The sequence below is a fragment of the Natator depressus genome, chromosome 1, assembly GCF_965152275.1.
Source record: "Natator depressus isolate rNatDep1 chromosome 1, rNatDep2.hap1, whole genome shotgun sequence".
NCBI classification, from domain to species: Eukaryota; Metazoa; Chordata; order Testudines; family Cheloniidae; genus Natator; species Natator depressus.
This window is the reverse complement of record NC_134234.1, coordinates 88135094-88207182: the sequence shown is the minus strand read 5'-3', so window position 1 is coordinate 88207182 and position 72089 is coordinate 88135094. Positions and strand designations below refer to the sequence as shown.

Here is a 72089-nt window from a genome sequence, read left to right as displayed (position 1 = left end):
TACATAGTACATAGAGCTAAGACAGTTTGTAACAGGAACAAATGAACAAAACACCCAGTCAAATTCCCTGAGAAGTGGGCAAACGTTACTGTCTGTGGACAAGTTGCTTTGCCCTTACCCTTCCCATCACGCTGACAAGGGTGGGGAATGACTGTGGAATATTGTGCAGGAGGACAAACAGGGACATCTTCTGTATAGGGTTAGTGGGCTGAACAGAGGCTGGGTTACAGGGACTGGATTGGGCTCATTGTTCCCTTCCTGCATGCTCTGAGGTGGTTTCACTGTGAGGGGTTACAGGTGCCAGCACAAGTTGTTGTGCCAGGTGTCCAGCATGTTTCTCCCTGGCAGGGTGGTGGTGGGATTCACTACCTCAGCAGCAGCCTGGGTGGCAACTACAGAGAGGAGGAAGAGGAAGAGGAGAAGGTGCTGCCTTTTCCCAGAGAAGAGCAATGGTCATGGCAGCAGGCAGGTTCTGAAATTTTTCTTCACCAGTTGTACCATAATCTGTATAAGTGTGTGGTCCTGTTCCCCCTGGGCATGCTCCTGCTCTATGAACCAGTAAATCAGTTCCTCCTCCTTCCTAATAACCTGATTGTCCTTTACCCTAAGGAACTCAAAGTGCTCCTGACTCCTTCTGTCAATGCCAATAAGCAAGTCTTCTCCCTCTCCTATCTCTGCAGTTCAGATCCTGCCCTACCGGTGGAATGTTTTCCCTTTTGGCATAGGAATGTCTTGGCAAGTCAAAGACAAGACTAGCATTATATTTCATTTCACCCTTGAAGTAACCTATAAAATCCCACCCCCCATAAGTTTCAAATATTGATACTTCTTAGCATTCCAGGAATGCTACTATTGCAGCCTCCTTCCCTCTGACTACTTTTGCATCCCATGAAGAAGGGGCTGAGGGTAAAAATTGTTCAGGATTACAGTACTGTTATCAAAATGTTTCACTGTTTATAATGCATCCAGGTGCCAGCAGGAGTGGGTTTCGGTTCCTTTCAGGGATTATGCTACTTCTATAGTTACCTAGCTCTTCATTAAAGAGCGGCCATCATTGGAGAACATAGCAATGTTCAGAGAACCAGAATGGACAAGAGAAGTGACTTTCCAGTCCTGAGTAGGATACCCAGCTACATATTCCAGAAAGATGCTTCATATTGCTGAGTGGAAACATTTTGTGATTTATGAAGGTGGACTAAACACATTTGCCCTGCCATTAAATCTGAAGAACCAGTTTGAATTTCTAATACACCCAAAATTTGCTCAATTATGTTTACAGGACTGAGAGACAATTTGAGACTGTATGCTAAGCTATAGACAGCGTTCCCATGGAAAAGGAATAGAGAACAGAAGAAAACATCCGTGCACCACTTAGCTCTCCCTGCCTCACCAGAAAATCTGGCCCATGTATCCAGTAAACAGCATTGAAAAGGATAGGGAAACAGAAAGTCACTTCAGAAGTTTATTTTCTTCCCTGAATTTTGGATTAACTCCACAAGCCTGTCACCTCTCCACTGATAAAGAACATGGCATTATGTATGTGAAGCTACTGGGACAGATGTTTTACCCACCTCCTCTTCTCTTGGCTTCTGCATAGTGTCTCAGCTCAGGGAGGGGACAGATTGCCAATGTTCCCTCTAATTTTTTATATCTATGTGTGGGATGAATTGTGTTATGTGCACCAATGTGGAAGTGATGAGTGGTGCAGGTGGGGCTGAGGGGTTCAGAGTGTGGGAGGGTGCTCAGGGCTGGGCAGAGGATTGGGGTCCAGGGGGTGAGGGCTTCAGCTGGGGGTGCAGGCTCTGGGGTAGGGCCGGGGATGAGGGGTTTAGGGTGTAGGCTGCCCCACGGCTGTGGTAGGAAGAGAGGACTTCCCCCAGCCCTCTCTCACAGCCGCAGCCCAGGGCCGGGTGAGAGGCACCTCTCCCTGATCGTGGCAGCTCTGGGGCTGGGGCCAGGGCTGGGGGAGAGGCGCCAGTGGCTGCTCTCCTGTCCAGGCCCCGGTGGCTGCGCGGCTGACTGGCTGCTGCACAATCATGCAGCTTAGAGGGAACCCTAAGGGACAGAGGGACAGACACCAGGGATTGGGAATGGTACAAAATATTTGAAATTGTCACAGGGAGAATGGACCACTATGACATCCCTCAGACAACCAAACCATCCATTCCCTTTCCCTTCCTGGACCTAGGTGGGACCAAGCAACCAAGCACTCCCAACCTCTTTCCACATGGCTCCCATTTGTATGGGGAAGGAAAAGTGATGTTGTGTCTTTGCACAGCCATAAGTGTCTTAAAACTTTTCTTTCCCCACCTGAACCCTATCACAACCTTCCTCCTTTTCCCCTGATCTGTTCAACCCAAGGCTCTCACCCAATTGCCTTCTTTCGGTTAGTACATTAACATCAGATGCAGGGGACTGAAATCTACCAAGGTACATTGCAACACAACTATGTGGCAATACTCTATTGAACTTTTCCAGCAGCACCACAGTGTTACAATAGTGTCTGCTGGCATAGTCCCAAGTCACTTTCTGGATCCACATTGATTCACAATGTGCAAGTAAATTGTACCATGAATTTCCCTTGCCTAATGGGAACCAGGAGCAGTGTGCACATGGGTGGGATCCAGCTTCCTGCACAGGCTTTGAAAACCAGATCTGTCCTGTGCCCATTCACTCTGGAAGTATTTTCCTTCAGTCTTGTGTGTCAGCAAGGCACAGCATGCCACAATAATGTGAATCACATTGGCTACATTGACATCCAGAAAGGTCGACAGGTATTACCACTGAGCTTTCAGGCATCCAGAGGCACCCTTCACCACTGTTCTGCAACTACTGACTCTATAGTTAAATTCCCTTTTCTTGGGTCAGCGATGTTGGTGTGTGGCTTCATGAGCCACATTAGGAGCAAGTATGCAGGGTCCCCCAAAATAAATGATGGCACAGATACACTGTTCACAACCACATCATGTCTGGGGAATAAAGTCCCTTCTTCCCCCTGAGATACAATCCTGCCATCCTGAGCACACAGGCATCATGGACCGTCTCTGTGTGTCCAACATTGGTGTTCATGAACAGTCCCCTGTGGTCCACTAAGCCTTGGAGAATGAGTGAATATTAAAGTTTTTGGTTCACATATTCACTGGCCCCTTTTTCTGGGCAAAGTTTTAGGATGTGTTTTCCATTGATGGCTTCTGCAAAGTTTGGAAACCCCATTCTCTGAAATCCTGCTCTAATTTCAAGGACTTTGGTTATGGCAACCACCTCGAGGTAGATTACAGTGTTCACAGAATGGCAAACCTTTATAACCATCACCCTGACAGCTGCCTTCCTAATCCTGCAAACACTGATTTGCAACTGATCAGTAGCTGTCAGGTGTTGTCAGCTCACAAAGGGAGCTAGCAGCCTGATTTTGTACTGGTATGGTTTTCCAAAAATGAGTGATCTGGTGCAGGAGGGCTGCTGCAAGCTGTTTATATAATTCCACTATCCCTGAAATGGTAGAACTACTGTTGTGTACCAGAAAGGGGCAGTGTGGGTGCCAGCAGTGTATACTCATGCCCAGCACAGCATATGAGGACACTCAGTGCAGGTACAGGGTACATGAGCTAGCAATACATAGACAAGTACCCAGTGCAGCACAAAAGTGTAGACATAGCCTTAGAGAACAGAGGACTTAGAAGGTATCCAGGACCTATTGGGAAGAATGAGGCTATGTGCAGACCAGGGTAGGAACAGTCACAGGGGCTGGTGGTGTTTAGTGATTCATAGAATTTGGACAAGAAATTGAATTTTTGCATGCTTATACCTTTAGGCCTTGTGAAGTAAGTATTCTACTAATTAATTAATTATATTATTGTCCAATAAAGTTCCTTTGATATTCCCACCCTTCATATACATCTCTCAAATGCAGTTTTATCAGGTAGCTGACTATGAAGGTGTTATGTAAGGTTTTGACCTAAGTGGTGCTATGAAAAATAACTTCACACACAGCAGGCAAAATCAATGTCAAGATAACACCAAGCTGAACTGAAAGTAACATCACTAAATTAAGTTTGATTCTCCCTTCTACACACAGCACTAGAGAAGGGTAACTCTTATGTGGTGTTTTAGCCACAGAGCCATATTACTACATCTCCTTTTCCCATCTTTGGCTATTGTCTTGAAAAGCTGAGTCGCAGTAAAACGAGCACTTCAACCAGCATAAAGAAAAACAAGTGCATTTCCACACTAATGTGTGGACTGATTCAAAAACAATAGATTTCCTGGCTGTCACTGTCATGGGATATTATTCTCCACAAGGCAACTAAGGCTCCAGAAATATCCCCATGTCACGTGAAAAACTTTATGTGCACACTTGACAATTTGCTGGAGTGATTTGCTGGACAAGTCTGTGGCCTATTATATTCCTTTTAGCGAGCTATAGTATTAAATTGAAAACATATAACTGGTTTCTGCCCTGAGGCAATGCATGATCACTCAACCTAATGGCCTTTATGGAAGATCATCATGCATAAACGATGTCTATTCTTTCCCCTAAACTATTCTGACCCCTATTTTCCACTTTCTTTCTCATCCCCCTCCACATGTGCAAGCAAATTGCCACAGATTACTGCATTGTTTTACCATGTGGAGAGGATCAAACTCAAGGAGGAGGACAACAAAGAGGACTTGGTATCATCCTTCCTCATCCCTAGAATACATCAGAAGCCCTCCCTGCATGCAACATGGGGACTAGTTTCTGAGGAAATGGGCAGGCCCAGGACGAGCAGCCCAGGACCCACAACTCTGCAGCTTCACTCCTGTCTGACAACACAGATATACCATCCATTAGCTTCTGTGTAGTCAAATTCATGACTGCAACCATGCAGCAAAAGGCATTTCAGCCAGTGACTGCCTGGCTCTTCTGAAAGTGGTACTATTAGGAATAAGAGGTCAATAGGGCAAAGTAGAGTGCCAACCCAGCATGTGGCTGTCCATTGCCTTTATGCATGTAAGGTTCCTTTACCTTATTCACAAAGCCTCAGGACTCATGGGATTGGGAATCCATATCCTCTTCCCACTTTGTGTATCAAACCCTTGTTTGTGGTGATGATTTTCAAAGGTAACTTACCGGTATTTCCAAATCAGTTGGGAAGTATCTCTGACTATTGTCCTTCTGTAAGTCCTTGCACAGGAGCAATTAATGTAGTCCATGATAATTATTAGAAGTGGTCAAAAAATTTCCAATAGAACTTTTCTGCTGTAAAACGCTGATTTGACTAAATCAAAATGTTTCACAGGGACATATCACATTTGTCAACATTTTTCACAGGAAATCACAGTAACGTTTCATTGTAATGTTTCTGTATTGTTTTACTTGTATGTAAAATAATGCATAATATAGAAATTATATTACATAAAATGGAAATTATAAAGTCACAATGGAGAAAAATCATAGAAAATCATAGAATCATAGAACTGGAAGGGACCTTGAGAGGTCATCTAGTCTGGTCACCTCTACTCATGGCAGGACAAAGTATTATCTAGACCATTCCTGACAGGTATTTGTCTAACCTGCTCTTAAAAATCCCCAATGATGGAGATTCCACAACCTCCCTAGGCAATTTATTCCAGTGCTTAGCCACCCTGACAGTTAGGAATTTTTTCATAAAGTCCAACCTAAACTTCCCTTGCTGCAATTTAAGCCCATTGCTTCTTGTCCTATTCTCAGGTTAAGAAAAACAATTTTTCTTCCTCCTGCTTATAACAACCTTTTACATACTTGAAAACTGCTATCATGTCCCCTCTCAGTCTTCTGTTTTCCAGACTAAACAAACCCAGTTTTTTTCAATCTTCCCTCATAGGTCATGTTTTCTAAACCTTTAGTCATTTTTGTCACTCTTCTCTGGACTCCCTCCAATTTGTCCACATCCTTCCTGAAATGTGGCGTCCAGAACTGGACACAATACTCCAGTTGAGCCCTAATCAGTAAGGAGTAGAGTGAAAGAATTACTTCTCATATCTTGCTTACCACACTCCTGCTAATACATCCCAAAAGGATGTTTGCTTTTTTTTTTTGCAACAGTGTTACATTGTTGACTCATATTTAGCTTGTGGTCCACTATGACCCCCAGATACCTTTCCACAGTACTCCTTCCTAGGCAGTCATTTCTCATTTTGTATGTGTGCAACTGATTGTCCCTTCCTAAATGGAGTATTTTGTATTTGTCCTTATTGAATTTCATCCTATTTGCTTCAGACCATTTCTCCAGTTTGTCCAGATCATTTTGAATTTTAATCCTATCCTCCAAAGCACTTGCACCCCCTCTCAACTTGGTATCATCCGCAGACTTAATAAGTGTACTCTCTATACCATTATCTAAATCATTGATGAAGATATTAAACAGAACTGGACCCAGAACTGATCCAGAAGTGTTATGAAACAGGTGTCAGTAGGCCACCATTAGGGTCCCTGGAAGCAATGGCGACCTCAGACATTCTTATAGTATGTGGGTGCAGTAAATACTTAACAGAATCTCCTTTGTGTAGTAAAAACAGCTGCAAACCAAAGAGAGGGTGGTGCCTGGAACCATTTGATAAGACTGTATGGCCCGGAGGGGAGTGTACAGCTAACAAGGTTTCCTGCCTTTTGCCTTCACTGCCCCAAAAGGTGTGTTTTTACAGGGAGATAACTATTGTGCATAACCTATCCTGCTGTAAAATCCTAGTGTTGACCAATCTAGCTACCTCACAGTAAACTTTACAGAGCTGTGTCTTAACTAGGATTTTATAGAAGGATAGCTAGTGTGCATTAATTATCTCACTGTAAAAACACACTGTTTTTGGCAGTGAAGACATAGCTCTAGTTTCAAACTTGAGTTGGAGGCTGGAAAAAAAGTGTTGTGTTTCCAGTAAGTCTCTATGGGTTTCTGGAAATAATTAGAGGAGAGGGAGCTGTTCTTTGTTTGTTTGTTTGTCTGTTTGTTTGTTTGGACAAGGCAGAAATGCCTTCGCCTGAGGATTCTTCAATAAAAGAGCTGTCTGTATAAAGTTTAAATCCAGCTGCTACTTAAGGAAACAAGATGCATGTACATTTTTCAAATAATGAAATTACACACAAACTCTGTCACTAATTTCTCATCCAAATGGATACTACTTTCCAAAGCCTCAAATTTCAGTTTCCCATTGGCCAAAGGGGCAACAGAAGCTTATGCATTTTCCCCCAATCAGCATGATTAATCATTAATAGATGTACCTGATATTCTCTTCAGGGGCACACTTGCACCCACATTTGCATGAATCAGGATAGGGTAGAGGCTTGCATTGCAGGAGTTGTTCCATTTCTCTCCAGGAGAAGAAATGCATGGCAGTGGGCTGTTGTGCAATGCACTGAATTCTTTGTTAAGGAGCACAGATAATTGGATCAGAATTTATCATTAACGTTTTCAGAAGATAAGTAGCATCTCTCGAATCAGGGAAGTATATTTCTGCTATGGCCTGTTCCCAGTAGCATCCAGGAAGCTGGTTACAATTAATTGTACTCCAGTAAGTGTTTGCAGACCACATGCATCTCAAGGGTCTCAGACTCTCCCTGCCAGACCAGAACTCCTGAGAATGCGCAAATCAGGACATGGTCCAGGGTACTGTGTCACTATGACTCCTTTCTTTTTCCATAGGTTGCTTCATTCACTGAGAACAGAAGTGCAGTAGCCTGCATTTGGAACAGAACAGAGATACTGTGAAATGTCATGAACTGTCTCTCTTTTGACTTGCTATTAGTGTAGCTTGTCTGAGTGGGAGCTATTCTAATGACTAGTCCTCTGAGACCGAAACTCAGAAATGGCTCCATATAGATAAAAGCAGAAGAGTGGCTTCAAATCACTGTGGTGTCTCTGGATTGTTCCCTTATGGGATCTGTCGCTAGGCACCACTCATATAGTGATGATTGTAGCCACCTAAGCATGGTTTCTGTGTGTGACTCTCCCAACTTTCCTTTTTGCGCCTGGTAAAAGCTTGCAATAGTTTGTGAATTGTATCTCCTTCTTTCCTGTGCTAGATAGAGTCAATTTAGCTGTGTCCTCTAAATTCTTTAATGGAGATATACATGACCTCTGTTCCATCCATGGATCATTTTCCTTCTTTTTCTCATACTTCATACTGTGATCATCTAGTTCAGTGATGGGCAACCTGTGGCCCGCCCATCAGGGTAATCTGCTGGTGGGCCGCAGGACAGTTTGTTTACATTGACCGTCCACAGGCACGGTTGCCTGCAGCTCCCAGTGGCCACGGTTCACTATTATCAGCCAATGGGACCTGCAGGAAGTGGACCGCAGGTTGCCCACTGCTGATCTAATCTGATCTCCTGCACAACACAGGCCAGAGGGCTTCCCAGAATTATTTCCTCATCTCTTTCCCAACCCTTTGTTCCTTTGCTGAGTCCCAGCATGCAATGGGTTCATGTTGTCAGTGCCATGCCATAAACCAAAATCTGCTGTCAATTCACTGTCTGTCTCCAGTTCCTTTAACATGGCTGGTCTACTGAGAAAAATTGTGTGGTCTGGTTACCTGCAGGAGGCCTACTGAACACAGTCTCTGGGGGAAAAAAACAACCACACCTTTGCATCTGCAGCTTCAATTTTTCAGCCAGGTATGCAATGTTCAACATTCCATGCTTAGGGTATTTTCCAGGCCATGCTCCTCCTGTGAAGTGAACCTTGGACAAGTGTAATTTACCAAAGCACCAGTTTTTCTCTCCTTGCAAACTGTCCAACTGCCTGATTTAGCAGCACAACATCTTTGAATGTTTAGCTTTATGGGTGCAGGTTTCAGGAGACTGGGCAATAAACAAAGGATCTTTAAATACAGAATGGTTATCACTTTAGGTAAAGAAGACTCTTTTGCAACTGCATCTTTCTTTCTCTCTTAGGATGATCAAATAGTGCAAAACTTCTGATCAGTTTCTTTTTAAAAAGGAAAATGAGTCTCGTCTTTCTTAGGCTTCAGAGTAGAAAACACAGCTGGGCTTACCTCTCTGATCACACAAGTAAGCTAGTGACTTCTTCTGCTCTGAATGGGAAGTTGCAAGACTCATGGGGGAAAGTGATAGCTGAGCAAAGGGTAGGGACATTGGACCAAATTCTCTGTTGATGTAACTCCACTGAAATCAGGCCCACTATTGCTTCTGACTTCAAGTATTTTGTGAATCCAGAATGCTGGCAGTAGAGCTGGGAGGCTACTTCTTAAATGAACAAAAGTTTGTGAATCAGAAGAATAGCAACTACTATTAGCAAATATCTCCAGTGGCTGGAGGTGGGACACTAGATGGGGAGGTCTCTGAATTACTATAGATAATTCAGTCTCAGGTATCTGGCTGGTGGGTTTCCTCAACCTGCTCAGGATCTAACTGATCACCATATTTGGGGTCTGGAAGGACTCCCCCCCCCAGGTCAGATTGTCGGGGAGTGCGGTTCACCTTCGTCTGCAGCCCGTAGGCATGGGTCACCTGATGGTTTGAACTTGTATAAATGGTGGATTCTCTGTAACTTGAAGTTATTAAATCAAGATTTAAGGATTTCAGTATCTCAGCCAGAAGTTCTGTGGCCTACGATGTGCAGTAGGTCAGACTAGATGATCATGACGGTCCCTTCTTACTTTAAGGTCTATGAGTATATGAGAAAAAGCTGGGCTGGCTCCAATGCAGTCCATCGGGGCAGTTTTGATTTCGCTTCACTGTAGATGTGAATTTGATCTGGGCTACAGAGTCTTAGTGTATATTTAAGAAGATTGGAACAGGAAGAGGAGTTCCCACAACAGTAACCAGGGACAAAGAGGCAATATGCCTATACATTTAACATTATCAGTCAAGATGAGGAGGAACTCTCCCTCTGATTTTAACAGAGGAAGGAGATCTGTAATTTCCCCCAGCCCCTAACTTTAATCACCGGTCTTATTCATTTGTTTTAGTAGAAAGAACAGTAAAATACATTAAATAATCAACTATATTCAGGGTCAACACTCTACAACAGTGGTCCCCAATGCGGTGCCCGTGGGAGCCATGGCACCCGCCTGGGCATTTATGTGCACCCTCCTAGTGACACGGTGTGAAAAGTAGTGGCCAGAAGGGGAGAGAAGCTGCGGCCCCGCTGCTGCTGGGGACAGAGAACTCCAGGGCCATAGGCTGCGAGCGCCAGTGTTCTCTGTCCCCGGCAGGCATGGGGCCACGGCTTCTCTCCAGCTTCTCTCTGCGCTGCCCAGAACTGCCACACACACACATAAAAGCAGCTTGGACTGCTGCCGCCCGAGCTGCTGAAGCAGAAAAAGAAAACCCCACTCGGACTCTGCTGCCCCAAGAATGGATGGAATGCTGCTCCTTAGCATGTGACACCCCCAGCCCTGTATGCGAGTATTCTTCTGCTGCACTGATACTCCTGTTTTCTCGTGCTTCACGATTTATTATTTTTTTAACACTTTGCCCCAAAATGAGTGGTTCAAATAAAAGACAACGTACGTATTATTTCAACGCAGAGTGGGAAGAATCCTATTGTTTTATTGAAAATAAAGGGACATGTGTTTGCTTATTCTGTGGTGGTACTGTTGCAGTGCCGAAAAAACGTAATGTCAAATGCCATTTCCAAACTAATCACAGCTCTTTTGACATTAGCCATCCACTTAAATCTGAGCTGAGAAAGAAGAAAATTAATCAACTCAAATCAAACCTATCTGCCCAGCAATCTGTTTTCACTAGACAAGTGGTAAAGTCTAAAAGTGCTACTATTGCTTCCTTTAAAATTGCTCATCTGCTCGCAAAGAAGAAAAAAACCCTTTCAAGATGGTGAATTGTTGAAGGAAGCATTTTTGACTGGTGCTGATTGCCTGTTTCAAGGATTTCCTAATAAGCGTGAGATTTTGTCAGCAGTACAAGACTTGCAGTTATTAGACAACATAGTTAGGAGGAGGATACATGCAATTTCAAGTGACATGCAAACTCAGCTAAAGGATGACTTAGAAATATATGACTGGTTTTGACTGCAGTTCGATGAATCAACAGATATATTGGATACAGCACAGTTGGCAGTTATGGTGAGGATGGTATTTAGTGACTTCACTGTAAAAGAAGTGTTACTAAAAGTATTGCCTATGAAAGGGCGAACAAAGGGTGAGGACATCTATAATTTATTCAGATCATGTGCAACATCAATTACTATGCCACTACACAAGCTGTCTGTGATCACCACTGACGGGGCACCAGCAATGATGGGCAGCGCCAATGGATTCATTGCACCCTGCAAAAAGAATGAATCCTTTCCGAACTTTATGTCTTATCATTGCTTTATCCACCAAGAAGCCTTGTGCGTCAAAGTTCTTTCTTTTCAACACATCATGGATGTCATTATTAAAATAATTAACTCTATTTGAGTGAAACCTTTGCAACACTGACTTTTTAAGGCACTGTTGGAAGATGTTGATGATAAACAATCTGATCTTATCTTGCACAAAGAAGTACGGTGGCTGAGCAAAGGTAAAGTTCTTTCATGTTTTTTAAGCCTAATTGAAAAGATCAAAGAATTTTTGAAGTCCACAAATCAGAACTTCGAGCAACTAGAAGACTCCAGCTGGTTAATGGACTTGGCTTTTCTTGAGGACATCACTGACAAATTGAACATTTTAAATCTTGAGCTCCAGGGAAAAGACAAACATGTGGCTCAAATGATAGGTTCTGTAAAATCATTCAAAGCAAAACTGATCTTGTCGATGTCACATATGAGGACAAAGTCTCTCGTACATTTCCCAAGTATGAAGAAAATGGTATGTGACAGTGATTTTAACCCATCACCATTTGTTATCCACATTCAAATACTTCTGGAACAATCTGAAAAGAGATTTCAACAGTTCACCATCACTGAGCCTGAAGTTGCCTTTCTTGTGAATCCTTTTACTTGCCAAATAGAGGTAACAGAAATGGCTACATCAGTTGCGAGTCTCATTCAAATAAAAACAGAAGACGTGGAGAATTGGGCCTTCAAAATGATATTGTTCTAAAATCCTGCACAACAGATGAAATCTTTTGGAATCTGGTTGACTGAAAAAAGTTTCCTGCCTTAAAAAATGTAGAATAAAAAATAAAATCTTATTTTGGTTCCACTTATCTATGTGAAGTTCTGTTTTCAATAATGAACATAATAAAATCAAAATACAGATCTCGGCTTACAGATGTCCATCTTGACGATTGCTTATGAACGGGAATATCATCCTACTCTCCCAACTATGAAAAATTGGCTGAAGAAATGCAGAGCCAAAAATCACATTGACTTTATTAGAAAAAACATGTGAATTAATGATACCTATTTTCCATTAAGTGCTGATGAGAGGGGATGATTAACTTGTGTTTAACTTTTTTTCATATTTGTTTGTTTGTTTATTGAAATCCAGATACAAGTAACAATATAAAGAATATTTTTAATTAACCATAACTGGCTATCTATGTTAAAGTAAGAATAATAAGTATATTTGGACCAGCAGTTCAACAATGTTTATATATAGGACTGAAATATTACTAGCCTCATTTTCTGCTACAGCTAGTCTAAATTTTTCCAAAAAACTGTCCGATCAAAAAATAATTTTACTTTTTTAAAAATAAATAAGATGAAAACTGTTTATGACATTTATTTTTGTAAAAATTCCTTAATTTTTCTTACAGGTAGATAAAAAAGAGCAAATTCACATGGTAAGGTGAAAGAGTAATTGCCAAATAATTTAATTAATACCTTTTACATGTGAAATTACCTTTTTTATCTTATGGATTCATATATTATATACTATTAAATATGATTATTTTCGTATTGTTTAATGTACAAATACAAAATAAGCCTTGAAAAATTGTTGGTGCCCACCACACTCTTCTGAAAACATGAATGTGCTATTGGGCGCAAAAAGGTTGGGGAACACTGCTCTACAAATTTATTTGTGTAAAGAAAAAAAGTAGCAATTCAGCTTTTACATAGAACAGAATGGGACAATCTCTAGTGGGCTAGTGTCAAAACAATCATTGAACTTTTGCATTTTATAGCAATGGGAGATGTAATTACAAATACGCTGCATGGATCAGAAATGACCAAACACACAGTATCAGTCACCCCACAGGCTCTGAAGTCAAAAAGGTGTTTGAGGTTTGCACGAAAAATCAAATAAGAAATGCACTTACTGCACTAATGGGTTTAATCTAATTATCACTATTAGTCACTCAAACTCATATAGCCCAAGGCGATGCTGAACTATAATGCAACTAATATTTGCTTTATAAACTCAAACACTGATGAATGAATAACAGAAAGAAGTAACGCAGAATAACTATATTGTGTGGTATGTAATTTCATTGTAAAGATGGTGGGCGTACATCTGTTCTGAAATATCTATACACAATTCACATAGATTTAATGAGAGTTCCATTGATTTATCAGAAAGCAAGAGTTCCTGTGCATTTTAATTGGTATTTGAGTATTCATGCACAACGGTCCTGGGGCCTGTATAAATACCTGGGTAGACGAGAGATTATTCTTATGATTATATGGACATGATTAATCAAAAGAGATATTTTGTACCTAGGTACATTAGATCTCTTCGTACCCATTGACTACATATTTTAGTTCATATGGCTGGCCAGGACTCCACAGAAGAAGTTCTTTAAAAAAAAAAAAGATTGTATTCAATTGCTTTGTGCTGGATTTTATAAAGCCGCATTGTTATGATATATTGCCTACAACATGATTGTCAAACTCTCTAATAATCTGGACCACATCTGAATAGAATCCAGGGATCGGCAACCTTTGGCACGTGGCGCGTCAGGGAAATCTGCTGGTGGGCTAGGACGGTTTGTTTACCTGACGCGTCCAGCAGTCCAGCATCCAGCAGTCACAGACGATCACAGCTCCCATTGGCCACGGTTCGCCGTTCCAGGCGAATCCATGCCGCTTCCCATAGCCCCCATTGGCCTGGAACGGCGAACCGCGGCCAGTGGGAGCTGTGATCGGCTGAACCTGTGGACACTGCAGGTAAACAAACCATCCCTGCCTGCCAGAGGATTTCCCTGATGGGCCGCGTGCCAAAGGTTGCCGATCCCTGGGATAGAGAGTGCTTCGCCAACCAACCTCCTCATATCCCATTCACAGATGTACACACCATTTTTCTGATATGCCTGTGAGAGCTATAACAAGTGTTTACATGGAAAAATGATATTAGTAAAGTATTTAGGCAGCTTTTCTGGGGGGGGGAGGGAGGGATCAGCCTCCATGTAATCACTCCACTGGTGTCCCCCCACACACCTGTTCTGCCTTTCTCTCTTCCACAGGCATGTCCCCTTGTCTTCCACTGCTGCCTGGCTTACCGTTCCTGTGTCCAACTGGCTATCCTTCTCCACAGAGACTTTGAACCCACTGGCAGCTTCTAGTTCTTATTCTGCCAGCAACTCTAGTCCCTATGGGAGAGGTTGCATTCTTCTCTCTTCTTCAGTAGTAAAGCTGACTCCTCCTTGTTTTCAACTGCTTTTACAGGTGTTAAGTCTGTACTGCTATTATAGAGCCTGGGCACCTGTAGGAGCAATTGTGAGGAGAAAGAGACATCACATCTTCCAGTTCTCAATAGGAACTATTGATCTATGTTAAACTGTGAGGCTAATATATCCATACATCACTTTATTTTCCTGTAACCTAATGTATTATTTCTTTGGTCACTGTCTTTCCCATTTCAACTTAAGTTTCATGAAATAACTAAAGAACGCTACAGCACTAATCTTTCCCTTGCACTTTCTCTGTTCAATATTTCAGGCCAAACTCATTCTTGGTTTAATTCCAGGGATCTCAACAAAATTACACTCAGGATAAATATAGCCAGTCATTTTGAGGAGCTATTTGAGAGTGGCAAAACTGTGATGTGCCACCTGACTTTTGAGATCAGACCTATCAGAATGATACTGCTAAGAAAAAGAGAAATCTATTTGCATGTATATATTTAATAGAAAAACAGCTCATCAACAGTAGTGAAGGCAGAAAGCCAAGCACTTATGTTTATCAAACTCTAAGTGTAACCTTTAAATCTGCTGAGAACATAGATTGCAACAATAGATTTAGTTATGTTTTTTTTTGAAGTTGTGTCTGCTTTCCTCTCCTGCAACAGACAAGTTTGATCCAAGAGAGACAATTATACATGTGAGAACTCTACGTGTGATGAATTGCAGGGCTCCTCATGCAGAATATCCTAATAATCAGAATTATAAATCATCTAAGTGTATTTCTGCTCTCTGACAGGTAAAAATCTACTGCACAAGAAGTCCTCTAATTCAGCATAATGAGGTCTGCTGCATACTATGTGCCTCATATAACCACACACTTAAAGCCACTTGCTTTTATGGCATTTCCATATGCTAATCACCTATCTCAACATACAAGTGAATGAATTTTTGCTGCCAATAAAAGCTATTTAACTCCCTGGTGACAGTGGTGCAGAGTTCATAATAAGTGTTTTAATATTAAGGGTTTTGTGTAGGCTAATTTTAGCATTAAGGGATGTACATTTCTTGGGTTATAACAGTAAATATGCCCATCAGTGCAAATATGTGCATCTGACCCATCTGGTAATGTGTTCTCCTTAAGATCCACTTCTTCATCAGGTACCTAAGTTTGGACTAAAGACCACATGGACAAATTATTTAACCTTTATGTGTCAAATTCCCCATCTGTAAATTGGGAAGAACACTATAGTAATGTTGTGAAAATGACTTACCTAATGTTTGTAGCTCACTTTGAAACAGCACTATTATTAAAATAGGAGAAAGTAAGAACATGTAAACAATGAATGTACAAAGGGGTAGTAGCATAATATGCTCTGTGGCCTATTTTAGTTCTAGCAAATGTCTATGTCTACATTTAGAATACTGATCTGAGAAAAGAAAGTGACCCCAGGAGTAAATGACTAGCTACTTTTTGTTGGTGGTGTTTTTTGTTTTGGTGTAGTGGTGATGGCTGTGGTTTGGCGGGGAGGATATGGGGCATGTTCCAGGATATGGTTTGTCATCAGTGTGTTTTGATTGTTCAGTGCTGAAATGCTTTTTGTTTCAATATCACTGAAGGCTTTGTGATCCACATATTCAAATGCTACAAATGTTGGCCATTCTCCCAGAAGCAGTCTCTTTGTTACAGTGTAGCACAATTGTATCCCTAGCTGTCAATCAATAGATGTAAAAAGTTTGACTTGCAATGCTAGCAGACAGGTAGCATGCACCTGGGCATTTCTGAACATATTAACATTATGCTATAGACATGGAATTTATATGTATAATGATCATCATTTTATAGCCTTACATTTTTTTCTTATGAAGTTACAATACAGTAATTTAATAATTGTATCAATTATTGCAAAATTTGTTAAATTGTCCTAAAAGCCATTTAGTATTCTCCATCACAATGATGTTGTTCTCCAAATAAATCTCCAGGACATTATAGTTCCAGGGATTGCAACAACAAAACATACTTCTTATCCACCCTTATATACGTCTTTTTATAAAGGAATCTCCAGTCATTGGATCCTCTTTTCTGAGGTAGTAACCAAAGATGTCAGTCTGTTAAATTCCCTTCTCTTCCCTTCTGTTGATCACTTTGTTGCTTTCCTAGGTACAAAGGCTCTTTCCAAAGCTGAACATCTCCAATTTTATTTTCATATTGAAAAAGTAGGCTACGGGAATACCTGTTCTTACGACTGTGGCCATAGGGAGCACTTTGTCACTACCCTTTTCTGGTATCCCTTTTGTGCGCTGGTGATGGAGAGATGGCTGGGGATATGTAGAATTCTGGCTTCTGAGGATAGAACCATTCTGATTCTGTGTGTATCATCTACCCACTATTTGCAGGAGACCGTCTCAAATCTGTGCAAGAGACAGAGCTTTCATGGGGTTGGGGGCTGTCTGACAGTCCAGAATGAACTTCCACAGGAACTAGTGACCATCATGAACCTCACCACCTTGCACTCCAAGTGCAAGGCTTATTTCTTTAACCTTGTCTTCATTAATATAAACACTAAGTAGTGGGTACCTTTAAAACATAACAACATACACAAAACCAGAACCCTCCCATAACACACTGGGGAGAGGGATGAGAGAGAGAATGAACCAAGAGTGACAGGTGCTAGTGATGTTACTTAATGCACTGCTGAGCACATGCTGTAGTGCTGAGTATAAGAACCTGTGTGAACAGAGTTTAGTAGAAAAAAGACCCATATACTTAGCACTCACATTTCTGGATTATTCTGGAACGTCAATATATTAGTAAATTGAAAACTTTAGACAGATATAAGAGCACACCAGATGAGAAATTAAGGAATGGCTTACCTTATGGCTCTGGTGGACAAACCTCACACCAGCCATTTAAAAATCTTATGAACATTTTCCAGCACAGGCAAAAAATCTACCTTTCTGCCTGTCACAGGCTGGGATGTGCTTTTAAGGGTAGACCTGATTCTAGCCCCTTCCTGCTCTGTATTCTGGCTGCCTAAGGGATGAAATAGTCCCTAGAGGAGTCAGGTGACTGAGTGGGTCACATGACAGCACAGCTATAAAAGAGCCATCTGTGGCTTAGATGAGTAAGAGATTTAGTATGGCTGCTTTCCAGAAATCTAGAAAAGAGATATAGAGGGATAGCCAAGGGTCTGTGGAAACTATACTATGGAAAGAGAAAGTTTGGATTAAAAAACTGGAAAAGGATTGTGGAAAACCCTATTTACCGGGGATAATCTGTGAGCCTATGGACTAAGGGAAAATAGACTGTTAGGCCTGAAACTGTTAGAGTGCTGTGGGCTAGTCTCTATAACCTGCTTTTCTTTTGTACAGGCATATGCACTGGATTTAGGGATGGACTATGCAGCCATATTATACTGTCACTTATGATAATGATAATGGGAAGTACTAATATGTGTTCACAGGGTATCTAATTATAACGAACAACATCCCAGTACAAGAGGGCAAGGGGCTCATTGGTATGCGGTAGTGAGTTTCAGCTGACTTGATCAGTTCAATGCACCCCAACTCACTGTGTCATAATCTGTATCTAGAAGGTGCCATGATAGACATCAACAGTAAACTGATCGTTAATGTTATTGTGTGGCATATGTACAAAGAACAAATTCAAAATTCCAAACACATTGGAAATTATGTTATTAAAGTGTGTCTTCCAGGCAGGGATAAAGTTACCCCACCCTAGACAAAGTAATGTGGTTCTGCCATCGGGTATGTATTTGCAAGGTAAACTATGAGACATTGGAATGCAATATATGTAAAAAGTAATCATGACCACCAAACTAACAAGGGGAGAAGATAACCACTCAGCTTTACAGCTGGAGAAGGAGATTGCAGGAAACATATCAGCTTGCATTTTGGCAAACACCAACCAGGGGAAAAAAGGAGCATGAGACCTCATTCAGCAGAAGACTTCCTCACAGCTTGAATGAACATTACATTTTGGGTAATCTTCAGAATAATCCATTTTGAAGATCCGCTGGACTAAAAAGAGAGGAGCAGGGAACACCAAGTGATCCTTCACCAAACAAGACAAAGGAATAGAGCACTTTAGACTTTGTGGGACATCTGACCAGAGGGGTTGGTCAGCCATCTTGATGGAAGGTAGGGAAACTGCCTTGAAGAAAGGCTGTAGCTTGTTTAGTTAAGTCTTAGCTTCTATAAAGCATTTTTCACTTGTATTTGCTTGTAACCATTTCTAACTGTATCCCTTATATTTGAACTCACTTAAAATCCTATTCCTTTGATTGATAAACTTGTTTTACTTTTTTATCGAAATCAACCCAGTGCTGTGTTTGGTTTAAAGTTAATGTTAACGCCAGTTAATATGGCAAGCTGCTGGGTATTATATCTTTAAAGGCACAAACAAATCATATTATCTCCCTGAATGGTCCAGAAGAAGGGTGGACATTGCAAAGCACACATTTTGGGGAAAATTTGGCACTGGGAGGGTCAGGGTCATCACTCCAGGTATAACCGAGGCTGATGGAGGCCAATGACAAGAAAGCTGCTGGAATGAGAGTGCTGAACTACAGTTGCTTAACAAAGAGGCCATCAGTGCATGCTTGTATGCATGCTCAGTGCATGCTGAATGCATTCTGTCAAGGAAGCTACAGTAGCAAAGTATTTTGAGGTAAATGGAAGGCACTGACACAATCCCTCACTGTCCGGATTTCACTGCAGAAGATGACAGTCTTACAATCCTGTTTATTTTTTAAAAAAGACTTAGAGTTGAGCACAGTGAAAGCAAAAGGGCAGAGGAGAAACTGCTCTGTGTGGCATGCTTCCCTCTTAATATTTCCAATTAACCCCCTGTGCAAGAAGCATCATTCTTGCTCTATTTTGGGTGTGAGTGGGGGACAATCAGTGTCAGTAAGGAACCTGTGCTGGCAGCGGTAGACTGGAAAGCAGTGATGTGATATGAATGAAAAGCATCTCAGGTAAATACTCACTGGCTCTGTATAAAAAAAATTCTCTCTCTTTTCTATAATTTCATGATGCACCAAAACTCTTATCATAGTGTCATGGAAAAAAATCATGATACTCTACCTATGTTGGCTATGATAAACAATCCATACTTGCATAATATGGATGCACCCCCAACATTAAATTAAAATCAAATAGGTGGCCTTATTACCTTTGTCTGGTACAAAATATATCTCCTTGTTCACGTGCACAATAGCCATAAGCTACTAGGAATGTGAAGTGACATGAGTTAATGCAGAAACTTCCTGACAACAGAAATTTTGTTCTGCATTACATTTCCATGCAATCAGTAGCTAATTTTGATTCAACCTGGAAGACAGGCTTAACATAATATTTCAATGCACAGCTGAAAGGAAAAAAGAAAATAGTTTCCTATATTTTTAGCTTTTTGATAAGTTGGAATCTTATTTCTTTAAAAGGCTGTGAAATCTCAAAAACAATACCTAGAAAATGAAATAAGCTTCTTCTACTAGATCTTAGTAACTGGTATGTCCCCACTGTCTGTATCTCTGCTTCTCTCTGGAAATAGTATCTGGATTTGTGCAGATTTCAAGGTCATAATAAATCCAGAACAAGAAGTAAATCAATAACCTATTCTTAGACCTCAAAGATTTATGTCGAAGAATTTCTAGAGAAAAAGAAAAAATTGACAGACTGAACCAAACTTTTTGATAGGTAAAGATTTATGGTAAATAAAATCTTCGGGTTACCTTAAATACCTACAAATACCTATTAGAATATAACAGCCTAGCTTCTGGGAAAAATATTCACCAGCTGTGTTTTCATGGGTAATAAATCCATATGTTTAAATAAAACAGTTGTTTGCTGGAATTAAAAGAAATTTGCTCCTGAGGGAGGGGAGAAACCACTTCTGCAGCTACAGCTAAGGGTAGACACATTTTTCTAAATAATGTCTAATCAAGGAGTGAACAGTTTTGTTTTGTTTTTTAAATGAAGGGTTTTTAAAAGGTGTCACCTTCAAAGGTCCGGAGACTGAAATGCTCAAGCTACAAAACAGATATAGCAGAGGCAGTGGCAATTCAAGAGTCCTTGAATTGTTTCCCCCTAATGTTCTCCAACCCCAGGCTTGGGGGACTGCCTCTAGCAATGAAAGAGGAGATGAGTCTCTGTGCTCTTCCAGTCTTTAGCTTCCCTCATGGAACTAAAACCAAAGATTAATTTTTGGCTGTGCACAGCTGTGTGCTAGGAATTGAACTGAGAATAACTTGGGCTATCAATAAAACTTCAATTGTTAATGATCCTCCGTAAATACTATGACATTGCTTTAAAATAATCCAGATTATCAGAAGATTAGGAAGAACTGAAATTCTTGATTCACTAGATTTTTTTTTTAAGAAGGCACCTCCAAACTACCTTGCCTTTAAGCTAAAATCCATGGGTTCGGAATTTAAATTACCATAGATACAGTATTGGCCACACATAATGACCTGGCATTGGATCTTGTGTTGTCTCAAGTTCATTACCAATAGCTGAAGGGAAGAAACCAAACAGAAGATTAAGAATTCAAACACTAACAGAAAACAGGAGACGGGGATAAAAAAGAGATAAATAAGACTTCTTACCTACTGTCACACATCAGGGCAATCACGGCTGTATTTCCCCTCAGTGACACAGCAAGCACACCTATTACCAGTTTTCTGAATCCCCTGGCTGTCACCTCCCTTGGGTAAACCCCTGTCTTTCTCCCTTCTCATCAGGGTATTTCCAGGCTGCACAGTTCCCTACCTTCACTGTGTTATTCTTCCACACACAGATTGCCCAAGGACATCTGCTTGCTTTCTCTTCAGAGATGGTTAACGTGTAATTACTGCAGTTATGAGTACCACACAGCTCTTTCTATGCACACCTATTTTATACTTAAGGTAAAAAAAAACAAACAAACAACAAAAAAACCCTACAGAGAAAACTTTTAAAAAACAATAAAGGAACCTGCACCTGTGCTAATTAGCTTATCAAGATTATCCCAAACTTAACATAGACTCTGGCAGAACCTTCAAATCTTCACCCAAGAGGAATCCTCATGGTTACCAGTTCATCACAGTTTCACCTCAGAACAAACACACTCATCATATGTTAAGTTCATCCTTTCATACAGTTTAGTATACAGTCCCTGATCTGGAGTTTCTAGAAGCAGGTAATTGGTACCCAGTGGGACTCTCTCCCTAGGGCATCTTCAAAAGGTTGGCTTCCCAGGGGGAGAGCTTGCATTCTCCTCACTCCAAGGTACTTAGGAAGTCCACTTCACATGTATTGTTAGTAAAAAGACTTGAAGTTCCTAATACATTCCAGAAATTGCATTTATCTTGTCTCCCTGTTGAGGAAGTTTCATACTATCTCACAGTAGTACATAAAAACTTAAATTTTAATACAAAGTATACCAAGAGTACTGACCCTAATTCAAAAAGGTTTAACTTTATTGAAGTAAGTTTGTCTGAATTCCATAAATTTTGTTCAGGATATTGTCAGCCTGTCATGCCTATGCCATGTCATTTTTCTTTATTATATGCCTCTGCCATGTGTCTTGCATGTGTCATGTAACATGTTATAAGGCACCACCCAGAAGCAAAAAAAACAGTAAATATTGGTGGATTTTGGAATCAACTTTTTGAGAAATATCTTCAGGAATCAATTTGGGAATTAGAGACAAAAGTCCATTAATGCTAAACAACCAAACTATTCTTTCTGCTGCCTTCTTGTTTATTGTCATCCTATACCTCTCAGCGAAATAATACAGGAAGTTTTTCATATGAATATATTTTTAAAGTGAAGCACTCAAACCAATTTTACTGGGTTTAGCATTGTTAAGACAGATCTGCTACAATGAAGATTTTTTTCACAGTAGATGGTTGCAACACCAGTGGAGAAAAAGCTATTTTTTTTCAAGAGACTATCTGAGATTAGAATCCCTGTGTTTGTGCCACCACTCTTTTTTTTTAAATGAGCTGTCATAAATATAAAGGGAAGGGTAAACCCCTTTAAAATCCCTCCTGGCCAGAGGAAAAATCCTCTCACCTGTAAAGGGTTAAGAAGCTAAAGGTAACCTCACTGGCACCTGACCAAAATGACCAATGAGGAGACAAGATACTTTCAAAAGCTGGGAGGAAGGAGAGAAACAAAGGGTCTGTTGGTATGCTGCTTTTGCCGGGGATAGAACAGGAATGGAGTCTTAGAACTTTTAGTAAGTAATCTAGCTAGGTATGTGTTAGATTATGATTTCTTTAAATGGCTGAGAAAAGAATTGTGCTGAATAGAATGACTATTTCTGTCTGTGTGACTTTTTTGTAACTTAAGGTTTTGCCTAGAGGGATTCTCTATGTTTTGAATCTAATTACCCTGTAAGGTATCTACCATCCTGATTTTACAGAGGTGATTTCTTTACTTCTATTTACTTCTATTTCTATTAAAAGTCTTCTTGTAAGAAAACTGAATGCTTTTTCATTGTTCTCAGATCCAAGGGTTTGGGTCTGTGGTCACCTATGCAAATTGGTGAGGATTTTTACCAAACCTTTCCCAGGAAGTGGGGTGCAAGGGCTGGGAGGATTTTGGGGGGAAAGACGTGTCCAAACTACGTTTCCCAGTAAACCCAGTTAGAGTTTGGTGGTGGCAGTGGATATTCCAAGGACAAAGGATAAAATTAATTTGTACCTTGGGGAAGTTTTAACCTAAGCTGGTAAAAGTAAGCTTAGGAGGTTTTCATGCAGGTCCCCACATCTATACCCTAGAGTGGGGGAGGAAACTTGACATGAGCTAAGGTTAAGGAACTAACAATAAAGAGTTGCATCTGCTGGCACAACAGGTGGGTGCCAAAACACAAGTGCAGCAATGACTTGACAAATGCCTGTCCCTTGTTCACACCCTTGGACTCATTCAGAAAACCCACTGAGCATAGAAAAGGTAGAAAAACGTTGAACAGTGAAGAACCGAGGCCAGGAGCATCAAGGGCAGATGACAGGTGCAAAGTGCATTAGTTTGGAACTAAGGGAGGCATATATGAACTCAGGACCATCTCCTGTGACTTGGCAGAAGGATGGTTGAGGCCAGTCTTCTCCTGTCTCCCCTGCAAATGTTGTGGAAATGGGTAACTAAGACAAGGCCCTTCTTCAGAATGGTTGTGTCATAAGTGATGCTGTCTTGTCTTAACTGTGGCTTGTATGAACTAAAAGAACACCTTTCCAACTGGGCCACCTCAAAGGAATCACATAACTACATCTGAAAGGAAAAGCAATGGGAGAGAAATGACACAGTGGAGGGGAACGTATAGTAGCCACAGACAACAAAAATCTCCCCAACACTACCTTCACAGCAGCAGAATTGTCCCTTTGCAGCACACTTCAGTGCCCATAGTGAGAAATAGAAAAGATGGGCATATTTTTCCCCAGTCAGAGATCATGTGCAGGATGACCTAGGCCAAAGAGGAGGAGGTAGGCACTCGGTCTACGTTTGCTAGCATGTTTCACAACCTCCACTCCCCCAGCTGCTGTCATACCAAGAAACCATTCTCCCAGGAAGAACCCAGGTCTGTGAGTCACATATATTGAATGAGGCATGATGATGGGGGTAATCTGTGCTCATCTTGCCTTCCCTATTTTCTGCCACAGGGGAAGAAGAAGAATTAGGACAATTCAATCAATGGACATTCTGAAAGGAATGCCTTTATCAAATTAAAGGGATGTGATATGTTGGAGGAAAAATAGGATAATATAATGGTGTTGGGAGTTATTAGATGGTACTATTACACACAAATAGTCTTACAAGTTCTGAATCTATGTAGACAACTAGATCTTGGAAAAAAATGATTTTCATTAGCATATATAGAATTGTACCACAACTGTGCATAATCCCAGGAAAAGCGTGTTTACTGCCTTGGTATCTCTGATTGAATTATCCCTTGGGTACTCTGCTTCCCAAGGTCATACTCATACAACAAAACATTATAGTGTCACAACAGCTGAGTTATACTGGCTCCGGAAATCAGTGCCAACAAATATGAGTTTACAAGTTTTCCTTTACTACATAATAAACACCAGAAGTCGTGCTATTTTTATGTCGTGCTATTTTTATATCACCACTACAGTCTTTATTAACATTGATACATCCCTGATCTGCTAAAGAGGACAGGAACATTTCTGCACATGTTTGACTGAAGTACAGATGTGCAGGGATTTCTGGACCACTCTTACATAAGTGATGAAGAGGGTGCATGAATACCTGCCACTTTTTTTGGACTACCTTCTCCTGCCATAATGCTTTCCAGATAAAGGCAGTTGTGTCTTAATGCGGGTGGGTATCTAAGGACACAGAGATTTAGTTTTGCGTTAGAAATTACAGTCTCCTTTTTCATCTCTTCCTGTAATGGTTGTCCAAGAGAAAGTTTGGGGTCAGGAGTCCGTGTACAGCTTGGATTCCATCAGAGTGTAGGGATCCAGTTCAGGCAGTTAGAATACAAACATTTATAATTTGTGTGTGCAGGCAGCCCGCAGACCTGGCACCTCACTTGCAGCCTTTCCCTGGGGGCATCCACCTTGCTTTTGATGATGTTGGCATTCATCACACAAACAGCTATGCAGCTTGTGTCCTAGAGTGTTCTGAACCAAGTGTGCTTTCCTACGCACTGAAGGCTTCATGCTTGGGTATATCACATTGCTGCAGTCAAGCCGAGAGGTGACCAAGGTGTGAATAACCAAGGCCAGGTCAATGTCAGGATGGGAAGGATTCTCTTAACAAACTACAGATGGTAGAAAGGGTAACTTATGGATGCTGCTATGTGGGTGTCTGGTATGAAAAAATAATCTAGGAGCACTCCTAAACTATGCATTGAATTGACCAATTCTGGGTACATAAGAACATAAGACTGGCCATAATGGGTCAGACCAGTGGTCCATATATTCCAGTATCCTGTCTTCTGACAGTGGCCAATACCATGTGTTTCAGAGGGAATGTACAGAACAGGCAATCATTGAGTGATCCAAGGTATGTACCTTCAATGAAAACAGACAGCACTGTGGCTGCAAACTCTTAAAAATGTTTTACTCTGCCCCTCAGCATCACCTCTGACTAGCAGAAGTTCAGTTTCAACCAGGTGTTCTTCATCCATGAGCTGAGCTCAATCCATTATTAACCCTAATAAATGAACGTACTCCAAAGTACTGAGCCATTATGTTGATGGTGACAAGAATACACAGACCTATGTGTCATTTGCATATTGCTGGCACATGAGTCTATGTCATCTGACCAATTCATCTAGTGGCTGCATATAGATGTTGAATAGGACTGAAGAATGAATTGATCTTTTCTGCGTTCTTCAAGTGAGAAATGTAGTTCTGGAAATACAGTTTCCCATCACTAATCATTGTGCGTTAACTTTTTTTCTTTGCTTCCTGTATCAGAAAACTGACTCAGGGGCTCAATTGAACTAGGAAGATTGCTGTCTTTTTTTCAAAAACTGCATATTTCAAAATATAAACAATTTGTAAGGTTGGGCTTTGATTTTTTTAAAGTAGCTTTAAAGAATGGTTTGAAATGGCCTTGATCTCCTAGCTGAGTCTCCTCCTCACTTTTAAATGCTCTGAGAGGCAGAGTGTGCTAATTTTGAGTATGTTGTCCTTTTACACAGGCAGATCAGCTTCCAGAAAACATGCATGTTAAAAACCAAATGAACTTTATTTAATGCCAGGATACTGTACAGGCAAAAGTATCCTTGTGTTACAGAAATGTATGTTATCACCAAGAACATACTAAAATAAAATTGTATTAATTTGAATGATCCATACAGTGAGTTAAATATATATATGCTTATTGTACACCGCCGTTTTTATTACCTGTATGCAAACAAATTTTTCAACTCTGAGCTCTCACACAGCATCCATGAGTAATACTCTATATCAGTGATACTTAGACTGAGAATCAGAAGCCACAAGTGTATCTTTCATGTGTCTTCTGCAGCTCTTTGCAGCACATGATATTAAAACACTGTGTGATTTAATTATTAACCAATCAAAGTTATTAATCAATCAGAATGCTTTTACTATGTTATTAGCCATTTGTAGAATACTTGGTCAGTCATTTTCTTGTAAGAATTTATATATATATAATATATATAAAACAATGAATTCAAAGTACTATGGCTCTCTTGGGTAATGCTGATTGCTAATTTGGCTCTTGAATCACTGAGGACTGAGTATCACTGCTTTATATCACCTCCATTTGACAAGGAACTCCATCCTACACTGGTGGATGAAGACCTGACCTTGGTTATTCATGCCTTTGTCACCTCTCCACTGGACTACCACCATTCAATATACTTGAGCATAAAGCCTTCAGTGGTTAGGAACCTCCAACTGGCAGACAGCACTTACATCATGTTTCTTCAGTGACACATGCTACCACAAACACATCAGACCTGTCCTCTGCTCTCTACACTGACTTCTCATTAAATATTTAGCTGAGTTCCAGGTCTCAGTCCTTATCTTCAAGGTGCTCCATGGTTTGCATCCAGGTCACATAAAAGATCAACTGAAGTTTTGGGATGAAGACCACAGTTCACACTTTTGCTTCTATGGCACAATGGACCTCTCAACAATAATAGTAAAACTCATCCACGCATGAAATGGAAGTTTCTCTGTGCTGGACTGTGACTGTGGAATAAACTCCCCCAGAAAGAAAAAGCTATCACAAATCTCATCACCCTCTGCAAGGTGCATGTCTGAGATTTGCCTCATCCAATAGAAACATATAGTAACAGGTGTGTGTGTGGCATATAAGGGTGGCAGCTTGAAAGTGCTGCTCGACCCAGCTTGCTCAGGCATACTTTATTCGGGTGTAGTGCCTGTGGCAAGTGAGGGTGGCAGCTTGGAAATGCCATTCGACCCAGCCTGCTAAGTCCAGGGACATATAAGGGATAGCTGGGAAGTGCTGATTGACCCAGTCCGCTCAGATGCGCTCTGTTAATGTTTGTGTGTGTGTATTCATCTGATTCTGGGGCTGGCAGAACCCAGCCCTGGGGAACCGAGGTCCTGCAGGATAGCTCCATTGGGAGGGAACTTGCAGAAGGGAGAAGCAGAGCTCCGTATGAAAACAACAAGTGACACAAGTAATACACTGAAAGAATTACAGAACTCCCCCACCTCCGCCCCCCCGGAAGAGTAACCCTAATAAATGAGCATACCCCAAAGTAATGGGCAAATCTGGTAACAACACCTTTAGCCCATATATTCTCTCTAATACAATAGGCCCACTGAGATTGGGAGACCTGTGCAAGTGGTCAAGTGGTAAATCTGGGCCTGTGTCCCTCACTCTGTGTAATGTCCTACATTACCTTGTATAGGCATTATAACCATTTTGTGCTTGATCACTTCAGTTCATGGAAAATTTCAGCTGACTAGTTCCAGGGGTGTAGGTAGAGTGTCCTTTTAATAATAAAATGCAGCAACTGAGTTTTTATTACTTTGAGTTTTCACTTTTCATTTGTATTTCATAAATACAATTATGACATAAGTATCATCCTACCTCTTTAATTGCTTTAGTCTGAACAGAAATAAAATCAGTCGGTGGTGATTGGCAAATAATGTCTATATTCAAAAGACAGAACTTTAAGTGTCTACCCTGAATCTTCATTTGTTTTTCTGTAATTGAATGTTATCTCTTTCCTGGCAGTCTAATGTGCCGGTAATGCAAGTAAGAATAAAGGGCTGTAATCTTGATGTGTTTTCAAGGGATTAATCAAATGCTTTGTTGCATAAAAAGTGAAGACCAACTCTGTTAGCACTACAAGGAAGTATATACATTTAGGATTAAAAAAGTGAGACATTCTACTGTGAGTTCTAAATGAATTTAAGAGACTATTCAAAATGGATTGGCATGTTTATATTCCATTTACCCAGATAAGGTTAAGTGAGCAAAAACACTATTTGGCACTAGAAATAAGGCTAGATAGTAGTTAGAGTACTTTGTCACAACAAAAAAAGAATTACAGTGATAATAGGCCACAGAAGTCTCTTATGCCTCTTAAAACTTTATGCCTCTTTGGTTGCTATATGTGCTCATACTTTTACACTTAATCATATTACTTAAACTTCTTACAAATTATTTGCAGACAAAACCCAGAAGTTTAATAGTGCAAAGTTTCTGTACACCAAATTACACATCTGTTTTGCTTGTCATTTCAGTGTTATAATAGACAATGCTAGGTAGATATTGTCAGTATCATCTGTTGTTGTTATGGGACCACAATTCTGCTCAGAAGAATGTATCTGCAAATGTGAAGCCACATATAAAGATTATGGTTTATTTATTATGCTTTAGTATGTTCAAATGTGGTAGGCTGGATAGGCCAGACACAACTTCTGCTTTGCTTATATTTTTTGTTGCTAATCTACAAATCTTTTGGTTTTCTGGTGGTTTTTGTTGTTGTCGTTGTTTGTTCTTGTTTTCTTTTGTTTTTAAGGGTCAAAAATTGTACATCATTTTCGTCAGACAGCTCTTTGGATTTGGAGTCTGATCTTCAAAAATGTAAAACTAACATGCACACATGCAATTAAGCATCAGGGCCAAGAATTTAAAAACTAGTCTAAACTCCTAAATATATATTTTAAGTATCTAAATAAATGGCAACATTTTCAAAAGCTACTAAGAAGCTGCCAAGAAGCTGTCCTTGATCTCAGTGCTGCTTCTAAATAGGAGTGGGAACATTCAGTGTTTATATTTTTATGATTTTGACAGTTAATACTGGTTTATTTTAAAACATTTTTTAGATTTCTATTGGTTTCAAAGTTCACAGTTGCATAAAAATATGGATTTTAAGCTTTTTTTTGTATTTTTATTGACTTAAATGTTCACAACTGTAAGCAGTTTATTGAGGGATCAGACAATGGGTGGGAGGGGGTCAGCCAATTATTTAATGACAGTGAATATTGAGATGCAAAAAGTAAAAAAAATTATAACTGTTAAAACACAAATTGTCAACATCACATTTCAAAATATATACAGTAAATCATCTTAAATCAAATTCTAACAAGTAATCAAGCAGCACTTTTCTTTCTTTGCCGATAGGTAAATTCTGATTATTATTGATGGAAACATTTTTTCGCTGGTTTCTTTGTGTACGTATAAAAACGTTTACCAGTAAAAATCTAGTCCTTTCAAGGCTAAGCATGGATCACTTTGGGACATCTTTCAGCACTGAGAAACTCCGGTCTTCATATTATTTCAGACTGCCCAAGGGAAAGATCTGTCTGATTGTCTGCCCTCCCCACCAGCTGGGAAAGAACAGCCAATCAGGGTTGCTGTAAGAAGCAGGCAGGGCTCTCTCCACCTCCCCTAAGGAGCCAAGAGGAAATGGGTGGGGGAGGGTAGAGTGAGAGCAGCCAGTATCACTTTCAAAAGAAAGGAGGTAGGAGCACAAACAGCACAGCCTCTGAGGATGCTCGACTCTCTCATCCCCTACTCCAACTTTGTGGAGATGGATTGCTCCCTTCTGCTGCTTTCCACTTCTTGTCTTTTCTCTAATGCTGTGACACCAGGCTTGGGAATATGGAGAGGAGAACCCCCTTGGAGCTGCCTCCCTCCAGACATGGAAGGGAGAGAAGAAAGAACCTCTGTAAGTGCAGGAGGAGCAGAAGTCCAGGGGGCTTGAGGCAAACGTGGGGCTTGGGCACAAGAAGGGTGTAAAATTGTTCTGTGGCTGGGTGGGTGGAGTTGATTTGGGGTTGGGAGAAATGTAGGGGCTGGGAGCTCAAAACAGTGCAGTGCAGTGGCCAAAATGATATTTCTTACTATATATTGGAAACACTGATTGCGTACACACATATTGGAAACCCTCCAAACCAAAACCCTCAATCCTTTTCAGAGACTGAACCAGAGCAATGATGACATTTTGCACGCTTTCAGCATCAGTAAATCAAAACTGGGTTGTGAGTGTACAATCCAAACTAAAATCTATTCCCAACCATGGGATCTGAGATTTCTTTTCAAGATATCTACAATTCACACACTGCAAAATAAGGCTCAGCACCTTTCTCTAACATGCCTTTAGCAAATCTGCTTTCTAAAGCCCTTTCCTTTGTTCCAACCTCCTCACAAAATATTTTCACACATGAATAGAAATGAAAAAAGCACACGGTTTTTATTCATGCTTCCTATTCTGGGTCATTATACAATAGTGGAGTTTGCGTGACACACTTAAATTTCTTATTGCCAACTTCCGTTTTTACAGTTTGCTTCAGAAGTGCAACACAGTCAGATTTTTGAAGCAGTTTTTGCCCCCTAAATGGCATTTCACAGTTGTTTTGACAAGCCTCTACAATTTCACTAAGGGAAGGAAATCTAAAGCAAATAGTATAACACATTTTAAAAGAAAGGTAGATTTGTTCTTGTAAAATGACAGGTTTGGTGGGGGGAGCAAAAAGGTGAGAGTAAGTAATGTAATCCCCACACTGCATGCATTTGGGGGAAGAGGATAGCGCTCAGAATATTATTGTCATGCAAAATTAACCTGCTTCCATGTTTCTTTACAGACACGAAGTTCACACCATATTTCTTGAAAGGCTGCTGAAATCTGTAAACAAACAAAATCTTCCCTGACTTATAAATTTGAGTGGTTTAAATACCAAACAGTGCAATCCAATGGCCATAGTAGTCTCACAATAGGATTTGGATCAAAGAGCTAGTATTATGTGCGGGTATATGTTTTAAAGTTCCCTTTTTTATATCAGGTTTGGGGCTCAACTCAATCCCAAATTCAAAATGAAATGTGGGTGATGTAAGATCAAGCCGATTGAAACTGATGAGGTTCAAAGAAAAACCACCATGTGATATACCCTTCAGTTGTATAACCTTTCTTTATTAGTAATATTGTTTGTGGTGCATTTTAGCATGGTTGAATAGGGTTTTATTTTTACCTACTTGCCACCCTACGTACTTGGGATTCTTATGTTTCCTCATCTCATACATATATGTTTAAAAGATCTTCTGTGCAAGAATGGACTTTTGCAATCATGATATAGGATTAAAAAAAACAATTATATTAAAACAATGTGGTGCTTGAAATGAGCTTTCAGTCATTTTTTTTCTCTTTTATTTTGTTTTTCGAAGTTTTGTTTTAGGCATGAGATATTATTTTTTATCACAGTCATAAATAAATAATTGGAGAAATAAAGCTCATTCTTATAAGAGTTTGAATACAAGAATGCTGTGTGTGTGTTTTTTTGATTAAAAATTGTAATTTTTCCTCCTCATCAAGGGCCGGACAGGCATGAAGAGTAGGACTGTCTTCTGATTAAGCAGCTAGACTGGAACTCAGAAGACTTGGGTTCATTATCTGGCTCTGTCACAGACTTCCTGTGTGAACTTGGACAAGTCACTTGCGGGGAGATTTTCAAAAGTCACATAAATGAACTTTTGCTATTAAATCCCAATGTGGCTTTGAAAATCCCTCCCTAAATTTTTCTGTGCCTCAGTTTTCCATCTGTAAAATGGGGATGATGATTCTTTTATCTCTCTTGTTAATTTAATTGAAGGCCTCAGTTTTTGAGTGCTCAACTTGAGACACCTGACTTTCAGCCAACCACTGCTCAGCACTTGCTTGAAAATCTAGCCCATTTAAGATGTCTCAGGTTGGATACTTAAAAATGGAGGCACTGAGAACCACCATTAACCTCTAAACATTTAAGCCTGTAAATTCTCTGGAGCAGAGGCCATGTCTCAGTATTCGTTTGTGCAGCATCTGTCACAATAGGGATCTAAACTGCGTTGGGACATCCAGGTGCATGTTCTTGTGCTCTCTTGGCCTGAACCAATGCCCAATTAGTGAAGAGACTCTCACTGATTTTAGTGGCTCTGAGTGCAGCAAATTTCAATGCATATTATAAAGGATTATTTTATTAATACAATAAATAAATAAAAAAAGTATTGTACTTACAGGACGACCCTAGAAAGATATGAGCTAGGACAAGTTTGGGATGAAAGCAGAAGAGAGAGGTGGGGGGGAATATTGATTTTAATTTTGTTATGGTATCTGCAGTAAGTATATACTGTATTTTTTAAAAGAAAAGGAGGACTTGTAGCACCTTAGAGAAAAACAAATTTATTTGAGCATAAGCTTTTGTGAGCTACAGCTCACTTCATCGGAGTGAGCTGTAGCTCACGAAAGCTTATGCTCAAATACATTTGTTATTCTCTAAGTTGCCACAAGTCCTCCTTTTCTTTTTGCGGATACAGACTAACACGGCTGCTACTCTGAAAACTGTATTTTTTATTACTTATCTATTTTCAAAGTTGTAGGAAAGAGGGCAGAGTAATGTATTTATATTACAACATTTTGTATGGATCTTTTATCTTGGAAATTTTCTTTGACATGACACGAATTAATCAATGTGCTGAATTTGGCTCTTTGATATTTCATTCAGGAGTTGAGTGGTATTTCTTCTTAAGATTTACATTCTGAAGTCACTTAAGCAAGGCTGGTTCCAAAATCAATTTTTCTCTCATGTCCAGAAAATGAACAATCTACTGTAGTTTGAACCTCAGTTAATATTATTCCTGTATTACATTCTATGGAGGCTGTGGATTTTTGTTTTTTGTTTTTGTTTTAGCATCATAGAATCATAGCATATCAGGGTTGGAGGGGACCTCAGAAGGTCATCTAGTCCAACCCCCTGCTCAAAGCAGGACCAATCCCCAACTAAATCATCCCAGTCGGGGCTTTGTCAAGCCTGACCTTAAAAACCTCTAAGGAAGGAGATTCCACCACCTCCCTAGGTAATCCATTCCAGTGCTTCACCACCTTCCTAGTGAAAAAGTTTTTCCTAATATCCAACCTAAACCTCCCCCACTGCAACTTGAGACCATTACTCCTTGTTCTGTCATGTGCTACCACTGAGAAGAGTCTAGATCCATCCTCTTTGGAACCCCCTTTCAGATAGTTGAAAGCAGCTATCAAATCCCCCCTCATTCTTCTCTTCTGCAGACTAAATAATCCCAGTTCCCTCAGCATCTCCTCATAAGTCATGTGCTCCAAGCCCCTAATTATTTTTATTGCCCTTCACTGGACTCTTTCCAATTTTTCAACATCCTTCTTGTACTGTGGGGCCCTAAACTGGACAGAGTACTCCAGATGAGGTCTCACCAATGCCGAATAGAGGGGAATGATCACGTCCCTCTATCTGCTGGCAATTTTCCTACTTATACAACTGTAGCGGGGTGGTTACCCCGCTCCGGCCCTGAAGGGGTTAAAACAGCCCTGGGACAGGGCTTTTTTTTTTTTAAAGCAGAAAAGAATTTTATTTATGTAACACTTTTTTTTTTTTGAAGCAGAAAAAATTTTTATTTGTGTAACACTTACAAAGAATCACCAAAGGGGATAAAGCAAAACTATGCAACAAAACAAAAGTAAACAGAAGGTATAACACAGCAGCCTTCAGGAGGGAGAAGTGTTCAGGCTAGCCTGGGCCCAGAGCGGGAGGGCTTCCTCGACACTTGTGGTCTTCCACCCTCCTGAGTTACCTGGTGGCCTAGAGCGGGGGGGGGGGCTTCCTCGACACTTCCACCCCCTCGAGTTACCTAGTGCCGCGCCCAGTGTCACCGATTATTCCTCTCCTGAGAGTGCCCGACAAGATGGGCACGGCTGCGGGGTGGGCGGTTTGCGGGTGGGGGGGATTACACCCACGTGTTATAGGACCCCTCCTAGGTGACAGTAATGATGGTATCCACAGTGGCAACGGCTGGGGCTGGGGTCTCTCGCTCTTCCCCTCAATCAAAGGGTCAGACGGAGGGAACCGGACGGGGTCACCGAGCAGAGAACTTCGGACAGCGCCCACCGCTCCTCGAAGGCGTCAAGGGAGTCGGTGGACGCTGCCCAGAGGAACTCCGCCCGGATACGTGAATGTACTGAGGATCGGAAAACGGCCCTACAATCGCAGGACACTTCATTAGCCAACCTCCCCTCTCTGGTTTTATAACCTGGGACAGGGCTGCCAGGGGCAGCCAACAGTAAAAGCAGCCCTGGAGAGGGCTGTGGCTGAGAAAAGCTAGGTTGATTGGGGGAAGCAGCCACAGCTGTGGCCAGCTCAATCAGGGCCCAGTTGGCCCTTATAAGAAGGCTGGGGACCAGGAGCTGGAAGAGTCTCACTCTAGCCCTGGAGTGGGAAGGGCTAGCTGCCTGGGAGTAAGGTACCTGAGCTGGAGCAGTACTGGGGAATAGGGCTGGGGAGCTCCAGCCCGGTAAACCCCCCAGATGCAGGCCTTGATGAATGCCTATGAAAAGGTACTGGGGCTGCAGAGGGGCAGCCGGAGGATAGGCAAAGGCAGCAGGTCCTAACCCATTGCCAGTTATGAGTGCCCATTACAGGCTGCAGGCTGCCCCAGTGAATAGGGCTAGATGATGACTGGCAGTAGCCACTGAGGCAAGGTGGGTTTAGAGGGTTGGGGATTCCCCTGGGAGGCGAGACCCAGAGTGTGGGGACTGCTGGAGCAGAACCCCAAGGTAAAGGGCACCAGAGTCCAGGAGGGACAGGGGGCTCGTGGCAGGCGAGACACCAGCCTGCAGAGGGCACTCCTTAGGCTGGAGAGCTAATTCCCGAGACAGTCAGCAGGAGGCACCGCACTGGTAAATCATTGCTTCGCTACAACAGCCCAATATACCATTAGCCTTCTTGGCAAAAAGGGCACACTGTTGACTCATATCCAGCTTCTTGTCCACCATATCCCCTAGGTCCTTTTCTGCAGAACTGCTGCCTAGCCACTCAGTCCCTAGTCAGTAGCAGTGCATGGGATTCTTCCATCCTAAGTGCAGGATGCTGCACTTGTCCTTGTTGAACCTCATCAGATTCATTTTGGCCCACTCCTCTAATTTGTCTAGGTCCCTCTGTATCTATCACTACCTTCCAGCATATCTACCACTCCTCCCAGTTTAGTGTCCTCTGCAAACTTGCTGAGGATGTAATCCACACCATGCTCCAGATCGATAATGAAGATATTGAATAAAACCAGCCCCAGGATGAACCCTTGGGGCACTCCGCTTGATACCGGCTGCCAGCTAGACATGGGGTCATTGATCACTACCTGTTGAGCCCGATGATCTAGCCAGGTTTCTATCCACCTTACAGTCCATTCATCCAGCCCATAGTTCTTTAACTTGCTGGCAAGAATACTGTGGGAGACCGTATCAAAAGCTTTGCTAAAGTTAAGGAATAACAGGTCCACCGCTTTCCCCTCATCCACAGAGCCATTTATCTTGTCAAAGAAGGCAATTAGATTAGTCAGGCATGACTTGCCCTTGGTGAATCCATGCTGACTGTTCCTTATAACTTTCCTCTCCTCTAAGTGCTTCAGAATTGATTCCTTGAGGACCTGCTCCATGTTTTTTCCAGGGACTGAGGTGAGGCTGACTGGCCTGTAGTTCCCTGGATCCTCCTTCTTCCCTTTTTTAAAGATGGGCACTACGTTAGCCTTTTTCCAGTCATCCAGGACCTCCCCCGATCGCCATGAGTTTTCAAAGATAATGGCCAATGGCTCTGCAATCACATCAGCCAACTCCCTTAGCACCCTCGGATGCAGCGCATCCGGCCCCATGGACTTGTGCTTGTCCAGCTTTTCTAAATAGTCCCAAACCACTTCTTTCTCCACAGAGGGCTGGTCACCTCCTCCCCATACTGTGCTGCCCAGTGCAATAGTCTGGGAGCTGATCTTGTTCGTGAAGACAGAGGCAAAATAAGCATTGAGTATATTAGCTTTTTCCACATCCTCAGTCATTAGGTTGCCTCCCTCATTCAGTAAGGGGCCCACACTTTCCTTAATCTTCTTCTTGTTGCTAATATATATGAAGAAACCCTTCTTGTTACTCTTAACATCCCTTTCTAGCTGCAACTCCAGGTGTGATTTGGCCTTCCTGATTTCACTCCTGCATGCCTGAGCAATATTTTTATACTCCTGCCTGGCCATTTCTCTAGTTTTCCACTTCTTGTAAGCTTCTTTTTGCGTGTTTAAGATCAGCAAGGATTTTACTGTTAAGCCAAGCTGGTCGCCTGCCATATTTACTATTCTTTCTACATGTCAGGATGGTTTGTTCCTGCAACCTCAATAAGGATTCTTCAAAATAAGTCAGCTCTCCTGGACTCCTTTCCCAGGAGATGTTATTCTCCCAGGGGATCCTGCCCATCAGTTCCCTGAGGTAGTCAAAGTCTGCTTTTCTGAATTCCAGGGTCCGTATTCTGCTACTCTCCTTTCTTCCTTGTGTCAGGATCCTGAACTCGACCATCTCATGGTCACTGCCTCCCAGGTTCCCATCCACTTTTGCTTCTCCTACTAATTCTTCCCTGTTTGTGAGCAGCAGGTCAAGAATAACTCTGCCCCTAGTTGGTTCCTCCAGCACTTGCACCACAAAATTTTCCCCTACACTTTCCAAAAACTTCCTGGATTGTCTATGCACTGCTGTATTGCTCTCCCAGCAGATATCGGGGTGATTGAAGTCCCCCATGAGAACCAGGGCCTGCAATCTAGTAACTTCTGTTAATCGCTGGAAGAAAGCCTCGTCCACCTCATCCCTCTGGTCTGGTAGTCTATAGCAGACTCCCACTACGACACCACCTTGTTTCTCACACTTCTAAACTTAATCCAGAGACTCTCAGGTTTTTCTGCAGTTTCATACTTGAGCTCTGAGCAGTCATACTGCTCTCTTACATACAGTGCAACTCCCCCACCTTTTCTGCCCTGCCTGTCCTTCCTGAACAGCTTATATCCATCCATGACAGTACTCCAGTCATGTGAGTTATCTCACCAAGTCTGTTATTCCAATCACATCATAATTCCTTGACTGTGCCAGGACTTCCCAGCTTGTTTCCCAGGCTTCTTGCATTTGTGTATAATCACTTAAGATAACACACTGATCATCCTACTTTCTCAGTATGAGGCAGGAGTCGTCCCCTCTTGCACTCTACCACTTGTGCTTCCTCCCGGGATCCCACTTCCCCACTTACCTCAGGGCTTTGGTCTCCTTCCCCCAGTGAACCTAGTTTAAAGCCCTCCTCACTAGGTTAGCCAGCCTGCTTGCAAAAATGCTCTTCCCTCTCTTTGTTAGGTGGAGCCCGTCTCTGCCTAGCAATCCTTCTTCTTGGAACACCATCCCATGTTTAAAGAATCCAGAGCCTTCTCTTCAACACCACTGCGTAGCCATTTGTTGATTTCCATGATTCGATTGTCTCTACCCAGGCCTTTTCCTTCCATAGAGAGGATGGACGAGAACACCACTTGCGCCTCAAACTTCTTTATCCTTCTTCCCAGAGCCACGTAGTCTGCAGTGATGTGCTCAAGATCATTCTTGGCAGTATCATTCGACACTGGTGAGGCCTCATCTGGAGTACTGTGTCCAGTTTTGGGCCCCACACTACAAGAAGGATGTGGATAAATTGGAGAGAGTCCAGCGAAGGGCAACAAAAATGATTAGGGGTCTAGAGCACATGACTTATGACGAGAGGCTGAGGGAGCTGGGATTGTTTAGTCTGCAGAAGAGAAGAATGAGGGGGGATTTGATAGCTGCTTTCAACTACCTGAAAGGGGGTTCCAAAGAGGATGGCTCTAGACTGTTCTCAATGGTAGCAGATGACAGAACGAGGAGTAATGGTCTCAAGTTGCAATGGGGGAGGTTTAGATTGGATATTAGGAAAAACTTTTTCACTAAGAGGGTGGTGAAACACTGGAATGCGTTACCTAGGGAGGTGGTAGAATCTCCTTCCTTAGAGGTTTTTAAGGTCAGGCTTGACAAAGCCCTGGCTGGGATGATTTAACTGGGAATTGGTCCTGCTTCGAGCAGGGGGTTGGACTAGATGACCTTCTGGGGTCCCTTCCAACCCTGATATTCTATGATTCTATGATTCATTGGTGCCCACATAGAGAAGCAGGAAGGGGTAGTGATCCAAGGGCTTGATGAGTCTCGGCAGTCTCTCTGTCACATCGTGAATCCTAGCTCCTGGCAAGCAGGATACTTCTCATCTTTCCCAGTCAGGATGGCAGATACATGACCCAGTCCCCCTTAGGAGTGAGTCCCCGACCACCACAGCCCACCTCCTTCTCTTGGGAGCGGTGTGGTCGTGGAACCCCCATCCCTAAGACAGTGCATCTCATGCCTTCCAATCGGTGGAGTCTCCTTCTGCTCCCTTCCCTCAGATGTATTGTCTATCCACTCTCTGCATTAGTACCTGTGGAGAGAACATGAAAACAGTTGCTCACCTGTATCTGCCTTGCTCGTACATGGACACTCCTCTTTCTTCTGGAGGTCACATTCTGCCAAATTTCTTCACCGTCCTTCTGTCCCCGCTGCGCAGCCTGTTCTGAATCTTCAGAATGTTGTGCCCATAGAAGCATATCCTGACATCTGTCCAGGAAATCTTCAGTTTCTCTTATGCAATGCAGGGTCAATACTTGTTTCTCCCGACATTGAACCGTCTCTTCCAATATGGAGACCAGCTTGCACTTTGTTCAGACAAAGTCGCTTCTGTCCTGTGGAAGAAAGACAAACATGGCACATCCTGTGCAGGTCACAACAGCCGATCGCTCACCATCCATATTATCTTCCTTCTAAGAGCTTCCTCAGGTGTTGTAGTAACTACTCAGAAGCCTGCAAGATGAAAGCCTCAGTGGGCTCTCCCCAGGCGAACTCCCAGTCAAACTCCCTCTGTTAGCCTCTCTGCTGTTCACCGCTCAGTTGGTTCGCAGCTGACTGCCTTTTTATAACAGTCAGGCCCACTCAAGGCCCACTTGGAACAAAGCACTCCCAATTCACACTTTTCAAACAATCAAGCACACGGTCAAACTGACAAACTGTCCCTGTAACTGACACTCAGATACTCACCGACACAGCCCCCCTTATGCAGCACATAGCATACCTCCTCTCAGACAGATCCCAGGCAAACTCCCTCTATTAGCCTCTCTGCTGTTTTGTTTTGCTTGCAGTGTTTTCAGTACAGCTGAATAAGCCTGTGACTTTTCTGAGATTTGTTGAAAGTACAGACTGTACCAGGAATGACTATGCTAAAACTCTTATTGAGGTCAGTGGTTGTTTTTCCTCAGTAAGAACTGTGGTATCAGATGAGGAAGGTACAGAGATGGTGGCTTCTTTGTGTGTGTGTGTTGGTTATTCAGTGCCATTTTCAGTGGCAAAGTTAACATGCTTGAGTAACTGTATATATAGCTCCAGCCCCTTTACACTCTCTCTTACATACACAAAATCGCAGGATGATCTCAGGCAGAAACTAATACATTATTTACATGCATTTTTGAAAGTATGGTGAGCTTTTCAGAACTGCTCAGCCTAAGCATAACTCTCCTTCCATTGAATTCAGTGGCAGTTTTACATTTATATTGTGACCTCTCTGCTGCACAGCAGTATCAGATGCCAGGTCAGTTTCCTGCTTTTAGAGAAATCAGTGACATAGAATCTAGATATATTCTTGTTACGTTTAAACTCAGTAAACCAGCCACTGAACATAAATGGTCACAAATGCATGCAGGCAATTTTTTCTTTCAGAAATCTGAGCCCAGACACAAATGCCCAATTCCCAGGAAGCAACTGTGCTCTAAGAATTGACTCTCTTAAGAAAGATTAAGGTCAAGAGTAAACTCTATTACTATTTGCAATAGCATCTCTCAGAAGAAACTGCATAATAAAGTTGACAACAATCCAATATTTCTTCTTAGAGCGTACCCTACCTTCATGCTTAAAAAAAAAAAAAGTTGTATGACTGTAACAGTGCCATCATAGTCCCTTCTGGCCTTAGAATCTGTGGCTTATCTTAAGAACTGTACACTTGTGTGCAATTCTGCCTCCTTGAGGGAAAAAAAACATCTTTCAAATTGTCAATGTAATTCACAATGAATCACTCTTTCTGTTGTCTTATTGTAACAAATTCTGTAAGTAAATTTCATGCTGTTATCCAGTCATCCTAAAGATGCATTCTTATTGACAAATCAGCAATCTTTTCTCAATATTTATGCTAAAAGTATACATAAGCTTTCCTCTCGTAGCTTATTATCATGCCTACATATCTTCTCACCCAAATATTTTACCAATAATACTCTCTATTTTATTGTCTCCTTTTGTAGTACAGGTTTCAGAGTGGTAGCCATGTTAGTCTGTATCAGCAAAAGAACGAGGAGTACTTGTGGCACCTTAGAGATGAACAAAGTTATTTGAGCATAAGCTTTCATGGGCGAAAGCCCACTTCATCAGATGCATGTAGTAGAAAATACAGTAGGAAGATATATAGATATACACAGAAAACATGAAAAAATGGGGGTTGCCATACCAGCTCTAATGAGACCAATTGATTAAGGTGGGCTATTATCAGCAGGATAAATTATCCTAATTATCACTACAAATGTTTTTTTTTCTCCTGCTGATAATAGCCCACCTTAATCGATTGGTCTCATTAGAGCTGGTATGGCAACCCCTATTTTTTCATGTTTTCTGTGTGTATATATACGTGTGTGTGTATATATATATGTGTATATGTTCCTACTGTATTTTCTACTACATGCATCTGATGAAGTGGGCTTTAGCCCACGAAAGCTTATTCTCAAATAAATGTGTTAGTCTCTAAGGTGCCACAAGTACTCCTCGTTCTTTTTGTAGTACAGTGTCTCTCCTCTTCCTCATTTGCCTTGCTGGGACAAAATTAGCACAAACAAGCTTTCTTTGTTCTTCAGGACAAACTGTCCATGATCTTTGAAAAGGTATCACTCTCAGAACAAAGAGAAAACTCTGCTGAGTGCTTTATTGGGAGACAGCCACACAGCCATTCTGAAAGGTAGCCAATGCCTAAATTATTCGATATTGGAGAGGAAGTGCATTGCCTGATGGCTAGCCTGTAAAACCTTCAATGCTAACTGCATTATAGATCCTCTTATGTGCAAAATATTATTTCTATGAACCACAATGTTTAAATAAGGTTTGTAGTTTTACAGTAATCCAATTTCAGTAACACTATAAAGGTTTTCTGTAGATTTCAAAAGAAGAAAAAAAGATTTAATAATCCATATACTGTGAGCCCCCCATTCTGTCTCAGAATGAACATGAAAGCAGCAAAGAGGATAGATATTAATTAATTAATATACGTGTTACACAGATGCTGCATACAGTTTTCCATTTTACTCATTACTGTCCTTTAATGATGGACCAAATATGTGCCTTCTTTTCTGGAGGCAAGGTTTAGAACGTATTAGCCGCATCCTTGGAGCACAACCAGAATGTCAAAATGTTGATCAGCCTATGCTATGAAGTCACTCTTTTAATCCTTTAAGTGTATGTCTACACTGGCAAGTTTCTGCACAACATAAAAAGTTCTACCACTTTTATTAAAGCACTGGAATTAAACCGCTGTTGTGCGTCCACAACTCTGTGCTCCTTGCGACAGTGGAATGCATCCACATTAGCAGCTCTTGCAACAGCAAAGAGAAGTACATTGTGGTAGCCATCCCACTGTGCAACTGGACACAGGGTGCTTTGGGAAGGATTTGCAATGTCTCATGGGGCAGGCACAGTGTCACATGATGCAGGTTTCCAAATCCCATTGTTCCCTGGACATCCTACTACATTTCCAGGTGCTTTTCAACTGAAGCTGGGGGAGTGGGGGGGAGCAGAGTGTGTGACAGGGAATGTGTATGTGTACGGAGGGGGGGAAATACAATGTTTTGGGGGACCGAGAGTGTGTCAGCATGCTGTCTTGTAAGTTCAGATAGTGGCAGGAAGCAACCAGTCCTGTGGAAGGGGGAAACTCCGACATCAACACCAGCCTCTCTCCCCAGCTCTCTGGCCAGCAATCTCAGTCTCTCTCTCACTCACTCCCATGCACGCACACACTCACCTGCCTCTGTGTTCAACAGCAGGAGCATTCCATATTAATGGTTTCCTTTGTGTCCAGGAGCAGATCAGCACAGCATGCAATGGCTGTCAGAAATGGAGCTTTGAAAGGGGAGGGGCACACGTCTCCAGGGCAGACAAGTTCAAAACAATGAGCAGAGAGGCCACTTGCGGGTTTATGGGATACTTCCGGAGGCCAATCGATTGCTTTCTGTGCTGTAATGTGTTTACACTGCCAATACAGCGCAGGAGCCTCTGTGCTTTAAGGCTTACAACTCTCATCATGGTGGGTTTTTTGCAATACTCAACTGAGGAGTTTCTGTGCACTAAGTGGCTTGTCAGTGTGTACACCTCGGGAGTTACACCACAGAAAGCTGCTTTACTGCACAGTAACTTGCCAGTGTAGACAAGGCCTAAGAGAAAGTGTTCCCAAGAGTGTTCCCAGCATATGGTGAGCCACTTAAATGTCAGTATTTGTATAAATAAACAGCAGGAGTAATTGAGTTCTCAGAAAAGAAACTGGATTACTATTATTTAATTATTTGTATTACAATATCATCTAGAGCAGTCAACTGAAATGGGAGCTCCTTTGTGCTAGGGTTTGTACAGATACATAATGAGAGATAGTTCTTGACCTGAAGAACTTACAGACAGAAGGGGAAACGGGTGCAGAAATGTGAAGTGATGTGGTCTAGGTCACACAGAAAGTCAATGACAGAAGTGAGAATAGAATCTGGTTCCCTGATTCACTATCCACTAGACCATGCTATTTCCAGTAGAGCATATAAATCTTGATTCAGGACCCATTGAAATCAATGGAAACACTGCCAATGACTTCAATGGGCTTTGGATCAGGCCAATATCTGTTGAATAATAATGAACTGGGAGGAGGTTTGAGAAGATAAACACACAGGTTTTTGTCATCCCTCTGATTGTTCATGGGAGGGATATTTATAAAGAAGTGGCATAAAATGGAGGCAGCATAGTTAACATCCAAAAAAAGACTGCAGCAGCCCAGCCTGCAAACCATAACAGTTACTATCTCAACTTCAGAACAGTATGGGGAAACCTAATGGACTTAACACACTGACAGTTTACAAAATTAAAAAGGTTAATTAGGCCACTTAATTAAGAGCCCACATCACAGAGAAGATTAAATGAATTAGCTGAACAACAATAAAGAACCAGATAGGTGCCTGGAGCTGTATCGAGGCAACTCCGACAGACAGGTTAATAACAAAGACAAGAAAATCTAGAAAAGTAAACAAAACCAAATCCTAAATCCTACCAGTTTCTGCTCATAGGGAGTCCTTCACAACAAAAAGAAACACAAGGTTAATGAATTGAAATAAAACGCTGCAATCAGTGTTCTCATTTTTGACCAGTCATGGTGTCAGCCAGTTATCCAGCAATTGGGCTGATTATTTAAGCAGGTAACAAATGTCAACTCCAGAAGTGTCCATGTCTATTCTTAAAGGACACTATAACTCCCCAACTGACCATTTTCATTTTGCTGCAGTCCAGAAAATGTTTTCCAGATCCAGGTGACCCTGCAGACTCTTACTGGGTATGGTAGCTCTTTGTAAGTATTAGGCATTGTAAGTCATTAGGTCACCCACAGACTCAGCAGATTCCAAAGCCCTGGCACACCAAACTCAATAAATATATTAAGCTTTACAATTAAAGAAAGGTTGTTTTTAAACCACATGGTCATTTAAAAGATGTGAACAGCTAAAGGCAGTGGTGAGCTGGAGCCGGTTCACACTGGTTCGCTAGAACCGGTTGTTAAATTTAGAAGCCCTTTTAGAACCGGTTGTTCCGTGAGGGACAACCGGTTCTAAAAGGGCTTCTAAATTTAACCGCCCAAAAGTGGTGCCTTAGGCGCCGACTCCATGGGTGCTCTTGGAGCACCCAAGGGGAAAATTTGGTGGGTTCAGAGCACCCACCAGCAGCTCCCCACCCCACCCCTGGCCCCAGCTCACCTCCGCTCCGCCTCTGCCTCCTCCCCTGAACGCACCACCCCTCTCTGCTTCTCTACCCCTGCAGGCTTCCCGCGAATCAGCTGTTCGTGCGGGAAGCTGGGGTGGGCTGAGAAGCAGGCAGCGGCTTCGCACTCAGGCCCAGGGAGGTGGAGGTGAGCTGGGGCCGGGGGCGAGAGGAGGTCTGCCCGCACCGCAGCAGGTAACCCGGGGGCGCAGGGGAACCGCTCTCTGCCCCAGCTCACCTCCGCCACCCTCGGCCTGAGTGGGAAGCCTCCACCTGCTTCTCAGCCCTCCCCGGCTTCCCACCGAACAGGTGATTCGCGGGAAGCCGGGGGCGGGGGTGCGGAGAAGCAGAGCAGGGCGGTGCGTTCAGGGGTGGAGGCAGAGCGGAGGTGAGGTGAGCTGGAGCCAGGCGCGGGGCAGGGAGCTGCCAGTGGGTGCTCTCAACCCACCAAATTTTCCCCATGGGTGCTCCAGCCCCGGAGCACCCACAGAGTCGGTGCCTAAGGCACCACTTTTGATGTGATCAGTGGGGGGAGTAGCCTCTCCCCCTGCTCCCACCCCCCAGTTATGCTCCCCCACCCCTAGGAGCCAGAAGGACCTGCCGGATGCTTCCTGGGAGCTGCCCCAGGTAAGCACTGCTGGGACTCACCACCTCGCCTCCCGGCAAATCCCTCTGGCTCTTGGGGTGGGGTGGGCACCCACTACGGTGGCCCACAAGACCCTCCTGCCTGGTTCTGGGGGAAGTCAGGGGACGGGGTGGATGGGGCAGGGGTCCTGGGGGGGCGGCATCAAGGAACGCGGGGGCTTGGATGGGGCAGGAGTCCCGGTGGGGGTAGGGGTGGGCAATGACCCCCTCGTGGGGTGAGGAGGGAACCAGTTAAGATTTTTGCAGCTCATCACTGGCTAAAGGGGAACATGATGAACTGAAACAAGTTGGTGGTTTTGTTCAGGCAAAATTTTTCAGAAATGGCAAATATACTGTGTAATTTTGGAGTTGCTACAGTAAGTTGGTTACTACATTTTCTTTTTAATATCAGGGTTCATTTCATTCTACCATGTCAGTGCTGTTCAAGGTGTGAAGTAAGTACAAGCAGCAGATGCTTCCTAGTTGGATGACTTAATGAACCCTCTCTATACATATGCACATCATACATAATATGAAAGCTTATTATGTCTATTTTAAGATGAGGTATAATGTGGAGATGTCAACTGATGCTGTTACAATAGAAGTGGGGACAAAGAATGACACCATCATGACATTAAAATAGCCACTTTTTGAGTGTCAGCCCACATTTGCCAGATGAATTCTGGAACTACATGAGGTCCTCTTCCCTGATCATGCCAATTAACAAATTAATGAAGTTTCAGAACTTTTAGGGCCCCAAATGCTAGAGTCAAGCCACGTAGAGCACAGTTGAATTGCTTACCAGCAAGCATTTGATTTGCAGTACAAGCTGTACACACTCTGAATCAACAAGAAGTCTAGACCAGGGGTTCCCAAACTCGGTTCAGAACTTGTTCAGGGTAAGCCCCTGTCGAGCCGTGAGATGCTTTGTTTACTTGAGCTTCCACAGGTATGGCTGCTCACAGCTCCCAGTGGCCGTGGACCGCCGTTCCCAGCCAATGGGAACTGCAGGAAGCAGCGTGGGCCGGGCCACCGCTTCCCGCAGCTCCCATTAGCCGGAATGGAGAACCAGTGCCACTGGGAGCTGCGAGCGGCTGTACCTCCAGATGCTCAGGTAAACAAAGTGTCTTGCAGCCCGACAGGGGCTTACCCTGAACAAGCCACGAACCAAGTTTGGGAACCCCTGGTCTAGAAATCCTGCATCTCCCCAAAATTGCCCAGTACATGCAATAAAACAGCACATGGTGCGAAAACCATGCAGATGCATCAGATTGATACCAAATTAGTTTAGGAGAGTACATTTCACTTGCAGAGCAACAGCATATAGCTGCTGATCTGTGGTCTAAATGGCGTGCTGCTGTCCTAGAGCTGCTGGCATTTCCTTATATTTCAATATTGTCGTATAGACTGTGGCCATAGCAGCTGGTTTAGTATCCATAATAGGTTCATACACAACTGCTATGTAGGTGCTCTTCTTTGCTGCAAGCTTGTGGTTGGAACCAGTCCAAAATGGAATCACCTGAGTGTGAACAAATCAACATCATAGGACATCATGAGGTAGTAGACTTAAAACACACCAGGATAAATTTCAGAGAGCATTCATTTGTAGTGATAAGGGTTTATTCTCAAGTACTCTTTCATGATGGGTTGGTTCTGGATGTGTTCTAGGTTTTTCTAGACTGCCAACGAGAGACCGAGTGCCCAAGGACAGTTGTGCTGTTTCTTTCCCATGCTTGAGTGATATTTCTGATGATGGTGGACTATTGTGACAGGGTCAGGTCAGATGGCTACAGGAGAGTGATAGGCAGATATATTAGCCCCAGGTTAAGCAGGTCCCTTTCCCCTGGGTAAGGTAATAGGGGCTGTTCCAGAACAATCAGGAATTTTCTGGAACCAATTAAGGCAGACCAGATAATTAGGACATCTGGAGCCAATTAAGAAGCTGCTAGAATCAATTAAAACAGGCAGGCTAATCAGGGCACCTGGTTTAAAAAGGACCTCACTTCAGTCAGTGGGGGGCACACAAGGAGCTGAGAGTAAGAGGGCGTGCTGCTGGAGGACTGAGGAGTACAAATGCTATCTGGCATCAGGAAGAAGGTCCTGTTGTGAGGATACAGACGGTTTTGGGAGGAGGCCATGGGGAAGTAGCCCAGGGAGTTGTAGCTATCACACAGGTGTTACACGAAACACTGTGGACAGCTGTGAGCCACAAGGCCCTGGGCTGGAACCTGGAGTAGAGGGTGGGCCCGGATTCCCTCCATCCCCCCAACTCCCTATTGGATACAGGAGGAGTTGACCTGGACTGTGGGTCCCACCAGAGGGGAAGGTCCCTGGTCTGTTCCCCGACCCACTAGGTGGGCCAGCAGAGACTGCGGGGTTTGTTCTCCTTCCTTTTCCCAATGCTGGCCAGTGATGAGGTTAGCTGAGTGAATGGCAGGTTTGAGCCACTAGCAAAAGTGGCCAAACTGAGGGCTGTTGTGAATCTCTGAGTTGAGCAAATCCACCAATAAGGGCAGGACCCACCAAGCCAGAGGAGGAACCTTGTCACACTATCAACAGACTGTTCTTGAGATACCACTCTAGTCACTGAATGAAAGGTATTCTTTCTATCAATGGTCTCTACGTCAATGTCTGTATTATCTTCTCCTTCATAGATGAGATTTCCACCAGCATGAAATGGTACAATTCTATTTGGACTGAACACACGTCTCTGTAGTCTTTCTATTTCCTGTTTTGATTTTTTTTCCAGCATTAGTGATGAACTGCCTAAGCTCATCATAACTGATGAAGAATCCATGAATGTGTAGAATTTCACATAGGTGCCAGCTTCCCCTCTAGCTGAGAGGTGCTTGACCCCGCTCTCCGTCCCAGGCCCCGGCCCCACTCCAGCCCTTCCCTCAAACCCCCACCCTGCCCGCCTCTTCCCGCCCATGCTCCATCCTGCCCCACCCCTTTCCCCAAGCGCTCCCCACCCCTGCTCCTGCTCCTCCCCCTCCCTCCTAGAGCTGACCTGCACACCATGAAACAGCTGTTTGTGGTGGGCAGTAGGCAGTTGGAGGGAGGGTGAGGAGTGATCAGTGGGTCTGCTGGCAGGGGAGAGGCACTGGGGGCAGGAGGGAGAGGGGGGTGCTTGGCTGCCAATGGGTGCTAAGCACCTGCTAATTTTAATCCATGTGTGCTCCAGGGCTGAAGCACCCATGGAGTCGGTGCCTATGGTGTGTCAATTAAATTGCAAGTCCCCATCTCATGTTGAAGCTGTGCAGCAAGGCTTGCATGCAGTTGTATGATTATTTTGGAACTGTTAAACACTATGCACTCTGCAATTGATGATGCTCATTGGTGGCTGAATTATTTGCCTCTTTATCTATCAACCAAAGGACACCTGCACCAATGGGGCCACAAAAGTAGCTGTCCTTTGTAAATTACAATCACCTGGCTTTGGATCATGGGCAACCCTAAACCATATCCATACAAAAAATGGCAGATGGGGATAGTTGCTGCACAAATGGAAAATTAAAGACTCTCCACTGTGGGACTGTGGTCACCCAGAACAGATGATGGAACATATAACAACTCAATGCCCAAATCAAAAATACAAAGGAGGCATCACAGCAATACACCCTACTACTCCAGATGCAATAATCTGGCTTAACCATCTAAATGTAAAATTATAGTTGTTACTCTACATTTACATCAGCCATACAAAGAAGAAGACTGTGCTGCATAGAAAAATGGAGACTTACCTTGTCATGCTGTGCATAGAATGAAATTGAAGAACCATAGTGTTTTTCTAATCTTGCTTGTATTTTGCTACTGGAAAAGTTCATAGTTCCTGCATTTGAGGGAAGTAGGGGTTCATATCTTTTGTAGAAACTTGGACAGGAGAAGAGCCTCCTTGTTTTGTGTGAGATCGTTGTCTATCTCTTCAATCCACTAATAAAATGCAATGCCACAAGATGACTGTATTGTTCTAGTGTAGTTAGATTATTTTGTTTCAAGATTTGCTTTACTCAAGCAGGAAGAAACACTGACTTTTCCACTTGCACCCATATCCAGACAGAATCTAACCCTGGATGCCTCTACCCAGATCCTGGGTGTGGATTTGCAGAGACTGTGGCCTGCATTTCCCACTCAGAGAAAGCCAGGCTGTGGCGATCATCTAGTGTGAAAGGTGTCTGCTGGTGGAATCACTCAGGAAGCAGGTGGGAAAGCTACAAGAGGAGGGGACTAGGCTGAAGAGCATCCATGCACCTGAGGAATTCATTGAGCATATTCATATGGAGACATCCAAACCTGAGGAAGCTATCCAATTAGAGAGAACTGCTGTCACACCCCTGGTGGTGGATGATATGGCTCTGTACAGGGAGGACACTGACTCCTGTTTACTTCTGGCAGCAAGCAGAGCTCCACCCCTATTCCCAACCCATCCACCATAGCGCTGAAGAACTGTTATGCTGCCCTGGCAATGAGCAATGATGAATCAAGAAGACATGTACCCCCAAGGCTGGAAGGATGGCAGCCACCACTCCAAGTAGGCAGGGCCTAATTTACACCTTATGCACCCGTAGGCACAGCATCTTCTGCATCCCTCCCCCAGCCTCCCTCTGTAGCCCTGCCTGGAGCCCCCCTCCCGAATCCTCATGTGGCCCTGTGACACCTCTCCCCCCCCCCCAAGCAGCCCTATGTGGCCTGCTTTGCCTCCTAACCTGGCTCCAATATGACTACTGTGACTTTTCTCTTGAGATAAAAATGCACCTGCCACCCGCCTGCTAGCTGTTTGCCATCCCCGTCAGCTTAGGCTGTTCCAGCACCACACTGGCAAAAGGCAGAACTGTAGCACATTTTCTGCAGAAAACAAAAAGTCTGCCTCCCTCGGAGAAGAATTCCGGCGCATGCTGCAAACTTTATTTAATGGGAGGGGGCATGACATGAGACAAGCGACATGTGGGGCATCTCAGCAGGGGGAAGGGCAGATCAGGAGGCTCCCTCCCACCTGAGAACGCCTGAGAAGTGCAGCCAGTGGCAGCAGAGCAGCAAAATAGTCCAAAATACCGCAACTCGCAACTGCTTAAAAAAAACAAAAAAAACCCTGGCAACTGGCAGCTAAAAATAGCCCAGTTGGGCTAGAAAATTGATCATTTGGCAATGTGTTAACTTAACACAGACATAAATGTTTTCAGAGAGCACTTACTCTGACATTCAGCCATGAAGTTGTGTGATGTTGTACCTCAGTTTTCCTTCTTGCATAGTAGTCCAAGTTGGTAATGTTTTTTTTTCCTGCTGTGGAAAGTTTTAGGATTGTGTATAGGCATTAGCTGTGAAACCTCAACATTTCTAGGCTTTTCAATACCAAGTGTGTTCTTACTGAACAAAACATTATAATTATAAGGGTTTTCATTACATAGCACATCTCTGTGTACTATTTCCAGCATACTGTTTAAGGATTTTCCTATAAATCATACACACTGCATTTTTACAGATTTTGACATCAACATTGCAATCATTCCAAGATCTGTTAGTATCCACATTAACACTGAACCTATTACAGGTGTACATTCACAAACATGTATTGTTTCACAAAGTGTGACTAAGTTATCAACTTGGGCTAGAGCATGCATCACTAATTTGGTCTTACAAAGAATTCAGTGTACTTAAAACACAGCTCATATCAAGACTGGAAGGTCCTTAAGGTGTATTCAGGAGCTCTGATTACTCCCTTCTACACCAATCTCACACTGGGGGTTTGACACGTGGGCAGAAAGGGTTAAGCATCCTGCAGGATAAATGACCCAAATTCAATCATTAGGGACATATTGGTAAATAATGTTTGTGTCTTTATGTGTTTACATATATATTGTTAGATATTAACAATGTAATCAAACAGTTCCTGTCCATGCTGTATTCTGTTAATTCAGAGATCAAAAGGTGATCTTAACATTTAAATGAACTGTAAATATAGTGATAGTGTATTGATTTCTCTTTAAAGTATGTAGCAACTCACCTGCAGATGGTGGAAAACAGGCAATTGCCTTATGTTAATCCATGTAGCAAATTATCAGTGATGCTTAGGAAATGACTCTACCCAAAGTCTTGAATATTGCCTACTGTTTGTCCAAGGAGTTCGTGCTGTCAAGAGAAGGCCTGTAAATATATAAAAGTGTTTTGGGTCCTGATCCTTTTTATCTCAGATTTGCTTAATGCTTTATTCAGGGGAAGCTTAAGTCGTAAAACTGAGATCTCCAGTCCAATCTGGATCACCCTGGATATAAACATTGGACTGAATCTATGAAATAATTTTAAAAACTCTTCATAATTCCAAGGCTCACCATCTCTATTATGAAACTGATCTCAGAATTGTACTCATGTCTGTATGTATACTGATCTTTAACAGAATATTTTCTCTCTTTTCTTTTATAATAAATATGAGTTTAGTTAATAAGAATTGGCTTTAAGTGTGTAATTGGGTAAGATCTAAAATATTCATTAACTTGGGAGGTAATGTGTCTGATCCTTTGGAATTGGTAGAACTTTCTTATATAATGAATAAGATTTTCAGTAATCCCCAACATATTATACTTGAGTGTCTGGGTGGAAGCCCACAGCTGGGTTGCAATAAGGGAGCTGTGTGCTGGCTTGGTAGATCTAAGTATTGGAATATCCACCAGCTTTGGGGATTGAATGCCCCATTCTTTGAGGTTTGCCCTAAGTGTGGCCCCCTTGGGACCCCGGTCACAATCCCAGCATCACAGAATTCTGTACAGCACTGGTGGCTTTTCACTGTTTTATAGTCTTTTGAACTTCTTGACAAATAACACACTTTTCAAAGCATGTGGAGAGTCTGTTTCTTTTTGATGTAAGCTTTCAGGGGCTGGTATCCTCCAGGGCTCCATATACGGTAACTTCCCAGTACAGGTATAATTCCCAAAGTACATAGATAGAATTGCTTTCTACCACTACCACCATTTTTCATTTTGTATAATTAAACAAAATTGTGCTAAATTAGATAAAAAACAAATCTATATGTTATCAAAATTGCTGTTTTTTGTTTAGTGAGCACTTTGACTGAAGCCCAATATGAAACTGTATTGCCATTTCGAACAAACACTATTAATGACCTGTTCATAAGTGTCACTGAATTTAAAAAATAGTTTCCAGACTATTTCAAAAGCTAGACAATCACTAAGTAAAATTATCTGTAAGGCAGACTAGGTGATACATTTTATGTACAAAATGAAAAGCATTGCTTTGGGAATTCACATACATTTATATCTAGCCAGTATGTGGTACACACTATGGGCATGCAATCTACTGCTACGGGTGCACAACCTTCAGTGTGAGACAGATCTTCTCAGCAAATTTCAATTGAAAATATACAAAAGTATTATCTCTTGTGACAGGTTTCAGAGTAGCAGCTGTGTTAGTCTGTATCCGCAAAAAGAACAGGAATACTTGTGGCACCTTGGAGACTAACAAATTTATTTGAGCATAAGCTTTTGTGGGCTACCTCCCACTTCATCAGATGCATAGAATGGAACATATAGTAAGAAGACATACAAAGAGCATGAAAATGTGGAGTAAGAGGCTAATTAATTAAGATGAACTATTATCAGCAGGAGAAAAAAAAAACCAAACTTTTGCAGTGATAATCAAGATGGTCCATTTAGACAGTTGACAAGAAGGTGTGAGGATACTTAGCATGGGGAAATAGATTGAATCTATAATAGTTCATCTCAATTAATTAGCTTCTTACTCCACCTTTTCATGTTTTCTGTATATATATATATATATATATATATATATATATATATCTTCTTGCTATAGTTCCATTCTATGCATCCGATGAAGTGGTCCATAGCTCACGAAAGCTTATGCGCAAATAAAATTGTTAGTCTCTAAGGTGCCACAAGTACTCCTTATCTCTTGTGAGACACTTTTGACAATTAAGTAGCTGTGACGTGAAAACATTTCATGGTAGTATATTTCAAAATGTTGATATTCCATTTTTGCCACAGTTAAACCGTTTAATCAATTCTGAACAAAAATACCTACTCAGGAAAAAAACAATAAAAATCTTTTGACACGTTGTCATTTGGTAGCTTTGGCCAATAAATACCACATAATCTGTTGACATTAACTTAAAACAGTAAAAACTGCAATTCATGATGCCATGTTCCTGGAACTGTGCAAAAAATGACACTTTCTCATTTTGGATACCATTGTTTCATCTCACCTACAGGCTTCTGGAACCACTTGATAGCTTCACATCATTTCTTCCCTATATGTACACAAAACAAAATTTCAAATGATTTATGATGTCCAGAGAATTGCTACAGGCTTATACAGTCTCAGTCAAGAAATAAATCTGTGTATTTCAAAGTAAACATTCAAAAGCCCACATAGTTCTGATGAAGTATCACAAGTGCATGAATATAGCTACAATTGTGAATTACTATCATATTTAGTAAGCTCTAAACCAGGGATCAGCAACCTTTAGCCTGAGTCCTGCCAAGGTAAGCCCCCTAGCGGCCAGCACATCCCTCGGTCCGTGCCACTTCCCGCAGCTCCCATTGGCCTGGAGTGACAAACCATGGCCAGTGGGAGCTGCAATCGGCTGAACCTGCAGATGCGGCAGGTAAACAAACCAGCCCAGTCTGCCAGGGGCCTTACCCTGGCGGGCCGTGGGCCAAAGGTTGCTGATCCCTGCTCTAAACAGTTCTACCATTCCCTTAGAAACATTGGTAGCTTTGATGCTATCATGGTGAGTACAAGCAGATGATCTTATTGTAACTACAGTCCGTGCGCTTTTGGTGTTCACTAAGTGCCAATTCTTCCCTCCCCCCTAGTTCCCAGTTTGAGTAGCTCTGCCGGATCATAGAATCATAGAAGATTAGGGTTGGAAGAGACCTCAGGAGGTCATCTAGTCCAAATCCCTGCTCAAAGCAGGACCAACCTCAATTAAATCTTCCCAGCCAGGGCTTTGCCAAGCCGGGCCTTAAAAACCTCTAAGGATGGAGATTCTACCTAGATAACCCATTACAGTGCTTCACCACCCTCCTAGTAAAATAGTGTTTCCTAATATCCAATCTAGACCTCCCCCACTGCAACTTGAGACCATTGCTTCTTGTTCTGTCATCTGCCACCACTGAGAACAGCCAAGCTCCATCCTCTTTGGAACCTCCCTTCAGGTAGTTGAAGGCTGCTATCAAATCCCCCCTCACTCTTCTCTTCTGCAGACTAAACAAGCCTAGTTCCCTCAGCCTCTCCTCATAAGTCATGTGCCCCAGCCCCCTGATCTTTCCATTGCCCTCCACTCGACTCTTTCCAATTTGTTCACATCCTTTCTGCAGTGGGGGCCCCCAAAACTGAACGCAATACTCCAGATGAATACAGCAGAACTGCTGCTTAGCCAGCAGCCCCCAGTCCTGTAGCAGTGCTAGGGACTATGGACTCCAGCCTCTAGGATGAAATAATACCTGAAGTCCATAGTCCCTAGGATGGGAAGAAGGAAGCTATCCCTCCCTGTCTCTGCATTCCAAGCATCCATACTGGGAGGGTAGGGATAGGGTCCAGAGTGACCTAGGCAAATTGGAGGATTGGGCAAAAAGAAATCTAATGAGGTTCAACAAGGACAAGTGCAGAGTCCTGCATTTAGGATGGAAGAATCCCATGCACTGCTATAGGACTGGGGGCTGGCTAAGCAGCAATTCTGCAGAAAAGGACCTGGGGATTACCGTGGATGAGAAGCTGGATATGAGTCAGCAGTGTGCCCTTGTTGCCAAGAAGGCTAATGGCATATTGGGCTGCATTAGTAGGAGCACTGCCAGCAGATCGAGGGACATGATTATTCCCCTCTATTCGGCACTGGTGAGGCCACATCTGGAGTATTGTGTCCAGTTTTGGGCCCCACACTACAGGAAGGATGTGGACAAATTACTTCATCCTAGAGGCTCCAGTAGCCTCCACATGCTATGAGCAGTGAATAATGGATTTGCTCAGAGTTATTCTACCAGTCTCTCAGACACTGTCTTCCCAGCCCTGTCCTCTTTCTTTCTAACTCCTGACCTCTGCACAAAGCACATGTATTGCTCCTGCAAAACAGAGCTCCAAGTCACTCTCTTCAGTGCCTCCCTATACCCCTGCCCCCAACCCTCACACTTGTGCAATATTCATGACAACTTATACCAGGATCTGCCCCAAGGATTTTAACTGTCTGACTGTATGTTGATATCTGTTTTTTACATAAAATATGTGATAGAAATGTTGAAAAGAGAACTCTTCATGGTTTAATAGGTGATGGATACCCAAAGCAGCAGAGGACCAATAGTCTGTTGAATATTGAATTCCACTTCCACTTTGAACAACAAAATATAATAGATACTCTACTCTTTTATCTCATTTTCTGGCAGTAGCATTGTCACTGTGTTGAATTTTTCCCTTTCAGAAATGCATTGATTTTTGTTATGTGACATTGCAGGCTAACTGGAACTCCTCAGTGTGACTTAGAATGGGAAAAACAGATGAATCTCTTCCTGTGGTATTGCAGAGCATACTTTCATACATGCTGAATGACTTTGATTAAACAGCTGCTTGTCTTGTAAAATCAAAGGAAAGCACTATTTGTTATCTGTTAAGTGCCATGTTAAATTCTCAGAGCAAATCAATTCACAAGCCAAACAATGCATTTTTTTATGACAAGTCATTTCTGAATTAGCTGCCAGTAGACTTAATAGTACTTCTCAGAGTTAAAAAAATCCAAAGGCTACAGCCATCACATTATAGCTGGAAAACAGTTTGACTTTACCAAGTCTTACAGGACAATTGCTACAACAAAATGTTCACTAAAGAGAGAATAAATATCATTTTGCAAAAGCACTGAGCTAATTAGATAATTTAAAATTGTTGAGGTTAGTTTCAACATTTGGGCCTTCACTTTATCTGAATAAATCCTATAACTAATGGTTTAGCATCAAAAGGTATTGTGCTGGAAACAGCAAGAGGCCATCAAATCCATCCCCATGCATTGTGATAGGACCAAGTAAAGCTAAACAATCTCTGAGAGGACTTTCTCCAACCTGTTCTTAAAAACCTCCAATGACAGGGATTCCTCAACTTCTCGTGGTAACTCTTTCCAATACTTAACTTGGCCTGATCTTGGAAACAATTATGTACATAACTATCTTTAGAAATTATAAAAAATATCAGTAAACAGACTTCACTAAATAAAATTGTACCCTAGCTAACAATAAGCATTTCTCTAAAAGAGAGCTGTCTATAATTTCAGTTAAACAGAACCTGTAATACAATCTGCCTTAACACTATCTGTTACTCTTAATTTCACCCCCCATTTATAGGGGAACATAAGAAATCCATTTTATTGTTAATATTGAGCTGAAATTTGCTCAGAACATTTCTTACTTCAGAACATTACTATCTAGCTTCAAGTGTTAACAGGTTAATTTTTCAGGTGGTTTCATAATACAATGAGAGTAGGTAGCACTAACCATATTGGGTTTTTTTTTGTTTTGTTTTCTCTGTGGATTTTGGCAGCAAAACCTATAGGACCAGATTTTCAGAGGAAATCAGCATGCAACACTTCCAGCTATTTTCAGTGGGACCTGCTGAGCGCTTTTGTAAATCTAGCCATTCCATTTAACAGCTTATGTAAAAGCTGAGTTTCTTTGAAAATCTAACCACTTGTGTTAAAAGCAGAGATGGGCAACTAACTTACTTTTTTTTTGGTTCACTGAGCTTCCCTTTTGCCCTACAGACCAGTGGTTAGAACACTCACCTGGGTTACAGGAGATGTAGGTTTGAATCCCTGCTTTGGAGCAAGGATGAACTCAGGTTTCCCACCTCTCAGGTGAGTGCCCTCTGTAGCCGATAGGGCTAGCTTGCCTTTATTATATTCACTGCCTTGCCTTTATTATTCTGCCTTTATAATATTCAGCACTAACGGAAGGAACGTACAGGCTTGTATCCTGTAAAACATTGACTTCAGCAGTTAGCATGAGGCTTGATGCCTATGAACTTTGACATAAATAAATGGCCCAACAGTAATCCCTAAATTCTGGGGAATGGGAAATAGAGTGTAAGGGGGAATTTTGTCCATAATGACATCAGCCAACCACGGAAACCTGAGCTAACACCAGCTTTTGGAAAGTTTTGGAAAGAACATCCAACCTCAAGAATGCCTTCAACAAATTGACATACATGATAATAAGATGAGACCATTAACATACTAACCTATATGTTAGTATGGAGGTCAACATTGATAAAGGGAGAAAATACAAATAAGAAAGAGGGGGAAACCCTCTACTGAATGTGTATTAGCCATGGTAGCATTTGTGTAACATATTATAAAAGTAGCATCCCAGCCTGTGGGAAGCAGGGGAGAGAGAGATGTAGCCCTTGGGAGGTGCCCGGATGATGAACACTGGTGAAGATGAGGAAGGTGATGGTAATGAGGAAGATAATAGCTAACATTTCATGTTGTTCTTCAAGGAATGATGTGAGTATGGATGTTCAGGTGTACTTTCTGTATTATTTCTGTTTGCCTTACTGAGATACAGTGTTTGTGACTTTGCTAAATATATTAATAATTTATTTGTAAATATAGAAGAGTTCCTATACTGTGCGTGTTGCAACTGTGCACATTGGGGTTCCCAACTTAGTCTGGAGAAGAGAAGACTGAGGTGCGACATGATAACAGTTTTCAAGTACATAAAAGGTTGTTACAAGGAGCAGGGAGAAAAATTGTTCTTCTTAACCTCTGAGGATAGGACAAGAGGCAATGGGCTTAAATTGCAGCAAGGGTGGTTTAGTTTGGACATTAGGAAAAACTTCCTAACTGTCAGAGTGGTTAAGCTCTGTAATAAATTGCCTAGGAGGTAAGGGAATCTCCATCATTGTTTTTTTTTTAAAAACAGGTTGGACAAACACCCGTCAGGGATGGTCTAGATCAGGAGTTCCCAAACTTGGCTCACGGTTTGTTCAGGGTAAGCCCCTGTGGGCCACGAGACTCTTTGTTTACCTGAGAGTCCACAGGTATAGCCACTTGTAGCTCCCAGTTGCCATGGTTTGCTGTTCCTGGCCAATGGGAGCTGCAGGAAGTGGTGCGGGCCGGGCCACTGCTTCCCATAGCTCCCATTGGCCAGGAACGGTGAATTGCGGCCACTTGGAGCTGTGAGTGGCCGTACCTGAAAATACTCAGGTAAACAAAGTGTCTCGTGGACCGCAAGGTACTTACCCTAAATAAACCACGAACCAAGTTTGGGAACCCCTGGTCTAGATAATACTTAGTCCTGCCTTGAGTGCAGGGGACTGGACTTGATGACCTCTCAAGATCCCTTCCAGTTCTATGATTCTATGATTCTATAATAATTTGAATAATACTGGGCGTGATCCTGGGACAAGAACCTGCCAACCCTCAAAGGGATAACTGGGAATTCTTAAGTAATCAATATAATCAACGTATAATCTGTAGATCAGGCTACACCTACCTACCAGGCTGTTCGAGGCTGGGTTTCTCTGAATCTCTTCCGCTGAAGCTGTTCCACTTTGTATAAAATATCTGAATAGCCATTATGCCAGGAGGACCACTTGAGAATGACTCTATGGCCTAGTGGTTAGGGCACGTACCTGGAGGGGGGACACCAATATTCAAGTCCCTGCTGCAGAGTGGGGATTTGTATCTGTCTCTCCCAGATGGGTACTGACTATAGACGCTCTCCGGGTTACACAAGGCCCGACTTATGCAAGTCTGCACTTATGAAAAAAGTTCCATAAGCTAGAAATAGGAGGGTGGTTTTTGTTGTTGTTGTTTTTTTTTTTGCGTAATGGTCGGGTATACGTTTCCGACTTACAAAAAGTTCGAGTTATGCAAGGCGTTCTGGAATGGAGCGATTGCATAAGTTGGGGAGCATCTGTATTGGGTAAAAGCAGGGTGGCGGCAGTGCCTCCTCCTTCAGTTTTATGAACGATGCCTAAGTTCCCTTGTGAATCTAATCACCCGTTGTAGTAGCCAGGCAAAGTACTAACAAACTTCAACAGGACTTTATTTTTTAAAGTGGAAACCTCTTTCCAAGCTGCTGCTGCACCCTCAGTAGCTCTCCCTCAGCCTCTTCAACTCCTCCCCCCCTCCTTCCTGTTTCCTGTCCTTTCAGACTCTCAACAGCCAATGCTCCCAATTCTAATAATTACAAGCAACATGTAAACACCACATTCCCTCCTCTCTTAAGAAACTCTCCCAATTACAATAAATATTATTGTTCTAACCACAGGAACAAATAGGAAACAAGGCACTATACTGTTGACAGAATTATTACACTAAAAACACTATAGATACTGCATAACATAGTCTCTAGTCCAGACAGGTGGTCGTCTGGGTCTGACAGGCCGTCTCTCAAGCCCTGGTTCCAGTGCAATGTTTTGTTGTGTTGATACTATGGTGAAGTCATCCAATGCACACTGGGTGTTGGCATAATCTCCTCTTGGTGCACAGGCAAGTGCAAGATAAGAAGCATTCTACACCTGCCCATCAGAAAGTCTATGGGTGTAAAGTCCCTTCTTCTCTATGATTTTAAGAGGAGCTCTGAATTTATGGTCCCTTTTGCATAAAATTCCAGGTTTTCATATTCTAATGAAGGAACCATACTCAAACTTTGGTTCCTTAGCACCCCACCGCTTATCTGTGAAAGCCTTATACTTTGCTTGGTTCTGTTCAACTGTTTTTCTCACATCATCCTCAGTTGGGGCCTCAGGTCATGCCTTTAACAATCCAGCAATGTTCAGTTTAGTATTCATCTGTTTCCCATGCAGTAACTCTGCGGGTGATCTTTGTGTTGTGGCATGTCATGTAGCCCGCTATGCTTGCAAGAAATCAGTAGTGAAGGTTATCCACAGTCACCGTTCCAGTTTAGCCATTTGATAAATGCTTTCAATGCTTTCAAACTTCTGTTAAACCGTTTGATTTCTCCATTGGCTTGAGGGTAGTATAGGGATGACCTTCTATGTAAAATGTTCCTCTCTGCTAGAAACATTTCAAACTCCAGAGAAGTAAATTGACTACCATTATCTGAAACCAGTTCTTTGGGGCTACCTTCCCTGCTAAAAACTGAAGAGAGGAACTTAATTACTGCAGAAGAGATTTGTGATGTAAACGCTACCTCAGGCCATTTACTGAAATAGTCTATTAAGGTGATGGCATAACGACAGTCAATTGGAGCAGTATCAAAGGGTCCTACAATGTCAATTGCCACTTTTTCCCATCCAGATTCAGGAAGAGGAACAGGCTGTAATGGAGGCGTTCATGTCATTGCTGTCTTAACATGCATTTGGCAAGTGACACAAGGTTTTATGGAGTGCTTCAGTTTGAGAGTCCATCCCTGGCCACCAATACAGATCCCGTAGTCATTGTTTGGTTCTGACAATTCCTTGATGAGTATCGTGTGCCAGGTGTATGAGTTTTGACTGTAATTCTTCTGGCACAAGTAGCCAGTGTCCTCGTAGCACACAGCCATCGTGCAAAGAAAGTTCATCCCAATCTCTAAAATAAGGCAGCAAAACTGGGTCAAGGTTTTTAGGGTGACTGGGCCATCTCTTTGTCAGAAATTCCCATAGTTTTTGTTGAATTGGACACACTGAACAAGCACCTTGAACGTGTTCTCTTGTAACTGCAGTAAGAGTACTTGTAATAAGCGCAACAACTACATCCTCATCCTCTGGTGGACCATCTGGTGAAGACAAAGGCAGGCGAGAAAGGCAATCAGCTACCACATTTTGGTTTCCAGGCTTATATTCCAGTTCATATTTGAAAGAGAGTAGTCTTGCAGACCATCTAGCAATACGATATCCCGCTCTTCCCAGTCCTTTTGTGGTGAGCAACATCGTCAAAGGGCTGTGGTATGTGTGCAACTTGAATGTGTGGCCCCACAGGTAAGTTCTCCATTTTTTCAGTAGCCCAGACACAAGCACGTGCTTCTTTTTTGACTGCAGAATATTTCCTCTCAGCAATAATGTCCTCTTGAACAAGTTTTCTAAGTTCCTCAGAAACAACCTCCCTGACTGAAAATGGTAAGCACTGTAATTTCTGTCATACAGGCATCACATTATCCTGCATATTAACTTTATGCAGAAACCCATAAGCACAGCTGAGTTTCTCCTTAACCTGGTGTTGGGTCCCAGCTGACACTGGTGTGTGTACCGCAAGAGTGCTTTGCTGAGGAAGATCAATTCGTCCATTAACTACCCTGAGATTTAAAGCAGCCAATAAATCTCTGCCAAGGATAGGAGTGCCTTTGTGGACAATGTAGAACTCTGCAGTTACACAGCAATCACCAAAAGTAACTATTGCTGGCAGGCAGCCATGTACTGGAATATGGTTTTTCAAATAGCACACCAAGTGAAGCTTGGGTTCAGGAAGAGGCACATCTTTAAAGTAATGCAAATAGATGGAATCAGGTAGTAAAAATACTGCTGAGCCAGCATCCAACATTAGCTGAATAGAATGTGATTTGCCTGATGGTATGGCGGAAACGTTTACCGTGCACTTTATTTGTTCTGGAATATGTGCAGTAGTGATTTTGTCCACGCTCAGCACAGTAACATTTGGTATTGTAACTGCATGCACCTGTTGATTGAACTGGCTGCTGCAACATACTTTAGCAAAATGCCCAATCTTTTTGCAATGATTGCACTGAGCTACTTTTGCTGGACATCCTGTGTAGCTTGCGAGGTGTTGTGGGGATCCACAGCGAAAGCATGCTTGTACTGTATTTTGAATTTGCTGATTTGGTGGTTTTTCATTAGTTTTCCTCTTGTAATTGTTTGTCTGCAGTGATAGGGAACTTTTCTGCAAAGGAGTCACAGGCTGGACTGTGCCTCCTGTATCCATGCTCATTATTTTGGCTTCAGCTGTAGCTTACTCAATCTGGGTAGCAATGGTTATTGCTTTTTCTAGTGTAAGTTGTGGTTCTAGAAGTAAATGTTCTCTTACATGAAGCATGGTTGTTTTCTCAATGAGCTGGTCTCTAATCATCTCATCTGCCATATTCCCAAAGTCACAAGTTACAATCAGACTCCTCAGGAAAGCAATATTCTGCAGTATAGTCTCCCCTGGTTTCTGCTCACGCTGGTGAAATCTGTAGTGATTAGCTACTACATTCACTTTTAGTTCAAAAAGGTTATTTAATGCAGTGAGTGCAGTCTCATATTTATCATCTGCAAGGGAAAAGTGTAAAATATATGCTGCCCTTCTGCTCCAAGGCAGTGGATTAGCAGAGCACACTTTCTTACTTCAGAAATTTCTGTAGTACTGATTGCAAGCAGATAGGTCTCAAACATAGGGATCCAGGCAGTAAAAGCAATTGGAGGCTCACCTGGGCTTTGTAGAAAGGGTGCAGGTGGGTTCAGAGGCAGAAGATCCATCCTTGTCACCAAAATGTTGTAGTAGCAAGGCAAGGTACTAACAAACTTCAACAGGACTTTATTTTTTAAAGTGGAAACCTCTTTTCCAAGCTGCTGCTGCACCCTCAGTAGCTCTCCCTCAGCCTCTTCAACTCCTCCCCCCTCCTTCCTGTTTCCTGTCCTTTCAGACTGCCAACAGCCAGTGCTCCCAATTTTAATAATTACAAGCAACATCTAAACACCACCCCCCCAAAAAATAATTTGCGCTGAAACTATTCTGAAACTTCATGTCAAATTCATGTTGTAAAATGCACCTGTAAACTAAACTGTCTTGTGACTGGGAAATAAATCAGTTTGAGCTGTAATCAGAACCAATGGGATTAAATTCATCTGAACAAATATTTCTCACTAATAATTCTTCCATTTTTCTGTGTACTATATAAGATCTTGGTGTGCATAACTTGACTATAGCAATGCAAGGCTACCATCATCCACAAGGATTCCACATTTGCACTCTGTCTCCTGTATTAGAGGTTAAATTTTAGTGTTCCTAGACAGGAACACTCCTTTTACCTTGATCTTTTCCCAGGACATTAGCTAAGCTTAACTGTTTACTTCTTATCTTTAACTGCTGATTTTTGTGGAAAGCAAAATTATATGCAAATGCAAACTTAGTAGTATTTAAGCAAGTAATTCCTTGCCATTGGTTGGTATATTCAGCACTCCAGCATAGCAATGTATGGGTCACTTCTGCTCTGTTTGAGTAGGCTATTTGCAGTTTGTACTGGTGTTGGTGGAGGTTTTTCCCTTGAATTTCAGGCAGTTCATCAAATTTGTGATTTTCATTGCTATTTCAAACTTTAGGAATTCTTTTGAGTTATACTAGATATCAGTGTTTCTGCCCAACTTCATGACTATTCTGTGGTAATTAAAGATAGTTTTATGCCTCCTCATTGCATTAATGATGGAAGTTTTGTATTTCTCAATCTCTCCAGCTAGAATATCTCTCTAATAGCCTATTGCCAGTATGTATTATACAGTAGAAAATGGTCTGATACCATTGTCTGTAATATTGTCCCTGCATCCCAAACATACATACTCCTGCATGTGAGTTTGAAAAGGTGCATCAGCATAGTCATGGAGCAACTGCCTCCATTCTGCTTCTAAATCCTCCCTTGGTAATGATTCTCAGGATGATCCTGGGGAGCTATGCCCCATGGGATACAGTCAGTATGCTCTTCTTAACATTGTTTTTGAATCCTGTCTCCCAGTATAGTTAAACTACTCTTGTTGTTCCTTAACACCCTTCAGAGTTTTCAGACTCACAGAGCAGAGGGATGGGGCTGGATTTCTTTTTTAAGTACAAAACTCTGTTTACTAAAAGTAAGAATCTGCCCTACATAAAAGGGAAATGTTGTTTAAAGAGTGTCAAAGACTGACTTCAATTTGATTTGCAAATGCTTCACTTCTCTCAGGATTTGGGACCCATGGGCTCAATCTTGCACTGAAGTTGATGGGAATGTTGGGCTTACAACAAATGTGGGATGAAACATAGTGTGCCTTGCTGGACTATTTTCCACATAAGTTATTTGTCACTAGCTAATCTTAATTATATTTTTATAGCGCAGCTTATATTGTATATTATAGTAATGCTAACATAACTAACTTTCATATCCTGCCTTCATGACGCTGTTTTATTAATGAAATTTCAGGATGTACAATAGTTTTATGATCATTTACAAAAACTGTAATAAGATTTTCCCAAGGACTCATTCAATTTTAAAGTTAGCAAGACATACCAGTGGAAAACATGAATTCATACTTTTGGCTGAGTGATGGTCTTTTACTATTAAATACTGCATGACTGAAAAAAGTGCACATTCTTTATGATTGGAGCAACACACATGAAATGGCAGTTATATGTTTTGATAAAACAGAAAACTTTTCAGTGTTTCCCTCCGTTTTCATGAAAAGGGCAAATAAACCTCTAAAATAAATTTAAATCATAAAATAGAGACTACATTTTTATTAATGTAAATTATGATGGAAATGTTTACTAGGTGCTAGAGAGACACTTGAGGATTATGGGCACCAATTTGATTTTGTCTTACTTTATGTACACTACAGTTCAAGTGCCTTTCTATTCTTTAAGTGCTTTTTATTAAACTCTTTCTTGCTAACTTATTTTTTAATTAAAAGAACCCCAGTGGTTTGTAGCTGAGAATGATACAGTTGCAGTCATTCCTTCTTTTCTTCCACATGGCCCTCCTAGATATGGTACAACCTCTGTGAGGCATTATCCTTTCCATTTCTACCTCCTCTCCCCCTTAAATGCTAGTCTGCCTACAGTGAAAGATTTGTGCAGAAAGTCACTTCTGTTGTTCTCTATACCTGACTGTGTATCTGACCTTATACCATGAGATCCTCTGGGGAGGCTGTCCCCTTTCTCGTACGTCTTGAAAGCACTTATTACATCATGAGTGCTACTGCCTGCAAGTGATTAATAAAAATAGGATTCGATAAGGAAAAAATCAATAAGGATATACATTTTAACATTTTCCCCTTGACTTCAGTTGGAGATGGATCAGGCCCAATAGAAACTTCCTATGAGGCAAATGAGGTCAATCTCTCTCCTTCTACCAATGTGAATACACATACAATCCTTGGTGCTCTGCTAGCAAGCTAGGTACCAAAAACAGCACCGGATATATCAGTGTGTGTGTGTGTGTGTGTGTGTATGTGATATTCTTAATCCATTTTGGTAAAATGCCAACAGTTTTACATAAATTGGGTTGGGTTGAGGAAGTCTTATGAAGAAAGAGAACTAGTTGCACCATAATTAGGTTCTATCCAATAGTTTGTGTCTTCTCCTTTATGCTACAACAGTGATACTAACCTTTTTGAAAACAGAAGAGAATTTAGAAGAAAACAATATTTTTTCTGGAACCACATACTCATATTGGAATAAAACTCAACCCTGTGCAAAAGGCTGAGACTAGATCTATTCAGCACTTAAGTCTCTCAAAATAGGGCTTAAGTGGGTTTTAAGTGGCTCATAGGCCTTGCAGGTGCCTTTCCATGGAATTTTACCCATTGGTGAGTGGTACTACTAATGTGAGTAACTACCAACCAGTGTAAGTAATTTTAACTGTCCCATAAAATGTAATTATTGTTATTAAATTTCTCAGAATGGATATTATTCTCTCAGAAATGATTCATCTTTAAACTAATTTTTGTAGAACCCTTCTATTTTTGACAACTTATAGTAATTTAATCCTTATTAAATGCTATCATTAATAATAATATAATGATTTTTTCCCTAGGAAAGTCCTTTTGAGAACTGGGATCTTATTTTTAGTGTCTAGAAGATGAGATGAAATGAGAAAGATGAGAAATGCTGGCAGAGCCACTAGTTGCTGCCAGTCACTTTAATGATCTGTCATATGTACAACATTTGAAAACCTAAGCACTGTAGCCTAAACTAAACCCACGCCATCAGCTAAAATTACAAAGACTTTGTAATGTGGTTTGTTGAAGTTTGTAGAATTCTACAGACTCTCGCAGAATTTTTTTCTGGAATTTTTAGACGTTGGTAGGAATTCACACTATCTGAAAGAGTTCCTCTTACTTTTCATCTGATAGTTCAAAAGGTATTATAGTATTATTATATAATAATTGTCTACTTCTATTATAGTAGACTTTTTGCCTTATAAATTAAGAATCCAGATTACATCCTGCTAATACACACCTTACAGGAAAAAATTCCCACTGAAATCAATACATGAGACAGTACAGGTACATGCTCTTCCATGCCAGAAAAGTACTGGTTTTAAAATAACAATGCTTGAAGATACAGCATGAAGACTGTGCTGTAGAAAAAATTATGTTATTTGGACACTGAATTGAAATATAATTGCTAACTAAACAATACTATCAATGATAGACAGTTGTTAGAAGAAAAGGCAAAATTTGTAAACTCCACAGAGTGAATATTACTAAAGGAAGTAGCTTACTATTATCCTGGGATATGTAACTGCTGGAATCAATGGCAATTTTGCCTGAATAAGTAATTTAAGATTGGGGCTAGTATTAATATGATAATTAATCAGAATTGGGGTTGTTTTTAAACTTAAGCTTTACCAAAGTTGTTGTAAGAGGAAATGCAATACAATATAATACAATTTGGATACTGAATTTTTAAAGAAAATAATCTTCCAGAGTAGTGAAGTGACAGTTCTTGAATGAGACATCTTAATAATGACAATGAGAAATAGAGTTTAAGTTTCCCAAAGCCAATTGTATGTAGTGACTGGATATACTGTTATTCCTGTTTAGTAAGTTGGGGATGAAGAGAAGTTAGATCCAGTGAACTCCAAGGCCGAAATCTAGCTAATATTGCTTCAGCTGCGGACTTCTTTCATGGCTGTTAATATGTAGCCACTAGAGGAGATAGCCAATGGTGGTGGGACACTGAAGAAGTCCTGTTGCCAGGAACAGAGGAGCCCAGGAGAATAGTTATCCAGAGATACATGGTGTGATGTTGCACCCCATAATGCTTTATAGAAATATGCTTATGAGTGTAAATATGACATAACTGAAATAAGTTTTATACTAGATATGCCATGTAACATATCTTTGCAAAGGTTATGATCTACTGAATATATTCATCCTATTTGTATGCATGTATCATTTTTATATCTGAAGTTATGAGTGTTGGCTCTATGCTTGTATTTAAAGTGTTTGCTGTAGGAAGCACATAAAACAGATTTGGTCAACATAGTGTGAAGGGATATTCAAGTAATTGCGAGTACTTAACTAACAATGGACTTTGGGAGACACCAATCCACATCTGAGCTTTCCTGGGAACATTCAAACTAACATGTAAATAGGAGAACAAAGGGGTTTCCACCCACAAGAGACAGAATATAAAAGACCCTGAGAACCCCTCCATTTTGTCTTCAGCTGGCTCAAAAGATAGCCTCTCCACCCCAAAGAGATGCCCGAAAGAAACTGGATAAAAGGACAGTAACTTTGGGGGTGTGAGTGATTGCTGGACCCAGACTAGGAAGGAGTCTGTGAAAGAAGCTTATTGGAACATCTCTGAGGGTGAGATTTACCTGCATTTAGTTTCCTGCTGTATTAGGCTTAGACTTGGGTGATTTTGTTTTATTTTGCTAGGAAATTCACTTTGTTCTGTCTGTTATTACTTGGAACCACTTAAATCTTATTTTTTATATTGAATGAAATCACTTTTTGCTCATTAATTAACCCAGAGCAAGTATTAATACCTGGGGGAGCAAACAGCTGTATATATCTCTCTATCAGTATTATAGAGGGCAAACAATTTATGACTTTACCCTGTATAAGCTTTATACAGAGTAACATGGATTTATCTGGGGTTTGGACCACATTGGGAACTGGGTATCTGGTTGCTGGATCCAGGAGCACTTCTTAAGCTGTTTTCAGTGAAGCCTGCAGCTTGGGGGGATGTGATTCAGACCTGGGTCTGTGTTTCTAGCAGGCTAGCGTGTCTGGCTCAACAAGACAGGCTATTCAAGTCCCAAGGTGCCAGGGAAAACAGGCTCAGAGGTAGTCTCAGCACATCAGGTGGCAGTCTCAAGGGGGTCTCTGTGACCCAACCTGTCACACACGGATCTTGACAAACTCACTAAATCTTGTGGATCTCGGGAGAATCACTGATTAGGGAATTAAATCCTTTACCTGTTCCAGGAAGCTCAGTTCTGACAGAACAATGAGAAGGAAATGACAAGAGCAAAAACCCAGCCCCAGTAGGGAAGAAAATGACTTTCAGACAGTTGCAGAAAGATAGCAATTATATGTGAAATCCTAGTATTTCAGCACACATAAGCATTTCCATAATGGCTCATTTGCTAGAGCTTTTTATAATCACTGTTCTGAATCTTCAGGTGCCATAAACCACATGTGAACCAAATTCTTTGCTGGTATAAATTTGTGCTGTTCCACTGAAATCAATGGAGCTGCATCAGTTTACACCAAAAAGGAATTTTGCTCTATGTTTCTCACAAAGCCAGAAATTAAAATCTATAATTTGATTTAAATAGTTATTCTAAGGATTACATACTATTAACTGAATAATTATAAGAAGTATAAACATAGTTTATTCCAAAAAATGGGTGTATTTACCAGCATCCTTCTTATTCCATAGAATTAAATAAACAAAATATCTGAATTATACTCTTTATCCACAGTATAATGGTATTTTCAAACTAAATGTTCTATTTTCCTGTTGATCTGAGAGAGAGAGAGGTCTGATCCAAGGTCTATTAAAATTAGTGCAAATGCTCCTAATGAATCTCAAAGTTTTTGTAAGTGCATACCAAACACAAAGGGGGGTGGAAAACGTGTTTTCATTTCATAGGACATGTAGTATGAATATCAGGTATAGTATTTACAATATTCAGACCACTGAGAACATGCAGAATTTTATGTACTGCAAGTACACTTTACAAGTCAATGTACTTGCACAGTACTGTGTTTAATGGGAATTTGATGTCATTTTAAAGTGAATCATTGAAGAAAGACACACTTATTACAGATATGATATCTGTTATTCAATCTTAAGTGAAGTGCAAAGACCAAAGTACTGTAGAATGACTCTTCTAACTAATTGATACCATAGTTCATCACCTGCTCAAATAATTTTTGGGTAGCTGGACACATATATAATTTTTTAGAGCTCCATTTGTATATTTTATTATCATCATATAGTCTGTCTATTCACCATGTTTTTTTTAAGATGAGCACTTAAAGAACTTTGTCTAATTACATCTGAGTTGATTGATTCCTTCTTTCAATACATCTGGCTTAATCCACCTTTTCCAACATCCAACTTTGTGAGTTATTTATGACATTTACTAAGAGACACAGTATAGTATTTCTATCTAATGGGGAATGTATCCAGCATGCTCATATCTGAGCTCCACATTTCACACTTTACCATTACCAGTATCAACAAACAAAGCAATATCAATGGGTAGGTTGAAATGGGCTTGATTACCATCTGTCTGGACTGAGAACAGATGGAAGACTTTGCATGTAATAAGCTATAATTAGACTGCATTATCCACAGAGTGCCCTGCAATAATGGCAACAGAATCTGTTATAAAATATTTCATTAATTTCCTGATTGCGGGAGAGAGATGTCTTACCAGGTAATGCCAAAAGGACATGGGTATGTACAGAAATATATACAATTTAGTGTTAATGGTTTAGAGTTATGAGCCTAGCAGCCAAGTTTTATTTCACTATGTCCTAAAATATAATGGATTACACGAGAGAGAGAGAGGGAGGGAGAGAGAGACAGACAGAGACAGAAGAACCCATAAAATAAGATTGATCTGTAGGATTCTAATGTCCTAGATATTTACTGACCTGTTTCCATAATCTGCTGTGTGTGTTGTATTTGCCATTAATCAGATATGCAGGGCAAAATTTACCCCTTTCCAGAGCAGCACAATGCCTATACATAATTTAAAAGTTTAAGAGGGAATTAAAGATGATAGGCCACAAGTTGGACTTCTGCACATTCCATCCAAACTAAGGGGCAGATCTGGAAGTCCTTTGTTATGCAAAACGTCTATGTATTTCAGTAGGAGCTTTGATTGTAAGTGGATTTTTAGGGTTTGGTCATGATTCTGTAAAACAAATCTGCACCAATCTATCTTTCTATGGTATATTCTTGATATATTTTTTCTACTTGTTCATGTTTTAATATTTTTTATACTCTTTCAAGCATGGGGAGAGAAGTATTTTTTTTTCTTCACTTTCTTTTGTTTCTTTTTTAGCACTGCAGGGCTATTAATTTATTTTATAAAAAGATTACACAAAAGAGTTTAGTTGATTTAGTTGGTGTTGGTCCTGCTTTGACCAGGGGATTGGACTAGATGACCTCCTGAGGTCTCTTCCAACCCTAATATTCGATGATTCTATGAAAGATAGAAACTCTTTCCTATAAGGTTAGATTTCCAGAACATTGCTGCCAAAGTCATCTTCCTTTCTCTCTTTTCTCTTACCCCCTCCTTTATCTATTGTCTCTCCACTTTAAGGTACAAAAAGAAAAGGGGCTTTAAACTTCCTGTTCTTACTTCCAAGGATCTACAGCACAGAGCCCTCAGCTACACCTCTTCCTACCTCTCCTTCTACATCTGACTTCTCCTCTTTGTCAATCATGATGAGCCTGCTGGTTTGTAAAAGTTCTTAGAGAACCAGTTCCATAGTCCAATAGTCAGTCTATGTGTAGAGTTTGTTCAAATTCTTCCATGAAAATTTGCAGGGATAATCCAGGATATACCTGGAGACCTCAGTCTTGCGACTTGAACTTCCCCTGACAAAGTTTAAGCAGATCTGAGATAGTAAGGTTCAGGCCCGACCCCTTATTTATAGCTGAAGCTCAGCAGATAAGCCACTTGACAGCACATGATCACAGCAAGGGCCTTCCCAGATGAAGAATAGGTAGTGTGTATTGTTGCTTTGAAGCTAACCTTCTATTTCCCATGTATACACAGATAAAATAGTTGCACTGATTAGCATAAGACGATTACCCATTCAAACAGTTCATAGGTAGTTTACTACAAACTTCAAGGAGAAATGAAGACAATATTATTATAAAACAGGTTTCATCTAAATGTTAATATTCCCTTTTGATCTCTGAATCTACAGAATATAGTAATGAAACATTACAGACAGGAACCAAAGTTTAGCATTTTCAAGTTAATTTGGTCATATTATTAATCTTCTAACAACATATAGGTAAACACAGACAAATACAATTAGTATCAATTTCAAATTCTCTATACAGGCTTATATTTCAAGAATACTAGTACTTTAACATGACTTTGCTAACTATCTACAAGGAATGGTCCTGTTTACCGTTTCAATACTCTTCTAATATGTCTTTAAAGGTTGATTTTGGGTTACTTAGCTGCTGGCTGGCTCAGTGTCACAGCTCTAAACTGTGGTTTTCGCTTGCTCACCAAGATCAGACCTGGGTTTTCATTTTTGTATCCCATAAAAGTTCAGAGTGTTTAGACATGGGGGATTTAGGCTTTTGTTGTTTGATTTAAAAAACAAAACACAAGCTGTCTTTGTAACGCTTGAAACAATAACAAAGACATGGAAACAGTAGCATATGCAATCTGACGTATCTGTTATTCTGACACATCTTATTTTCTGCATAAATTGCTGTATGCAACTCATTATAGCAAACTAGTTTATATCTGGGCCATCTATCTTCAATAATTGATGAGATAATTGGGAAAGGACTTCATCTACACAAAGAGCCCTGGAAGAGCCCAAGGGCAAATCCTGCAGTCCTCAATTAGACAAGGCTCCCATGGAATTCAATGGGAATTTTGTCTAAGGAAGGACTGCAGGATTTGGTCCACTATGCATACTCTCCACTGCAACACACCACTTAAGCCTCATGTCTTTAGAGAAGTTTTAAAAAGCTGGGGAGTAATCCTGTTTTTTATATAAGAGATTTTTATAGATCTAACATTAGCCAAGAGAAATTCTACAGTCGAAAAGCATAGCTAGAAAGTACGTGTTTTATATAAATAGATTCTGTGAAAGAGATTCCAGTCTCATTTATACCATTGTCAAGCCAAAATAATTCCAGTGAAGCAAGTGGCGTTTCTTTTGATTTACACT

At 41.5% G+C, this 72089-nt stretch overlaps 1 long non-coding RNA gene across 1 annotated transcript; it reads right to left on the bottom strand.

Annotated features, from left to right (window-relative positions):
• Nucleotides 1-14345: 14345 nt before the first annotated feature.
• Nucleotides 14346-42500, bottom strand: LOC141982407 (uncharacterized). Its single transcript, XR_012638062.1, has 3 exons — nt 42391-42500; nt 38759-39028; nt 14346-14562 (listed from the first exon to the last, which is right to left on the bottom strand). It is a non-coding gene; the product is annotated as an uncharacterized LOC141982407 (long non-coding RNA).
• Between the last annotated feature and the right edge of the window lie 29589 nt (nt 42501-72089).